Source organism: Rana temporaria, chromosome 8, assembly GCF_905171775.1.
Source record: "Rana temporaria chromosome 8, aRanTem1.1, whole genome shotgun sequence".
NCBI lineage: Eukaryota > Metazoa > Chordata > Amphibia > Anura > Ranidae > Rana > Rana temporaria.
The window spans coordinates 186,004,092-186,075,565 of record NC_053496.1 but is presented as its reverse complement, the minus strand read 5'-3'; the positions used below and the strand labels follow the sequence as shown (position 1 = coordinate 186,075,565).

At 48.3% G+C, this 71,474-nt stretch overlaps 3 protein-coding genes, 1 long non-coding RNA gene and 1 other non-coding gene across 5 annotated transcripts; 3 read left to right on the top strand and 2 right to left on the bottom strand.

Annotated features, from left to right (window-relative positions):
- Positions 1–2,441: 2,441 nt before the first annotated feature.
- LOC120909703 (zinc finger protein 2-like) lies at positions 2,442–7,620 on the bottom strand. The gene is made up of 4 exons (XM_040321432.1): positions 7,516–7,620; positions 7,211–7,435; positions 4,718–4,853; positions 2,442–4,291 (listed from the first exon to the last, which is right to left on the bottom strand). The coding sequence occupies exons 1-4, from the start codon at positions 7,618–7,620 to the stop codon at positions 3,147–3,149; spliced, it is 1,611 nt and encodes a 536-aa protein (XP_040177366.1). The 3' UTR covers positions 2,442–3,146.
- Positions 7,621–25,893: 18,273 nt separating this feature from the next.
- On the top strand, positions 25,894–27,330 carry LOC120910748 (oocyte zinc finger protein XlCOF6.1-like). Its single transcript, XM_040322482.1, has one exon. The coding sequence runs from the start codon at positions 26,084–26,086 to the stop codon at positions 26,972–26,974; it is 891 nt and encodes a 296-aa protein (XP_040178416.1). The 5' UTR covers positions 25,894–26,083; the 3' UTR covers positions 26,975–27,330.
- An 8,329-nt stretch (positions 27,331–35,659) lies between these two features.
- Positions 35,660–35,830, bottom strand: LOC120912469. The gene has a single exon (XR_005743070.1). It is a non-coding gene; the product is annotated as a U1 spliceosomal RNA (small nuclear RNA).
- Positions 35,831–64,513: 28,683 nt separating this feature from the next.
- Positions 64,514–65,272, top strand: LOC120909702. Its single transcript, XR_005741360.1, has 3 exons — positions 64,514–64,554; positions 64,931–65,152; positions 65,233–65,272. It is a non-coding gene; the product is annotated as an uncharacterized LOC120909702 (long non-coding RNA).
- A 1,420-nt stretch (positions 65,273–66,692) lies between these two features.
- Positions 66,693–67,268, top strand: LOC120910628 (gastrula zinc finger protein XlCGF49.1-like). Its single transcript, XM_040322382.1, has one exon. The coding sequence runs from the start codon at positions 66,693–66,695 to the stop codon at positions 67,266–67,268; it is 576 nt and encodes a 191-aa protein (XP_040178316.1).
- The last annotated feature ends 4,206 nt before the right edge of the window (positions 67,269–71,474 follow it).

Genomic DNA, 71,474 nt, shown 5'->3' with positions numbered 1-71,474 from the left:
GGGAACAAGCAGGTTTCCTCCATAAATATGAAACTAGACTGTATTTTTGCAGAGAGAATATAAAGATTATACAGATTTGCTGCACAGAATCTCATTATCATTAGTAGGGGGTAAAAATTAGAGGTGCACCGAAATGGAAATTTCAGAAACGAAACGAAACCGAAATAAAAAAAAATGTCAGGCTGAAACCGAAAATTACTTTTTTTTTTTATAATTGTATGTTAAAACACCACCCCCACCTCCTGCCACAGTGCCACCATCACCTCCTGCCCCACAACCTCCTGCCACAGTGCCACCATCCCCTCCTGCCTCCTGCCACAGTGCCACCATCACTTCCTGCCCCACAACCTCCTGCCACAGTGCCACCATCACTTCCTGCCCCACAACCTCATGCCACAGTGCCACCATCACCTCCTGCCAAAGTGCCACCATCACTTCCTGCCCCACAACCTCCTGCCACAGTGCCACAATCACCTCCTGCCCCATAACCTCCTGCCACAGTGCCACCATCACCTCCTGCCCTACAACCTCCTTCCACAGTGCCACCATCACTTCCTGCCCCACAACGTCCTGCCACAGTGTCACCATCACCTCCTGCCCCACAACCTACTGCCACCATCACTTCCTGCCCCACAACCTCCTGCCACAGTGCCACCATCACCTCCTGCCCCACAACCTCCTGCCACAGTGCCACCATCACTTCCTGCTCCACAACCTCCTGCCACAGTGCCACCATCGGCTCCTGCCCCACAACCTCCTGCCACAGTGCCACCATCACTTCCTGCTCCACAACCTCCTGCCACAGTGCCACCATCACCTCCTGCCCCACAACCTCCTGCCACAGTGCCACCATCACTTCCTGCCCCACAACCTCCTGCCACAGTGCCACCATCACCTTCTGCCCCACAACCTCCTGCCACAGTGCCACCATAACCTCCTTCCACAGTGCCACCATCACTTCCTGCCCCACAACCTCCTGCCACAGTGCCACCATCACCTTCTGCCACCATCTTCTTTATTACCTTGAAGCAGGGCTGGACTCTGGGCTGTGCTGTCACGGCTCCGTCCTCTGCCTATGGCGAGTGTCACTGCCAAAGTGTCCCTCCTGAGTCCTCGATCGGCTATTTAAAAATGGCGCTATTACGTATCTGTGCATGCGCCGCCCGTCTGAGCGGATACAAGCTTTCCCGAGTCCGAAGCCGGCCGGATAGCTGAATAGCCGATCGAGTCAGGAGGGACACTTTGGCAGCGACACTTGCCATAGGCAGAGGACGGAGCCGTGACAGCCCAGTGGCCATCATTTTTACAGGCACCAGATGCCCATATCGGCAATTTTTAAGATGTTTTGGCATGTCGCCAAAACAGCTGTTTTCGGCCGATATCTATCGGTGCCGATATATCGGTGCATCCCTAGTAAATATGTAGGCAGAGAGGAGGCCTATTTCAGCTAAAAAATATTACATGAAACTGTATTTAACCACTTGAGACCCGCGCTATTGACAAAAGACGTCAACAGCGCGGCTCTCAGGTGCCAACTGGACGTCTTTGGACGTCTTTTAAAGTGCATTACCCGCGCGCGCCTCTGGGGGGCGCGCAGTGGGTAAACACTGTCCCGGCGCATCGCTGGGAAGCCGATGCGTGTACATGGCGGCCGCGATGTCCGCCGGGTACACGCGATCGTCGGTAACACAGCAGGGACATGGAGCTGTGTGTAAACACAGAGCTCCACGTGCTGTCAGAGAGGAGACCGATCTTTGTCCCTTGTACATAGAGACACAGCATCAGTCACCTCCCCCAGTCACCCCCCTCCCCCCACACAGTTAGAACACCCCCAGGATACACATTTAACCCCTTCCTCACCCCCTAGTGTTAACCCCTTCACTGCCAGTCACATTTATACAGTAATTAGTGCATTTTTATAGCACTGATCGCTGTATAAATGTGAATGGTCCCAAATTTGTGTCAAAAGTGTCCGATACGTCACAGATCGCCGCCATTACTAGTAAAAAAAAAAAATAATAAAAAAAAATAATTCTGTTCCCCATTTTGTAGGCGCTATAACTTTTGCGCAAACCAGTCGCTTATTGCGATTTTTTATTTTTGTTTACAAAAATACATCGAAAAATACGTATCGGCCTTAACTAAGAATTTTTTTATTTTTTTTTTAAATTGGGATATTTATTATAGCAACAAGTAAAAAATATATATATTTTTTTTAAATTGTCGCTCTTGATGTGATGTGAAGGGGTAGGTGAATACTGTGTTGGGGGGTACAGCACACTACAGTGTGGGGGAGGTGGGCAGAGGACACTACAGTGGGAGGGTGATGAGGACACTACCGAGATGCTGTTTTTTTTTTGGAGCTTGATAGTTTTTTTAAAAGGGTGCCACGTAGTGCACCCTCCTTCCCCCAGGATATTTGCATGTTTTTTTTGCCTGCATTTTTTTTTTTTTTCATATTATTCAGCTGTCAGGGAAGCCTATTGACAGCTGATGACTCCCGGCAATGCTACTTAACAACCATCTTTTACTGCGCCCTGATTGGGCAAAGCTTTGCCCAGTCAGGGCGCAGAATGCCCTGGGAAGGGAAAGAATTAACAGTGTCAGTTTCATTCTGGGACACTGTATTGTCCCGGAATGAAGGTGCCCGGGACGTGGGACAGACCTGCAAAATGCAGGACTGTCCCGGGCATTGCGGGAATGTCCCGGCAGTCCAGGATACCTGGTCACCCTAGTCTGGGATCATGTGGACCCTGCAGCTGACCCCATTGTCCAGTGACATGGAAACATTACCTTCCACATGTTGGAGGGGAGAAAGGGCCTTAAGGGCAAAAAAAAGGGCAGCCAGGAACCTACCACTGAGATACCGCACAGGCCAAACATTATGAAATGGAAAGCAGACTCCACAAACTGGACTGGCAGAAGCTGTAAAGTCAGCAGCTTTGCCAAGCTGGCATTGAGCCATTTCCTGCACTCGGGACACCTACATCTTGAGAAATGTGTGGGTTCCCTGATGTCTGGTAAGACAAGACTTCCGTGGAAAAACATTTCCTGCACTCAGTACAGGAATACAGCTTTTACCACGTTTGGTCTATCTGATGTTCAGTAAGATAGGACTTCCGTGTATAGCATTTTCCGCACTTAGATTAAGCTTGCGGCTTCTCTCCTGTGTGAGATCTCTGGTGCGTAACAAGTTCTGATTTCCATGAATAACATTTCCCGCACTCAGGACAGATATACGGTTTCTCACCCCTGTGGGACCTCTTATGTCTGTTAAGGCTGGACTTATATGAAAAATGTTTCTTGCACTCGGGACAGGAATACGGCTTCTCCCCCGTGTGAGATCTCTGATGTGTAACAAGGTCTGATTTCCCGTGAAAATATTTCCCGCACTCCGAGCAGGAAAACAAATTCTCACCCGTGTGCAACCTCTGATGTCTGCAAAGACTGTCCTTGTTTAAAAAATATTTCCCGCACTCAGAGCAGGAATAAATGCTCTCCCCTGTGTGAGACGTTTGATGTACAAGAAGTTCTAACTTCTGGGAAAAGCATTTCCCGCACTCGGGGCAAAAATGTATCTGATCTGTGTGAGACCTTTGATGTCTGACAAGCTCGTATTTCCGTGGAAAACTTTTCCTGCACTCGGTGCAAGAATACGGCCTCTCTCCTGTGTGGGATCTTTGATGTATAACAAGCTCCGATTTCTGCGAAAAACTTTTCTCGCACTCGGGGCAGGAATACGGCTTCTCACCCGTGTGAGTTCTCTCATGTATAACAAGTTCTGATTTCCGTGTATAACATTTTTCGCACTCAGGGCAGGCATACGGCCTCTCCCCTGTGTGAGATCTCTGATGTGTGTCAAGATTGGACTTCTTTGCAAAACCTTTCCCGCACTCAAGACAAGAATACGGCTTCTCCCCCGTGTGGGTTCTGTAATGCATGACGAGTTTTGATTTGTGAAGAAAAGATTTCCCGCACTCGGGGCAGGAATGAAGCTTCGCACCCATGTGGGATTTCTGATGTACATTAAAACTTAATTCAGAGTTAAAACTTTCCGCACACTCAGGACAGGAAAATTTCTTCTTCCCCTGAATTCCGGCCCCATCCCTCACAGTACGAGGTTGCTCAGAGTCAGAGGGATTCCATGGTCTCTCCACACTGTGAAGTCCTCCATCCATAGTGAAGCTCATTGTCTTTTCTCCTCCACAATCTCCTGTGATGTTCTCATCTTCCATTTTACAACCTGGAGATAAAGTGAGACGATCCTTTGAGGGTTTCTCCATGGCGTGTCCTGGAAAAATAGAAAAACATCATCAATAGATCTGAGAGGGTTAGTTCACTTCCATCAAGATTCCATCTGGATCAGGTAGATATGAGTGAGGAGATGTTCTCTGTGGAGGTCCCAACCAGCTGTGACTCTCCCCCCATCAAAGAACCTTTGGTCCTCCTCCCAGATCACTTCTACATTTACACAGCCTTGTCAAAAGAGCAGGAACCAATGGGGACTGGGAGGGGCGTGCTCTTTACACAACCACAAGCCTAGGCACTGGGTCATGTGATCTCTGGTACTCAAGAGGGTCAAAGTCCTGACTTAAAGACCCTTAACCATAGAAGTGACCAGAGGCCTAGGCTTCTATTGCTTAGTTCTCAAACTAATTTGAACCAATCAGTGAGCAGTAACAGAGCAGAGATAAGAGAAGAATATATTATGGGTTACCTGTGCTGATCTCTGTAGGAGTGTCCTCCTCTATGAATGTCCTCGTCATTCCATCCTCCTCCGTATATTGCTGATCATCCCTCACATACGTCTCTTCTTCTTCACCCTCAACTTTTATGATGATTAGATCTTCACCCTAAACCAACAGAATGGCGGCATCATTAAGATGTTTGTACTTACCGTAGAATCCATTGAGGGACACAGAAAGCAGAAACAGTTGGGTTATATTGGTTTGGGACACTGGCAAGCAGACAAATTGTAGGCCAGCCATAGTAAAGCCTCTCCTCTACCTATTGGCACACCAGAGATTTTTCAGAAATTGACGATACGGTAGCGTTTCGTAAAAAAAGAGCAGGAATTCTTTAGTTACTATTTAGAGCATTTAGAGATAAGGCTTAATCAATTTAAACTATTGTTTAATAATAAAAAAAAAATGTTCTTAACAAGTCTCTTGTCTTTGGGTGCTGAGTCTCAGGCCTCGTACACACGGACGGACTGTCCGATGAAAACGGTCCGCCGGACCGTTTTTTCGGACATGTCCGCTGCCGGATTTTGGTCTGATGGTTGTACACACCATCAAACCAAAATCCCGCGTACAGGATACGCGGTGACGTGGCCGCGATGACGCGGCGACGTGCGTGACCCTGGAAGGTCAATGCTTCCACGCATGCGTCGAATCACTTCGACGCATGCGAGGGCTTTCGGCCGAGCAGGCATGTCCGGTAAGTCGTACAGACGACCGAACATGTCCGACGGACAGGCTTCCAGCGGACATGTTTCTTAGCATGCTAAGAAACATTTGTCCGCTGGAAACCTGTCCGATCCGCCGGAAAATTGTCCGGTCGGACGTACAGACGACCGAACATGTCCGCTGAAACTGGTCTGCGGACCAGTTTCAGCAGACATGTTCGGTCGTGTGTACGAGGCCTCAGTGTTCTCGGGATTTGAGACTCTTATGCTGCGTACTCACGATCGGACATTCCGACAACAAATTCTCCCCATTCTCTCAGAGAAAATGAAGAGACACACCTAGGACTTCCTTGTCCATAAAGACCATTTAGATATCTCGCCTACAGCTCAGGCCTCCAGCAAAGAAGGATGACTTTTGTGGGCTTTCTAGAGGGTTCCCAAACTTTCCTGGAGGTGAAGGTCTTGCAACACCCAGGTGATTGATTTTTAGCACATCGGTGATGCCCAAAAGTAGTCCAACTCGGGAAACTTAATCACAGCAAGATCCCCCGACAAGGAGGGGAATGTCTCTTCTGGGCAACCATGAGTGCATCCAGGTAAGTGGGGTCCCCCTGGCACAGGGAAGAGACCACCCCATTCTCTTAAAGAAACTGAAGGGACACACCTGGGACTTCCTTGTCCATAAAGACCATTTAGATGTCTCGCCTTCAGCCCAGGCCTCCAACAAAGGAGGATGGGCTGAAAAGAACTGATAATCAATGAGAGAGGTGGAGATCAGACTAAGTATATTCTAAAGCAAAGATTCAAGATAGTATTTACTACACCTACCCTTATTTTTGGGGTCTTCAGGCAAACCTGCCCTCAATCTATCCATTATTATATAAGTGCTCCTATTCTGGAGGCTCTCAAAATCTATAAATTTACGACTGGGGTGCCTTTTCAAGGGCTTTACAGTTTTTGCATGTACTTGCAAATGTGTGCAAACGAAACCGCTGTTATAACCGTGAACTGTTATGCCCCGTACACACGGTCGGGATTTCCGACGGGAAAAAGTCAGTCGGAAATCCCGACGGGAAAAAAAGAGAACCAGCTCTCTATGTTTTGCTGGCCGTTTTCCTGTTGGAAAAAGTCAGATGGAGCATACACACGATCGGGATTCCCGACCAGAGGCTCTCTTCAGGAAAACCTGATCGTGTGTACGGGGCATTAGACAGGACAGTTCAGTTGGTCGCAAGCTGGTTGGTAAGCAAATTGGGAATTTTCCTTTGTTGTTGTATGACATGCGTCGCCCTTTCATGTGCTCCTTGCTGTTAAGACCAGTTATAGGTTGGGGCAGTTGCCGTTTGTACCATATGAATTTTGGTCTACCTTCGTTGCCTGTGTTCCACTTTTTTTAACGAGACAGCAGGAAAAAGTCCTTTGCTGCCCCCCCCCCCCCCCCAGGGAAGTACATCCACGCTACCCCAGGCTATTACTTTAAACACCCTTTGCTTATTAGGCTAGAAAATTTACAATTTTTTATTTGACAGATTCAGCTCCTATTGATTTCAAAGGGGTTCGGCATCTGAACAACTTTGAGTTACACCGTTTTTTTTTTGTTTTTTGTTTGCTGGTGTCCTAAGTTCTTAAAGGCGGCAATGTAACCCCATGTCCCTCAATGGATGAGAGAGAAAACGGCCTGTAAATTAGAAGTATTTATGATGTGAGATCACATAGAAAATATCATCTTGTAGAGTCCACACATCGTCTCCACATGTCAGAGTGTTCAATCACTTTATGTTCCCGACCCTCAACTCCACCTACCTGATGATGGTGGGGGATGGTGTGACCTTCCTGTGTGCAATCCCGGGAATACAGAGGACGGGGACATCTCTCTGGTGGGTTCCTGGTATTAGGTGACTTCATCATAGTGTCATTGTAGAGATCCTTGTGTTCTTGTGAAACCTCCTCCATCACACCATACTCCTCATCCTCCTCATTATACTCTTCTTTAACAACAACAATATTATAGTCCTCGAGGTTTCCACTCTGAATATATAATAAAACATTAATTGTAACCAACATGCTTGTAGATAAATCATAACTATCAGTGATTGTTCCTCATCTACCTGATCATGTTTTGTGTAGGTGTGATCTTTCTGTGTGGAATCCCGGGAATCCAGAGGACGGGGACATCTCTCTGGTGGGTTTCTGTAGCTGGATGACTCCTCCATGGTGTCCTGGTACAGATCTTTGTGTCCTTCCTCCATCACCCCATCCTCATCATCCTCCTCTTTTATCTCTTCTTTACCTTCAACTTTAGGATCTCTCAGGTCTCCACTCTGAATATATAATAACAATGACATCAATGGTAACAATGCAGATAATGTACAGATCCTAATGATACTATCAGTGATTGTTCCTCATCTACCTGATGATGGCGGGGGATGGTGTGACCTTCCTGCGTGGTATCCCGGGAATACAGAGGACGGGGACATCTCTCTGGTGGGTTCCCATTACTGGATCCATCTGTAGGAAACACACACACTGACTGAATACATTGTTTCTATGTGTTTATCAGATGATGGGGGGATCTAGGTGGAGCCTCCGTACTGCTCTCTCCTTTACAATAAAGTCTCCTCTTACCCGGTGATGTGAGGGGCGGCTGATTCTCCATCATGACGTCCTTGTAGAGATCCTTGTGTCCTTCTAAATACTCCCACTCCTCCATGGAGAAATAGACAGTGACATCCTGACACCTTATAGGAACCTGACACACACAATGATACAGTCACCATCCAGACACACCCCTTGTCTGTTACTGGATAATGTCCCAGAATCCTCCTCACCTCTCCTGTCAGCAGCTCCATCATCTTCTTGGTGACTTCTAGAATCTTCTCCATGTTGTGTCTCTCAGGTTTTAGGGAGTCACATGGAGGCACTGTGATGGTCATATGATCACCTGACTTCACAAGAGGAAATCTCTGTATTGGAGAACCAAAAGGAATATCGTGTTAGAATCCCAGAATCCTCCTCACCTCTCCGGTCAGGTCTGTGTATTATTAATAGAGATAAGAGTGATGTCATGTGACCTCCCAGAATCCTCCTCACCTCTCCGGTCAGGTCTGTGTTTTATTAATAGAGATAAGAGTGATGTCATGTGACTTCCCAGAATCCTCCTCACCTCTCCGGTCTGGTCTGTGTTTTATTAATAGAGATAAGAGTGATGTCATGTGACCTCCCAGAACCCTCCTCACCTCTCCGGTCAGCAGGTAGATGATCTCCAGGGTGAGGTTTAGTATCTTCTCAGTCATGTGACTCCGGTCCTCCTCCATCCTCATTTGTGCAGTCATCTATGAAGGTTTTCCTGTAGACAGATAACATTGATAACAGAAGATTATCTGGTATTGGTTGTAAAATAATAGGATGAGGATATCAGGAGGTAATATGAAGGTCACTATGAATTTTAGAACTATGGCCCCCAGTGGGAATATATTTATTCTGGACTGTTTAGTGTTTGCTAAGATTCCTGAGGATCTGTGAACAAGAAATGATAAATAGGATCTTCTAACCACTTGAATGGTTTTGCACTAAGGTTCTGTTGTGAGGTCAGTGTGATGTCATAGGATGTGCTAATTCCAGATGGAGAGACATTGGGAGGAGGAGCTGTAAGGTCAGTGTGATGTCATAGGATTCTCCGACCCTGGATGGAGAGACATTGGGAGGAGGAGCTGTGAGGTCAGTATGATGTCATAAGATTCTCCAACTCTGGATGGAGAGACATTGGGAGGAGGAGCTGTGAGGTCAGTGTGATGTCATAGGATTTTATGACTCTGGATGGAGGGATATTGGGAGGAGGAGCTGTAAGTAGGGTTGCCACCTCATCCCTTTAAAACCGAAAACATATTACACAGGTTCTTTGGCTGATTAAGGTGCTAATTTAAACTCAGAAGACATAGCAGTCGTGGTGGGAACAATTGTCAACTACAGGCTGGACTATGCAAATGCCCTCTATCTCGGACTCCCAAAGTACCAAATCACGCGCCTGCAGGTCGTTCAGAACACGGCCGCGCGTCTGGTGACTGGAAAAAAAACATGGGAATCAATCTCCCCATCACTGAGAAGCCTTCACTGGCTACCAGTGAAAGACAGAATCACTTTCAAAGCACTCTAACGCATAAATGTATTTGGGAAAATGCCCCCCAATACCTATGCGACAAAATAAAAGCCTACAACCCCAATCGCGCTCTGCGATCCTCCAACCAAAATTTAATCCAAATCCCCAAAACCAGATACAAGTCCAAAGGAGAAAGAAGATTTGCTGTCCAAGGCCCTCGACTTTGGAACACTTTACCAACCTCCATTCGGTTGGAGGAGAACCACTTGGCCTTTAGGAGAAAGATTAAAACCCACCTCTTCTGAGCTCAAGGGAGAAGTGGTCAAACAAGCGCCCAGAGGCGATTCAGTTCGCATGTGTAGCGCCATATACGTTTTTCACTCACTTGGTGCCTTATCGACATTAAATGTTCGGGTTTAAAGGGATGAGGTGGCAACCCTAGCTGTGAGGTCAGTATGATGTCATAGGATTCTCCGACTCTGGATGGAGGGACATTGGGAGGAGAAGCTGTGAGGTGCACTGTACGGGACTCTTCTGTAAACTGAATCATTGCTCCTGGGAACATCCCACTTTTCCAAATTTGAACAGTAAACTTTACCACGATACAAAAATCATATTCCTGTGATCTCAGTGTACTCCGGAGACTTTACTGATCACATTTCTGGATGAATATCCGAGACTGGGATCATTATGGAAAGTTACCGTTTGGAAACATAGATCAACTCTATAGGGTCAGAACATTTCCCCACGTACGGGGGTCGGAACATTCTCTTCATTTTAGAAACGTGTCACCTTTCCCACCAATCACCTTCTCACCTCATTAGTCTATACTATCCGATTATGCCACTTTTATTGTGTTGGGAAGATGGCAAATTCATTTAGATGTGGATTTGAATATATAGGTCTTTGCTTTATAAACTTAGGAGAAAATAACTTTCCACACTATATATGTGTGTATCCTCATCTGCTGGAGATAAAAGACGTCAGTGACTATGGAGGAAGAGGACGGATATGACGGGGGTTACTGGGTGTAAATAGAAAATAAGATCTTATTACCTTCTCTACTACTTCTTCCAGCGATGTCTCCTCTCTACTTCCTCCCGACTCACCTCTTACCCAGAACTTCTTATTTATACCTGACATCACTTCCTGTCTTCCATAGAGACTTCCTATCTTGTTAGAAGTGAGAAGATCACCACCTTGTGGAGCTCAGAGGAACTGCAGGCCCAAGAAATGTCTCGTAGTGTGAACACGGCCTTGTGCTGTGTGAGTATGTATTGTATATCCTTATAAATGGAGTCATCTCCACTCCCACCAAGGGGGAGAGAAATATATTATTGATCCGGATGAGTGAAGGGAATTTGGCATGTTTGATATTAAGTCATAACTGACCTCAAATTTTCACTTTTGGCACTGCTTAGGAGAAATTTGCTTGATATCAACCTTGATAAAAACCTTCCCATGTGGTTTTACACGCCCTTTGATGCCGATCTTCATCCGGAAAAGACTCAGTGGTGGAATGGATGATGTGGGTCACCTCCTCACTGTCCTCATCAGATGTAACTAGCATAGGGTTGCCACCTTTTCTTTAAGCCAAACCCAAACTCTTTAGCGGCATGGGACACCTCTGGGTGCCCCAAGGAAAGTAGTAATGCTGTGCGCATAGGCCCAGATTCACAGAGAGTGGGCGCACATTACGCTGCCGTAGGGCAAACAATGTACGCTACGCCAACGCAGCGCAGAGAGGCAAGCATGGCATTCAGCAAGCCAGTGCTCCCAACGCTGCGCCAGCGTGGCGTGGGTTTCGAAGGCGTACATCGGCGTAGGTGGAAGTGGGCGTGAACCCATGCAAATGAGGCGTGACCCCATGCAAATGATGGGCCGAGCGCCAGACAGGTACGTATTACAAACTGCCCATGCTCCATAACGACAGCACCCCCCCGCCATGCGCCTGCTCACAACCACGCCGGCACAACTGCCTAAGCTACGCCGGATCACAGCGTACGCCGTGAACATAACGTACGCCCAGCCAGACACACGTCCAATGCAAAATACGTCGGCTTGTGTTCCCTGGTGCAGACCTGTGCATGTCTGTTGGGAATAACTTTACGCCGGACGTACAACTTAAGCGCCCCTCACGTAGCATGTGTCGGCCGCACGCACGTTCGTGAATCGCCGTATTTCCCTCATTTGCATGTTTGAATGGCTTATCAAAGGGAGCGGCACCATGCGCCCAGCCTAAATGTGCGCCCACCTTACGCCGGCATATGCAAGTTACGTCGGCATGGTGAAGCCTGTTTTTAGGCGCATATTAGTTTGTGGGTCTGGCGCACAGATACGACGCCGCACATTTGCACTTACGTCGGCGTTACTTGTTTATACGTCGGCGTAAGTGCTTTGTGAATCTGGGCCATAGTGTGCTGCAGCGAGCAGTGGGTGTGGCCAAAGTGTTTTGCTGACGTCATTGCCTTGTCCCCAAGTAAAGTCGAACCTGGCCCCAGACAGCAACAGATTTGTGTGTGACTATCATGGTTACTTAGGGAGCCACAGTACAGTCTGAATAATGTGTCCGGGTTTCAGTCCGCCTGAATCCCAAACAGGTGGCAACCCTAACCTAGCAGCAAGTAGTCCACCTCTACTGCAGCAGAGTATACAGGGATAGACCCATACCCCAGTACAGATGGGACAGGGATCACCCCTCCCCTATCCCACCTCTGGCACATGGATATGTAGCACTACCCCCTGGCACATTTACCTTGTGGCTCTTCCGAATTTCTTGGGGTGAATGGTGCATATAGCAGTAGTAAAGGAATGTCCGCAACAAGTGTCTTTTCTGTGCTCTTTATTACCCAGCCGGGTAAAAACAATGAACTGGTGATGAAAGGGATAGAGTTTGTAAGAAAAAGGAGAACAGCAGATTCAGGCGTAGTATTTGGAACAGTCCTGATCCCATATGTAACACTTTCCACCCCACTCCTGCCTGAGTGGGTTTAGCGTACCCGGACAGGCCTCTCTCACTGACCCGGCAGCCAGAGTATCACTCGAACCTTTTTAGGACAAAGTCTCTGCCACAGACCCTCCTGAAATGAACTTGGACTTAAAGGGGTGTTCCAGTCGTTTTTAATGTTTATTAAAAGTCAGTGCTACAAAAAGTGTAGCTGCTGGCTTTTAACCACTTGAGAGCCGCGCTGCGGACGTATTTCGTCTATAGCGCGGATCTCAAGTGCCAAGTGGCCGTTTAAACACGGCCTTTTATGTGCATTACCCGCGCGCGCCACTGGGTGGCGCGCGGCGGGTAAAAACTGTCCCGACGCATCGCCGAAGACCCGATGCGTGTACCGGGCGGCCGCGATGTCCGCCGGGTACACGCGATCGTCGGTGACACGGCGGTGACAGCAGGGACGTGGAGCTCTGTGTGTAAACACAGAGCTCCACGTGCTGTGAGAGGAGAGGAGACCGATCTGTGTCTCTTGTACATAGGGACACAGCATCGGTCCCCTCCCCCAGTCACCCCCCTCCCCCCACACAGTTAGAACACACCCATTTAACCCCTTCCTCACCCCCTAGTGTTAACCCCTTCACTGCCAGTCACATTTATACAGTAATTCGTGCATTTTTATAGCACTGATCGCTGTATAAATGTGAATGGCGCCAAATTTGTGTCAAAAGTGTCAGATACGTCCGCCGCAATATCCCAGTCCCAATAAAAATCGCAGATCGCCGCCATTACTAGTAAAAAAAAAAATAATAAAAAAAATCATAATTCTGTTCCCCATTTTGTAGGCGCTATAACTTTTGCGCAAACCAGTCGCTTATTGCGATTTTTTTTTTTTTTTTTTACAAAAATACGTCGAAAAATACGTATCGGCCTTAACTGAGAAAAAAAATAGTTTTTTTAAAAAAAAAATGGGATATTTATTATAGCAACAAGTAAAAAAAATATATATTTTTTTTAAATTGTTGCTCTTTTTTTGTTTATAGCGCAAAAAATAAAAACCGCAGAGGTGATCAAATACCACCAAAAGAAAGCTCTATTTGTGGGGAAAAAAGGACGCCAATTTTGTTTGGGAGCCACGTCGCACGACCGCGCAATTGTCAGTTAAAGCGACGCAGTGCCGGACGCTGAGATTTCGCCTGGGAACGAAGGGGGTTTATGTGCCCAGTAAGCAAGTGGTTAATAAACAGACACTCACCTGCTCCACGTTCCAGCGACGTGCCGGCCGGGGCTCCGCTCCTCTCCCCCCCTCTCTGGCCGGCGTCTTCATTCTAAGTGTGGGCACCCGGCCGTGACAGCTTTCAGCTTCACGGCCGGGCACCCACTGCGCATGCACGAGCGGCGCTGCGCCATCTGATTGGACAGGAGATCGCCTGGGACCTGTCACATGTCCCAGGCGATCGCTTACAGGGAGGGGCTGCCTAAAGGCGATTAGACTATTTGCCTTAGCAGCCCCTCGGCGGAAGGAGGAAGTGGGACAGGAAGTCCCACTCCTCCTGAAGCCCCCACTCCCCCCCCAAAAAAAATTACATGCCAAATGTGGGACCCCCAGGCATGATATTTAAAGGAATATTTCATTTTTATTGTTTCACTTTAAGCATTATTAAAATCACTGCTTTAAAAATTAAAAATAAATTGCATTGATACATGTCCCCTGGGGCAGGACCCGGGTCCCCAAACACTTTTTATGACAATAACTTGCATATAAGCCTTTAAAATTAGCACTTTTGGTTTTTCACATTCATGTCCCATAGACTTTAATAGGGTTTCGCAAGAACTTTTTGCCTGTTCGCGGTGTTCTGGTGCGAACCAAACCCAGGGGTGTTCGGCCCATCCCCAGTTGGAGCACACAGCGATACCCTGCTAGCTGTGATAGGTAAATCCCCCACCGAGCTCCACCAGGGGGCGTCACATTTCTTTTACATTGCAACGGGTTCTGTATCCAAACAGTTCAAATGTTCCATCCTCTCAGGTCATGAGATCTTCCTTTGCGGCTTTTGCAGCATGTGGCATATCTGATGTTCAGCAAGGTGGAGCCTCTGTGAAAAACATTTCCCACACTCAGGGCAGGAATATGTTTTCTCATCCGTGTGAATCCTCTGATTTGCACTACGACGGGACTAGTGTGCAAAACATTTCCCACACTCAGGGCAGGAATACGAAAAATAAAAAATAAAATGGCTCCGCCTCGATGGGAGGCCTCCCCGCGGCTGCTGTCTCTTGGCTTTGACAGCTGTTATATAGACAAGGGCGGGGCCACCCAGTGACCGAACTGAGTGACCCCTCCTCATTATGGCATCATGTGACTTCAGAGGGGGGGGATGTGGCCACCCAGTTACATCAGCGGGTGGCCCCGCCCTTGCCTATACAAGAGCTGTCAAAGTGAAAAGACAGCCGTCGCTGGGAGTCTCCCATCGAGGCAGAGTATTTTTATTTTTTATTTTCTATTTTTCAGGTCCGTTGGTTTGCTGATGTTCAGCAAGGTGGAACCTCTGCGAAAAACACTTCCGCACTCAGGTCAGGAATATGTTTTCTCTTCCGTGTGAATCCTCTGATGTGCACTAAGACTGGGCTTCCGTGAAAAACATTTCCCACACTCAGGGCAGGAATACGGCTTCGCCCCCGGGTGAGACCTCTGATGTGTGACAAGGTATAACTTCCTTGTATAACATTTCCCACACTCGGGGCAGGCATGCGGCTTCTCCCCAATGTGGGTTCTCTGATGTTTGGCAAGACAAGACTTCTGTTTAAAACATTTCCCGCACTCAGAACAGGAATAAAGCTTTTCCTGCATGTGGCAGGTCTGATGCTCAGTAAGACCGTGCTTCCGTGAAAAACATTTCCCGCACTCAGGGCAGCAATACGGCTTTTCTCCTGTGTGAGACCTCTGATGTACAACAAGGTCAAATTTTCTTGTATAACATTTCCCGCACTCAGGGCAGGGATAAGGCTTCTCGCCCGTGTGAGTTCTCTGATGCATGATAAGCAAAAACTTCCTAGAAAAACACTTTCCGCACTCAGAGCAAGCATGCGTCTTCTCCATATGTGTTCTTCGATGTTTGGCAAGATGGGACTTCTGTGAAAAACATTTTCCGCACTCAGGGCAGGAATACGGCATTTCCTGCGTGTGGCTTGTCTGATGTGCAGTAAAACTGGACTTCTCTGAAAAGCATTTCCCGCACTCGGGGCAGGAATACGGTTTCACTCCTGTGTGAGATCTTTGATGTCGATCAAGCTCCGATTTCCGCATATAACACTTTCCGCACTCGGAGCAACCATACGGCTTCTCCGCTGGGTGAACCAGTTCTGATTTCTGTAGATCACATTTCCCATTTTCGCGATCAGAAAGTTTTTCCTGCGCATGGCATTTCTGATGTGCGGTAAGATTGGAATTCTGTGAGAAATGTTTCCCACACTCAGGACAGGAATACGGCATTTCTCCCGTGTGAGATCTCTGATGTATGGAAAGATAGGACTTCTGTGAAAAACATTTCCCGCACTCAGGACAGGAATACGGCTTCTCCCCCGTGTGGGATCTGCGGTGTGCAACAAAGTCTGATTTTGAGGGAAAACATTTTCCACACTCTGGGCAGGAATGTAACTTCTCACCGGTGTGCAGCCTCTGATGTCTGAAAAGACTGTTTCTACGGGAAAATATTTTCCCGCACTCGGAGCAGGAATATGGGATTTCCCCTTTGTGAGATCTTTGGTGTTCAACAAGTTCTGATCTCCGTGAAAAACATTTCTTGCACTCGGGGCAGGAATGCAGCTTCTCCCCCGTGTGAAACCTCTGATGTATAAGAAGGTCCGATTTCCGTTTGTAACGTTTTTCGCACTTGGGGCAGACATATGGCTTCTCGCTTGTGTGAGTTATTTTATGTCTGGTAAGATAGAGCTTCTCTGAAAAACATTTCCCACACTCAGGACAGGAAAATTTCCCCTCCCCCTGAATCCTGGCCCCACCCCTCACAGTACGAGGTTGCTTGGAGTCGGAGGGATTCCATGGTCTCTCCACACTGTGAAGTCCTCCATCCATAGTGGAGCTCATTGTCTTTTCTCTTCCACAATCTTCTGTGATGTCCTCATCTTCCATTTTACAACCTGGAAATAAAGTGAGACGATCCTTTGAGGGTTTCTCCATGGCGTGTCCTGGAAAAATACAAAAACATCATCAATATATCTGAGGGTTAGTTCACTTCCATCAAGATTCCGTCTGGATCAGGTAGCTATGAGTGAGGAGCTGTTCTCTGTGGAGGTCCCAACCAGCTGGGACTCTTCCCCCCATCAAAGAACCTTTGGTCCTCCTCCCAGATCACTTCTACATTTATACAGCCTTGTCAGAAGAGCAGGAACCAATGGGGACTGGGAGGGGCGTGCTCTTTACACAACCACAAGCCTAGGCCAATCAGTGAGCAGTAACAGAGTAGAGATAAGAGAAGAATATATTATGGGTCACCTGTGCTGATCTCTGTAGGAGTGTCCTCCTCTATGAATGTCCTCGTCATTCCAGCCTCCTCCGTATATTGCTGATCATCCCTCACATACGTCTCTTCTACGTCACACTCAGTCTTTATGATCACCAGATCTTCACCCTAAAGCAACAGAATGGCAGAAAATAACATCTGTAACATAGAAGTATTTATGATGTGAGATCACATAGAAAATATCATCTTGTAGAGTCCACACATCGTCTCCACATGTCAGAGTGTTCAATCACTTTATGTTCCCGACCCTCAACTTCACCTACCTGATGATGGTGGGGGATGGTGTGACCTTCCTGTGTGGAATCCCGGGAATACAGAGGAGGGGGACATCTCTCTGGTGGGTTCCTGGTATTAGGTGGCTCCATCATATCCTTGTGTCCTTCAAAAAGCTCCTCCATCACTTCATACTCCTCATCCTCCTCTTTAACAATAATGTTATAACTTCCGAGGTTTTCACTCTAAATATATAATAAAACATTCATTATAAAAAATAAATAAATCTGCACTCCTCTTAATAATCTTCTTTAACATCACTAGTACTATCCCCAAGGTTTCCACTCTGAATATATAATAAAACATTTATTATAACAAACATGCTGTGTATAAATCAGAACTACCAATAATTGTTCCTCATCTACCTGATGATGGTGGGGGATGGTGTGACCTTCCTGTATGGAATCCCGGGAATACAGAGGACGGGGACATCTCTCTGGTGGGTTCCCATTACTGGATCCATCTGTAGGAAACACACACACTGACTGAATACATTGTTTCTATGTGATTATCAGATGATGGGGGATCTAGGTGGAGCCTCCGTACTGCTCTCTCCTTTACAATAAAGTCTCCTCTTACCCGGTGATGTGAGGGGCGGCTGATTGTCCATCATGACGTCCTTGTAGAGATCCTTGTGTCCTTCTAAATACTCCCACTCCTCCATGGAGAAATAGACAGTGACATCCTGACACCTTATAGGAACCTGACACACACAATGATACAGTCACCATCCAGACACACCCCTTGTCTGTTACTGGATAATGTCCCAGAATCCTCCTCACCTCTCCTGTCAGCAGCTCCATCATCTTCTTGATGACGTCTAGAATCTTCTCCATGTTGTGTCTCTCGGGTTTTCGGGAGTCACATGGAGGCACTGTGATGGTCATATGATCACCTGACTTCACAAGAGGAAATCTCTGTATTGGAGAACCAATAGGAATATCATGTTAGAATCCCAGAATCCTCCTCACCTCTCCGGTCAGGTCTGTGTATTATTAATAGAGATAAGAGTGATATCATGTGACCTCCCAGAATCCTCCTCACCTCTCCGGTCAGGTCTGTGTTTTATTAATAGAGATAAGAGTGATGTCATGTGACCTCCCAGAATCCTCCTCACCTCTCCGGTCAGGTTTGTGTTTTATTAATAGAGATAAGAGTGATGTCATGTGGCCTCCCAGAATCCTCCTCACCTCTCCAGTCAGGTCTGTGTTTTATTAATAGAGATAGGAGTGATGTCATGTAGTGCTGTCCCGATACCGATACTAGTATCTGTATCGGGACCGATACCGAGTATTTGCGGGAGTACTTGTACTCCCGCAAATGCCCCCGATGCCTGGCCGAATACTCAGACCCCCCCGCCGCTACACCGCATAACGCCGCCGCCGCTTGGTTAATACGGGTGGGGAACATTACAGCTTTCATTTGAATAGCTGTAGTGTTTCCCGCCACGCCGCGTATAGACACTCCCCCTTGCTCGGGATTGGACGGGTGATCTGTCCAATCCCGAAGCAAGGGGGAGTGTCTATACGCGGCGCGGCGGGAAACACTACAGCTATTCAAATGAAAGCTGTAATGTTCCCCGCCCGTATTAACTAAGCGGCGGCGCGGCAGCATCTAGGTATGGGGGACATGGCTGCATATATGGGGGGGACATGGCTGCATATATGGGGGTCATGGCTGCATATATGGGGGATATGGGGGACATGGCTGCATATGGGGGGGGACATGGCTGCATATAGGGGGGGACATGGCTGCATATAGGGGGGGACATGGCTGCATATGGGGGGGACATGGCTGCATATGGGGGGGGACATGGCTGCATTTGGGGACACATTTAAAAAAAGCATCGGTATTCGGTATCGGCGAGTACCGGTACTTGTACTCGGTCCTAAAAAAGTGGTATCGGGACAACCTTAATGTCATGTGACCTCCCAGAATCCTCCTCACCTCTCCAGTCAGGTCTGTGTATTATTAATAGAGATAAGAGTGATGTCATGTGACCTCCCAGAATCCTCCTCACCTCTCCGGTCAGGTCTGTGTTTTATTAATAGAGATAAGAGTGATGTCATGTGACCTCCCAGAATCCTCCTCACCTCTCCGGTCAGGTCTGTGTTTTATTAATAGAGATAAGAGGGATGTCATGTGACCTCCCAGAATCCTCCTCACCTCTCCGGTCAGGTCTGTGTTTTATTAATAGAGATAAGAGGGATGTCATGTGACCTCCCAGAATCCTCCTCACCTCTCCGGTCAGGTCTGTGTTATTAATAGAGATAAGAGTGATGTCATGTGACCTCCCAGAATCCTCCTCACCTCTCCGGTCAGCAGGTAGATGATCTCCAGGGTGAGGTTTAGTATCTTCTCCGTCATGTGACTCCGGTCCTTCTTCATCTTCATTAATCATGTGATTTATACAGGTTTCCTGTAGACCAAAAATTGATAAGAGAGAATGATCTGGACTGTACCGGTTGTACAATATTAGGATGGGGATGTATGGGGGATAATCATATGAGTGTTTCAATAATGAAGAATCGTCCCCAGTGGGATTACACACAGAGACATAATCAGTTTAGTGTTTACTTTATGTTCGGGGCCTCGTACCCTTTCGCCTCCCAAATAACGTATTCCATCACATATCCCAAAAAATCGGAGGACCGCTCCCAATTTCAGAACAGTGGGCGGAGCCATACAAACCATTGCTTTTCACCCTTCTTGCACATACAGAACCATTGGTGTATAGTTCAAATATAGCCAAATATTATAGAGTCAATTATTCAAAGCTGTACGATTATATCGTATAGATTGGTCACAAGCCTTCCTCTATAGAAGCCATGGTTTCCATACACTGCACTGAAAAGGGCCAAATACCCAGAAACAGCTGTATGAGGGACATTCAGGGGGGGGGGGGGCAGATCGATTTGGTTCCCAGTAAGGAATCATAATGGGAAATATGACAAAATAAGATCTTATTACCTCCTCTGCTGCCAGCTCCAGCAATGTCTCCTCTCTACTTCCTCCTGACTCACCTCTCACCCGGAACTTCCTATTTACACCTGACATCACTTCCTGTCTTCCATAGAGACTTCCTGTCTGTGTAATAGTCAGATCCCCATCTTGTGGAGAGCAGAGAAACTGCAGCCCCCGAGAAACGTCTCGTAGTGTGAACACGGCCTTGTGCTGTGTGTGTGTGTGTGTGTGTATGTATTGTATATCCTTATAGATGGGGTCATCTCCACTCCATTATAGGATTTTTGTACTCAGCTTTCGGGATAAGCTTCAGCATAGCTCCCAACTGTCCCTGATTTGGAGGGGCTGTCCCTGATTTGGAGCAAAGTCCCCCTGTCCCTCTTTCCTCCTCATTTGTCCCTCATTTTGGGCTGATCTGTATAGTTTTATCTATCAAAAAGTGTTTCCCAGTGCTAATCCATTCATCCGATTTCTAATGGAAAAAAAAGGAAGGAGCTGCAAGGAAGCTCAGGTAAGGTTAGTAGGAAAAAATGTACAGTATATCCCCCCATCTATAAGGATATACAGCACGTGTTCACACTACGAAGACATTTCTCGGGGCTGCAGTTCCTCTGAGCTCCACAAGGTGGTGATCTCACATCTACCCAGACAGGAAGTCTCTATGGAAGACAGGAAGTGATGCCAGTTAGAGACAGGAAGCTCCATGTGGGCGGGTCTATTATTCTAAAGAATAGACATTGCTGGAACTGGCAGCAGAGAAGGTAATGAAAATTTTATTTTATCGTAGATCCTATCACTGTCCTTTATCGGGAATGAAATTGCTCTGTCCCTCGTTGACCTTCAAATGTCCTTCCTTCTGGTCTGCTGTACACACAGACAAATAAATATCTTATTTAACGTCCCAAAGTGTTTATATTGGTCTCAATTTTTCTTCAGATTATTTCACATATTGATGACCCCATATTGAAAGTAGCGATTGGTGGTTTATACTCCCAATGGACTAACGTTATTAGAGGTCTACTCCAAGGTTTAGTGTTATTAGTGATGTGCCCCAAGGTTCAATGTTATTAGTGGTGTACTCCAAGGTTCAGTGTTGGTGGTGGACCCCGAAGGTTCTGTGTTTTTAGTGGTGGAGCCCAAGATTCAGTGTTGGTGGTAGACCCCAAGCTTCAAGCGGTAGTAAACCCGCGATTCATCTTAAATTCGGCAAGGTCCAGTCGCAATTTCCAAGGTTTAGTGTTGGTGGTAGACCCCAAGCTTCAGTGTTATTATGTTATTAGTGGTGTTCTCCGAGGTTCAGTGTTGGTGGTAAATGCCAAGGTTCAGTGTTTTTAGTGGTGGATCCCAAGATTCAGTGTTTTTAGTGGTGGATCAGAGGGTTCAGTGTTTTTAGTGGTGGATCCCAAGATTCTTGGCCAGATTCAGAGAGGTTTACGCCGGCGTATCAGTAGATACGCCGTCGTAACTCTGAATCTGCGCCGTCGTACATTTAAATGTATTCTCAAATTGAGATACACTTAAATGTAGCTAAGATACGACCTCCTACGCCGTTGTATCTTAGCTGACTATTTCCGCCGGCCGCTAGGGGCGTGTACGCTGATTTACGCCTAGAATGCGTAAATCAGCAAGATACGCCTATTTACGAACGTACGCTTGCCCGTCGCAGTAAAGACACGCCGTTTACGTAAGGCTTTTTCAGGCGTAAAGTTAGTCCAACAAAAAGCTGGCCCAGCCAATGTTAAGTATGGACGTCGGTCCCGCATCAAATTTTGAAATTTTTACGTCGTTTGCGTAAGTCGTCCGTGAATGGGGCTGGACGTAATTTACGTTCACGTCGAAACCAATGAGTCTTTGCGGCATACTTTGGAGCATGCGCACTGGTATACGTCCACGGACAGCGCATGCGTCGTTCGATAAAAACTTCATTTACGTGGGGTCATGCTTTATTTACATAAAACACGCCCACCTCTTCACAATTTGAATTAGGCGCGCTTACGCCGGCACATTTACGATACGCCGCCGTAACTTAGGACGCAAGTGCTTTGTGAATACAGCACTTGCCTCTCTAACTTACGGTGGCGTAACGTATATGAGATACGCTACGCCTGCCTAACGTTAGGCGTGTCTTTTTGAATCCAGCTATCTGTGTTTTTAGTGGTGGATCCCAAGATTCAGTGTTTTTAGTGGTGGATCCCAAGGATCAGTGTTTTTATTGGTGGATCCCAAGGATCAGTGTTTTTATTGGTGGATCCCAAGGATCAGTGTTTTTATTGGTGGATCCCAAGGATCAGTGTGTTTAGTGGTGGATCCCAAGGTTCAGTGTTGGTGGTAGACCCCAAGCTTCAGTGTTATTATGTTATTAGTGGTGTTCTCCGAGGTTCAGTGTTGGGGGTGAATCCCAAGGTTCAGTGTTATTTTTGGTGTACCCCAAGGTTCAGTGTTATTATTGGTGTACCCCAAGGTTCAGTGTTGTTATTGGTGTACCCCAAGGTTCAGTGTTGTTATTGGTGTACCCCAAGGTTCAGTGTTATTTTTGGTGTACCCCAAGGTTCAGTGTTATTATTGGTGTACCCCAAGGTTCAGTGTTATTTTTGGTGTACCCCAAGGTTCAGTGTTATTATTGGTGTACCCCAAGGTTCAGTGTTATTATTGGTGTACCCCAAGGTTCAGTGTTATTATTGGTGTACCCCAAGGTTCAGTGTTATTTTTGGTGTACCCCAAGGTTCAATGTTATTATTGGTGTACCCAGTGTTATTATTGGTGTACCCCAAGGTTCAGTGTTATTTTTGGTGTACCCCAAGGTTCAGTGTTATTTTTGGTGTACCCCAAGGTTCAGTGTTATTATTGGTGTACCCCCAAGGTTCAGTTTGACATGTAAAGATAAATTCTTACCGCTCTGAACAGAGTTTCTAAACCATCTGAAGTCTTCTTCAGGAGCCAACATGACCACAGAATGATGATCTCCTCATTCCCTCACATAGCCCTGTGATTCCTCCTGCTGATCTCTTCATCACTGCAGATCATGGTACAGGGACACAGTAGTGACATGAAAATCCACACGAAAAACACTGCAAGGAACCAGGAAATGGACACTCTGGTTTCTGAAGAACATTTTGTCTGCATCAGAGGTGTTTGTTGGTGGGGGTAGAAGGAGAGATAAAAAACTACCTTCCTCTGTACAGAGAAAACTATTTGGGATTTAGTGTTTAAGTCTTCATGGTTTTTATAAATGGAGGTGTCTAATGCCGCATACACACGTTCGGAAATTCCGACAAGAAAAGTCCGATGTGAGCTTTTGGTCGGAAATTCGGACCGTGTGTAGGCTCCATCGGACTTTTGCTGTCGGAATTTCCGCCAAGAAAAGATTGAGAGCAGATCGGAAATGGCAATTGTCTGTGGCAATTCCGACGTGCAAAATTCCGATGGATGCTCGGAAACAATTCGACGCATGCTCGGAAGCATTGAACTTAATTTTCTCGGCTCGTCGTAATGTGTTGTACGTCACCGCGTTCTTGGCGGTCGAAAGTTCAGAGAACATTTGTGTGACTGTGTGTATGCAAGCCAAGCTTGAACGTAATTTCGTCGGAAAAACCATCCAAGGTTTTTCAGACGGAAAATCCGATCGTGTGTACGCGGCATAAGGGGTGTGTTCTCTGAGTTAATATTTAGTGCTAGGGCATATCTTTCTTTTCCAGCTCAGTAAGTTTGACCCCAAAATGATAGCAAACACTAAACTGAGTGTTGTTCTATGTGTAATTTACATGATAGAATCACTCATATCATCCCCTATACATCCCCATCCTAAAATTGTACAACCAGTACAGTCCAGATAATTCTCTGTTTTGATTATTGGTCTACAGGAAATCTGTACAGATCACATGACCAATGAGGATGGAGGAGTATCGGAGACACATGACTGAGAGGATACTAAACTTCACCCTGGAGATCATCTACCTGCTGACCGGAGAGGTGAGGAGGATTCTGGGAGGTCACATGACATTACTCTTATCTCTATTAATAAAACACAGACCTGACCGGAGAGGTGAGGAGGATTCTGGGAGGTCACATGACATTACTCTTATCTCTATTAATAAAACACAGACCTGACCGGAGAGGTGAGGAGGATTCTGGGAGGTCACATGACATTACTCTTATCTCTATTAATAAAACACAGACCTGACCGGAGAGGTGAGGAGGATTCTGGGATTCTAATATGATATTCCTATTGGTTCCCCAATACAGAGATTTCCTCTTGTGAAGTCAGGTGATCATATGACCATCACAGTGCCTCCATGTGACTCCCTAAAATCTGAGAGACACAACATGGAGAAGATTCTAGAAGTCACCAAGAAGATGATGGAGCTGCTGACAGGAGAGGTGAGGAGGATTCTGGGAATTCTGGGACATTATCCAGTAACAGACAAGGGGTGTGTCTGGATGGTGACTGTATCATTGTGTGTGTCAGGTTCCTATAAGGTGTCAGGATGTCACTGTCTATTTCTCCATGGAGGAGTGGGAGTATTTAGAAGGACACAAGGATCTCTACAAGGACGTCATGATGGACAATCAGCCGCCCCTCACATCACCGGGTAAGAGGAGATTTTATTGTAAAGGAGAGAGCAGTACGGAGGCTCCACCTAGATCCCCCATCATCTGATAAACACATAGAAACAATGTATTCAGTCAGTGTGTGTGTTTCCTACAGATGGATCCAGTAATGGGAACCCACCAGAGAGATGTCCCCGTCCTCTGTATTCCCGGGATTCCACACAGGAAGGTCACACCATCCCCCACCATCATCAGGTAGATGAGGGACAATCATTGGTAGTTCTGATTTATACACAAACATGTTTATTACAATGAATGTTTTATTATATATTCAGAGTGGAAACCTCGGGGATGATAATATTGTTGTTAACGAAGATTATGAAGAGGAGGATGAGGAGTATGGAGTGATGGAGGAGTTTTCTGAAGATCTCAAGGATATGATGGAATCACCCAGTAACAGGAACCCACCAGAGAGACGTCCCCGTCTTCTGTATTCCCGGGATTCCACACAGGAAGGTCACACCATCCCCCACCATCATCAGGTAGGTGGAGTTGAGGGTCGGGAACATAAAGTGATTGAACACTCTGACATGTGGAGACGATGTGTGGACTCTACAAGATGATATTTTCTATGTGATCTCACATCATAAATACTTCTATGCTACAGATGTTATTTTCTGCCATTCTGTTGCTTTAGGGTGAAGATATTATTAAAATAAAAATAAAGAGCGAAGTAGAAGAGACGTATGTGAGGGATGATCAGCAATATACGGAGGAGGCTGGAATGACGAGGACATTCAAAGAGGAGGACACTCCTACAGAGATCAGCACAAGTAAATCATGACATGAATCTCTATTAAGAGTCTTGATGGGATGAAAAGTAAAGAATAATGCGAAAACTGAATCGCTTACCATTTCTGGAAAAAATGCAACCACAAGCTCCCCCCAGTGCTGCATATCACCAGAAGCCTAGGCCTCTGGTCGCTTGTTCTATGGTAAAGGGTCTACTAGTCTGAACTTTGACCCTCTTGTCTATCAGAGATCACATGACCCAGTGCCTAGACTTGTGGTTGTGTAAAGAGCACGCCCCTCCCAGTCCCTATTGGTTCCTGCTCTTCTGACAAGGCTGTGTGAATGTAGAAGTGATCTGGGAGGACCAAAGGTTCTTTGATGGGGGGAAGAGTCCCAGCTGGTTGGGACCTCCACAGAGAACATCTCCTCACTCATATCTACCTGATCCAGATGGAATCTTGATGGAAGTGAACTAACCCTCTCAGATATATTGACAATGTTTTTCTATTTTTCCAGGACACGCCATGGAGAAACCCTCAAAGGATCGTCTCACTTTATCTCCAGGTTGTAAAATGGAAGATGAGGACATCACAGGAGATTGTGGAGGAGAAAAGACAATGAGCTCCACTATGGATGGAGGACTTCACAGTGTGGAGAGACCATGGAATCCCTCCGACTCTGAGCAACCTCGTACTGTGAGGGGTGGGGCCGAGATTCAGGGGGAGGAGACATTTTCCTGTCCTGAATGTGGGGAAAATTTTAGCTCTGAACTAAGTCTTATTGTACATCAGAGATATCATACGGAGGAGAAACTTCATTCCTGTTCTGAGTGCGGGAAATATTTTCTTCATAAATCAGAACTGGTCAGACATCGGAGATCACACACAGGGGAGAAACCGTATCCCTGTAATGAGTGCGGGAAATGCTTCCCACAAAAATCAGAACTCGTTATACATCAAAGGTGTCATACAGGGGAGAAGCCGTATTCCTGCCCCGAGTGCGAGAAACGTTTTTCAGATAGAGCCAGTCTTTCCAGACATCAGAGGTTGCACACGGGTGAGAAGCCGTACTCCTGCCCCGAGTGCGGAAAATGTTATACACGGAAATCAGAACTTGTAATACATCAGAGATCTCATACAGGGGAGAGGCCGTATTCCTGCCCTGAGTGCGGGAAAAGTTTTTCGCAGAAGTCTAATCTTAACACACATCAGAAGTCTCACACGGGTGAGAAGCCGTATTCCTGTCTTGAGTGCGGGAAATGTTTTTCAAGGAAGTCCAATCTTACTGAACATCAGATATGCCACACGCGGGAAAAGCGGTTTTCCTGTACTGAGTGCGGGAAATGTTATCCACGGAAATCAAAGCTTGTCAAACATCAAAAATCTCACATAAAAGAAGCTGCATTCCAATCCTGAGTGCTGGAAATGTTTTCCACAGAAGTCTTACCAAACATCAGAGAACCCACACAGCCCTCGAGGTGTATTAGTGTCCTGTGTGCAGAAAACATCTTCTATATGGATCATATTTTGCTGTACATCAGAGATCTCACACTGGGAAGAAGCTCACCTTGATATACACCTCAGAAAACACGTGGCTGAGCGTTCCTCTGATCTCTATCATGGAAGAAACACTTTATAATGAAATCAGAGATCACTAAAGACTTCAAAGTTCTGTCTGGCTTCCTCTGCTAGGAGAGTGAAGGAGGGGGTGTCACTGCCGGTTGGGTCCCTCTGGGAGAGAGAAGGAGGGGGTGTCACTGCTGGTTGGGTCCCTCTAGGAGAGAGAAGGAGGGGGTGTCACTGCTGGTTAGGTTCCTCTAGGAGAGAGAAGGAGGGGGTGTCACTGCTGGTTGGGTCCCTCTAGGAGAGAGAAGGAGGGGGTGTCACTGTTGGTTAGGTTCTTCTAGGAGAGCGAAGGAGGGGGTGTCACTGCTGGTTGGGTCCCTCTAGGAGAGAGAAGGAGGGGGTGTCACTGCTGGTTGGGTCCCTCTAGGAGAGAGAAGGAGGGGGTGTCACTGCTGGTTGGGTCCCTCTAGGAGAGAGAAGGAGGGGGTGTCACTGCTGGTTGGGTCCCTCTAGGAGAGAGAAGGAGGGGGTGTCACTGCTGGTTGGGTCCCTCTAGGAGAGAGAAGGAGGGGGTGTCCCTGCCGGTCGGGTCCCTCTAGGAGAGAGAAGGAGGGGTGTCAATGCCGGTCGGGTCCCTCTAGGAGAGAGAAGGAGGGGGTGTCACTGCCGGTTGGGTCCCTCTAGGAGAGAGAAGGAGGGGGTTTCACTGCTGGTTGGGTCCCTCTAGGAGAGAGAAGGAGGGGTGTCACTGCTGGTTGGGTCCCTCTAGGAGAGAGAAGGAGTGGGTGTCACTGCTGGTTGGGTCCCTCTAGGAGAGAGAAGGAGGGGGTGTCACTGCCGGTTGGGTCCCTCTAGGAGGAAGGAGGGGGTGTCACTGCTGGTTGGGTCCCTCTAGGAGAGAGAAGGAGGGGGTGTCACTGCCGGTTGGGTCCCTCTAGGAGAGAGAAGGAGGGGGTGTCACTGCTGGTTGGGTCCCTCTAGGAGAGAGAAGGAGGGGGTGTCACTGCTGGTTGGGTCCCTCTAGGAGAGAGAAGGAGGGGGTGTCACTGCCGGTTGGGTCCCTCTAGGAGAGAGAAGGAGGGGGTGTCACTGCTGGTTGGGTCTCTCTAGGAGAGAGAAGGAGGGGGTGTCACTGCTGGTTGGGTCCCTCTGGGAGAGAGAAGGAGGGGGTGTCACTGCTGGTTGGGTCCCTCTAGGAGAGAGGAGGAGGGGTGTCACTGCTGGTTGGGTCACTCTAGGAGAGAGAAGGAGGGGGTGTCACTGCTGGTTGGGTTCCTCTAGGAGAGAGAAGGAGGGGGTGTCACTGCTGGTTGGGTCCCTCTAGGAGAGAGAAGGAGGGGGTGTCACTGCTGGTTGGGTCCCTCTAGGAGAGAGGAGGAGGGGGTGTCACTGCTGGTTGGGTCCTTCTAGAAGAGAGAATGAGGGGGTGTCACTGCTGGTTGGGTCCCTCTAGGAGAGAGAAGGAGGGGTGTCACTGCTGGTTGGGTTCCTCTAGGAGAGAGAAGGAGGGGGTGTCACTGCCGGTTGGGTCCCTCTAGGAGAGAGAAGGAGGGGGTGTCACTGCTGGTTGGGTTCCTCTAGGAGAGAGAAGGAGGGGGTGTCACTGCTGGTTGGGTCCCTCTAGGAGAGAGAAGGAGGGGTGTCACTGCTGGTTGGGTTCCTCTAGGAGAGAGAAGGAGGGGGTGTCACTGCTGGTTGGGTTCCTCTAGGAGAGAGAAGGAGGGGGTGTCACTGCTGGTTGGGTCCCTCTAGGAGAGAGAAGGAGGGGTGTCACTGCTGGTTGGGTTCCTCTAGGAGAGAGAAGGAGGGGGTGTCACTGCTGGTTGGGTCCCTCTAGGAGAGAGAAGGAGGGGGTGTCACTGCTGGTTGGGTCCCTCTAGGAGAGAGAAGGAGGGGGTGTCACTGCTGGTTGGGTCCCTCTGGGAGAGAGAAGGAGGGGGTGTCACTGCTGGTTGGGTCCCTCTAGGAGAGAGGAGGAGGGGGTGTCACTGCTGGTTGGGTCACTCTAGGAGAGAGAAGGAGGGGGTGTCACTGCCGGTTGGGTCCCTCTAGGAGAAAGGAGGGGGTGTCACTGCTGGTTGGGTCCCTCTAAGAGAGAGAAGGAGGGGGTGTCACTGCCGGTTGGGTCCCTCTAGGAGAGAGAAGGAGGGGGTGTCACTGCCGGTTGGGTCCCTCTAGGAGAGAGAAGGAGGGGTGTCACTGCTGGTTGGGTCCCTCTAGGAGAGAGAAGGAGGGGGTGTCACTGCTGGTTGGGTCCCTCTAGGAGAGAGAAGGAGGGGGTGTCACTGCCGGTTGGGTCCCTCTAGGAGAGAGAAGGAGGGGTGTCACTGCTGGATGGGTCCCTCTAGGAGAGAGAAGGAGGGGGTGTCACTGCTGGTTGGGTTCCTCTAGGAGAGAGAAGGAGGGGGTGTCACTGCTGGTTGGGTCCCTCTAGGAGAGAGAAGGAGGGGGTGTCACTGCTGGTTGGGTCCCTCTAGGAGAGAGGAGGAGGGGGTGTCACTGCTGGTTGGGTCCTTCTAGAAGAGAGAATGAGGGGGTGTCACTGCTGGTTGGGTCCCTCTAGGAGAGAGAAGGAGGGGTGTCACTGCTGGTTGGGTTCCTCTAGGAGAGAGAAGGAGGGGGTGTCACTGCTGGTTGGGTCCCTCTAGGAGAGAGAAGGAGGGGGTGTCACTGCTGGTTGGGTTCCTCTAGGAGAGAGAAGGAGGGGGTGTCACTGCTGGTTGGGTTCCTCTAGGAGAGAGAAGGAGGGGGTGTCACTGCTGGTTGGGTCCCTCTAGGAGAGAGAAGGAGGGGGTGTCACTGCTGGTTGGGTCCCTCTAGGAGAGAGAAGGAGGGGGTGTCACTGCTGGTTGGGTCCCTCTAGGAGAGAGAAGGAGGGGGTGTCACTGCTGGTTGGGTTCCTCTAGGAGAGAGAAGGAGGGGGTGTCACTGCTGGTTGGGTCCCTCTAGGAGAGAGAAGGAGGGGGTGTCACTGCTGGTTGGGTCCCTCTAGGAGAGAGAAGGAGGGGGTGTCACTGCTGGTTGGGTCTCTCTAGGAGAGAGAAGGAGGGGTGTCACTGATGGTCGGGTCCCTCTAGGAGAGAGAAGGAGGGGGTGTCACTGATGGTCGGGTCCCTCTAGGAGAGAGAAGGAGGGGGTGTCACTGCTGGTTGGGTTCCTCTAGGAGAGAGTAGGAGGGGGTGTCACTGATGGTCGGGTCCATCTAGGAGAGAGAAGGAGGGGGTGTCACTGATGGTCGGGTCCCTCTAGGAGAGAGAAGGAGGGGGTGTTTTCTGATGTAACATTGTATATCTACCTGCTAAACATGTAAATATAATGCAAAAAAACACTTCTTTAAATTATGAAACAAGTGGACAATAAATATTTATATTCTTAAACTCCCGACTGTTTGAAGTCTCTAAGTGAGAAAATGCAACAGCCCCTTAAGGACTAGGAACTCTCTCAGTCCCTTCAGGAAGTCGCACAAAGTAAGCTGCATCCTGGAGTACCTCCAACTCCCTTGTAGACACTGATTCCAGCTCTACAATCTGTAGGAAATGCTTCTTCACCAGACTACCCGACTGAGGCCTGGTACACACGATAGGATTAAATCCTCTGAGGATTTTGATCCGATGGAGTGTACACACCATCGGATCAAAATCCGCGCCGAATTCCCATCGCGGTGACGTGTCGCGATGACGCGGCGACGTGGGCGACGCTGTCATATAAGGATATCCACGCATGCGTCGAATCATTACGACGCATGCGAGGGATGGGTTCGGACGGATCGATCCGGTGAGTCTGTACAGACCACCGGATCGATCCGCTGGAGCCGATTCCAGCAGATAGATTTGTTAGCATGTCTACAAATTTTTATCTGCTGGAAATCGGAAATATCCGCGGATAAATATCCGCTGGAACGTACACACCAGGGGATCTATCCGCTGAAACCGATCCGCTGAGATTTTTCAGCGGATGGATCCTCTCGTGTGTATGGGGCCTGACTCTTCACCAGTCTACCCGACTGACTCTTCCCCAGTCTCCCCGACTGACTCTTCCCCAGTCTACCCGACTGACTCTTCCCCAGTCTACCCGACTGACTCTTCCCCAGTCTACCCGACTGACTCTTCCCCAGTCTACATGACTGACTCTTCACCAGTCAACCCGACTGACTCTTCACCAGTCTACCCGACTGACTCTTCACCAGTCTACCAGACTAACACTTCACCAGTCTACATGACTGACTCTTCACCAGTCTACCAGACTAACACTTCACCAGTCTACATGACTGACTCTTCACCAGTCTACCCGACTGACTCTTCACCAGTCTACCCGACTGACTCTTCCCCAGTCTACATGACCGACTCTTCACCAGTCTACATGACCGACTCTTCACCAGTCTACATGACCGACTCTTCACCAGTCTACATGACCGACTCTTCACCAGTCTACATGACCGACTCTTCACCAGTCTACATGACCGACTCTTCACCAGTCTACCTGACTGACTTCACCAGTCTACCAACTGACTCTTCCCCAGTCTACCTGACTGACTCTTCACCAGTCTATACGACACTGAGAATTTACTAAACCTCAACTTCTTCCAAGTCGAGTTGGTCCTGAAATATACAGGCATTATCAGATAGAAGGTCAATCAGCCATAGCTCAAGGAACCCCTAGCAACCTCTGGAGGTTCAGTGAGGATGGAGGAGGACCAGAGTCACATGACTGAGAAGATGCTAAACCTCAACCCCAGCCAAGTAAAGTTGGTCCTTAAATATACAGGCATTATCAGACTAGGAAGTCAATCAGACATAGATCAAGGAACCCCAAACAACCTTTGGAGGTCCAGTAAGGATGGAGGAAGACTGGAGTCACATGACTGAGAAGATACTAAACCTCAATCCCTGCAATGTGGGGTTAGTCTTGAAACTATACAGGCATTATCAGATAGGAGATCAATCAGCCATAGCTCAAGGAAACCCTAGGAACCCCTGGTTGAACCCCAGCGTTCCATGGAACCCTGGTTTAGAATGGCTGTGACAGAGGGTGGCTATGTTGTTTTTTATGGTCCTACTGTATGTGGGAACATAGCCATCCTCTCTTGCTCACTTCTGGGATGGACTAGGGACAACGCATGTGATTTGTAGTGTGCATTGAGCAGAAGGCATAACAGCAAATAATGCATGCTGCTCATTCCAAACAAATGATACACAAGGGAGAGATGCAGGCGCTCATGGGGGTGGTTGCCAAGAGGCAGAAAATCACAGTAAGAAATTATTTTGTGAAAAATAGATTACAGGGCTATTAAGTCGTAGATACCTATGAATTCTTTTTGGTGAAGTAGGATATGTTTTATGCCACGTACACACAATCGGAAAATCCGACAAGAAAAACTTGGATTTTTTTCCGACAGGAATGCTGGCTCAAACTTGTGTTGCATACACACGGTCACACAAAATTCTGACCGTGACGTACAACACTACAACGAGCTGAGAAAAATTAAGTTCAATGATTCCGAGCATGCTTCGAATTGATTCAGAGCCATGCATGTATAGGGGCCTGCTACTTTCTAGCCGGCGCTGCTTTAAATTTAGAGGGTAGTCTGAGAGTTAGTTAGACTCAGACTGTATGATTTTTCACTAAATTTGGGCCTCTGTTCCAGCCATGGCTGTACTGTGAGTGACCACTATTGTTGTCTGGGGTGATGTTATCATTCCAGGCCGAGGGTGGCAGCAGTCAGGTCAAGGTGTTTTGGGTGTTCCCCTTCAGCAAGCCAATCAGAGGGAGTTGATCAGCCCACTGAGATGGGGAGGAGTACTTAAAGCGGAGGTTCACCCATGGAGAACACATTTTCCCCTTAGATGGATGCTTGTTTTGTCTAGGGGAATCGGATATTTGTTTTAAAATATGAGCTGTACTTACCGTTTACGAGATGCATCTTCTCCGCCGCTTCTGGGTATGGGCTGCGGGACTGGGGTTCCTTCTTGATTGACAGTCTTCCGAGAGGCTTCCGACGGTCGCATCCATCGCGTCACGATTTTCCGAAAGAAGCCGAACGTCGGTGCGCAGGCGCAGTATAGAGCCGCACCGACGTTCGGCTTCTTTCGGCTACTAGTGACGCGATGGATGCGACCGTCGGAAGCCTCTCGGAAGACTGTCAATCAAGAAGGAACGCCCGCTCCCGAAGACCCATACCCGGAAGCGACGGAGAGGATGCATCTCGAAAACGGTAAGTACTGCTCATATTTTAAAACAAATAGCCGATTCCCCTAGACAAAACGAGCATCCAGCTATGGGGAAAAGAGGAAAAAAAACAGAAATGGGTGAACTCCCGCTTTAAGGGACAGACGTCATTAGTTCGGGGTCGTCGCAGATCCTGGTCTGTCGTCCCACCACCCACCGTGTGTGGCCCTCCTGGCCGGGGGTGCATGTTCAAGTGTTCCTTACACGTTGGCCCGGGGTTGTGATCTACTAAGTAGGCCTGGTAGTCAGACTGGGTCTACGCTTGCAGAGTGGTCCCGTGCTGTCCGTCCTGAGGGAGGAAGCCACTCGATAAAGAACCTGTCTTGGAGAGCACCGAGCACGAGGCTGGTATCTCAGGAGAGGCATTGAACTTCGAAGGACACAATATTACTGAGACGCTGAGTGATGGTCGCCTGTCAGTTCTGAGTTCACAAGAATTTATTTAAGAGAGATCTGGGTGCCTAATCCTGTGCTGAGAGGATTCTGGACCGACTATATCTCCATCTTTGGGAAGGTCTGTGGCAGAGACTTTACCAAGTTTCCGTGTGACATCCTGGCTGCTAGGTTAGTGAGAGAGGCCTATCCAGGTGCAAAGAACCCACTCTGGCTAGAGTGGTGATGAAAGCTATGTTGCTGGAAGCAAAAGTGTTTCCGAACAAAAGTTATACACCTGTACCTACTACCTATTACCCTTCCACCTCTTCAGCTACTACTTTTATTCTTTTACCACGTTTGGTAAATAAAGCAAAGAAAAATAAGCTTCATCTGATACGGGTAAGAAATAGAGGTAACATGCCGCCCAAAACAATCCAGCAGCTCCTTCGCGGTAGTGCTACACATGTTTTTTTTTGCACGTCGGAATTGCATACAGACGATCGGAATTTCCGATAGGAACTTTTTCCGTCGGAAAAATAGAGAACCAGCTCTCAATCTTTTGTTGGCGGCAATTCCAGAAGCAAAAGTCTGATGGAGCATACACACGGTCGGAATTTTCGACCAAAAGCTCACATCTGACTTTTCTTGTTGGAATTTCCAATCGTGTGTACACGGCATTAGAGTCACTTTAGCATTTCATCTCCGTATAATTGCATACAACCTAGACCCTGGCAACCTTTTGTTTCCAAGCTGGGGTCTTTTGTCTCCGCTTTATCCTCCCCCGGTGAAGGTTAATTCCTCTCATACCTGGCTAAAACCCCACCAAATCCTGGGGATCAGGTGCTATTACTACTTTTCCTTCTCTGCTGGGGTTCTTCCTTCATTCATGTGCAAGAGGTGGGGACATACTTTTTTTTTTTTGAAAAGCCTATGGCGTGTGAACACACCCAAAAACTCCACACGGTGCAGAAAAAATGTGCACACACATAAAGAGTGTTCACAAAAACGTGCAGACGGGTGCAACGTCAAGTGGTCCTCCTGTGAAGAGGGACCCAAACCCTGATCCCCCGGGGCGTTAGGCTCCAGACGGGGACTGGGGTACTGTGGTCCGAGCAACCGAAGCCGACACGGATCCAACTTCCTCGGCGGGACTGCCGAAACAGAACCCTCCCAGTACTAGGTGGGGCTCCCCCGAAGGGAGACCCCATGAGAGCAGGTGAACTAAGCTAGAAGGCCATGTCCACCCACTCCCAAGACGTTCAGGGCTGGCCCGAGGACCCGCACCATACTGATCACACAGTGACACAAAACGTGCACAACAAAAAAAGACAAAAAGGTGACAAACATAGGGAATAAATAAAATAAAGTGGGGGAAGGGATAGTGGAGAGGAGAGTGAAGAAGTGGTCGTTGTGGTATACAATGACCAGGCCCTCCGGCCAGGATCTTCAGATACCCCTGGACTGCCACTCCAGGGGCACATGCACCATAGGCTTTTCGTTCCAAATCCAACCCCCTGACCGGCCAGTGCAGCCCTCCACCCCTGCCAGCTAGAGAGTCCTTTAAGGTTTTCTTAGGGAGAACTGCCTCTCAGGTAGCAGCCTCCACCAATACTAGCCCTTCCAGACCCTCCGTCAACCTGGCGGATTTGCATGGTCCTACCCCGTCTTATCCCAGGGCATTACCAGCTCTTCCAACCGGATCGCTGACAGAGATAGCACTTACACCAGCCAGCCAGAAGGCCAGACTAGAACTCGGCAAAAAGACCAAGACCAAGCGCAGCACCCATCCTCACCAGGAGCACCCTTCCAGATGGCTCAGACTCGACCATGGGCCGGCCCCCAGTATCTGTCGGGCAGCACGGCGTAGTCCCTGCTGAAACCATCCTTCCAGGTGCAATGACGTCATTGGATTGCTTCCACCCTCCCCATGTAGGAGGTGCTTCAGCGCTCCGCTGGCAACTGATAAGAACAGATATCACACTCGATCCTAGCCAAAAGGCCGAGAAGGGAATACACCACAATCAGCACAGCCAGAGTGCAATGGCCAAGCCTCGCCCTGGCAGAACCACCTTCATGATCATGGTGTCTCCCCTGCCAGGTAAGTATGAAATGAAAAATCATGTATTGTGGTATAGAGCCAAATCTGCCTGACTGCTCTGCTGCAGCAGAGGTAGACTTATTGCTGCTGGGTACATCTGATAAGGATAGTGAGAGGTGACCAAGATCACCCATTCCACCATTGCCTGAACCTCCTCTGGAAGAATGGGGGCGTCACATGGCTTGCAAGACCACATGGGAAGCTTTTCATCAAGGTAGAGAGGTTCTTACAAGCAAATTTCCCCTAAGAAGTACCTCATAGAAATATTCAGACCTAATTTTGACTAAATACATGCTCAGTTTTGTTGCCAAAATCCCTCATCCCAATCAGTAATATATTTCTCTCCCCCCTTGGTGGGAGTGGAGATAAACCCATCTATAAGGATATACAGTACATACACACACAGCACAAGGCCGTGTTCACATTACGAGACGTTTTTCGCGGCTGTTTGTCTGAGCTCCACAAGATGGTGATTTTGCTTATTTCCCGACAGGAAGTGATGTCAGGTACAGACAGGAAGTTCCGAGTGAGAGGTGAGTTGGGAAGAAGTAGAGAGGAGACATTTGCTGGAAGAGGTAGCAGAGGAGGTAATAAGATCTTATTTTCTATTTACACCCAGTCGTGTCCGTCCTCTTCCTCCATAGTCACTGTGACGTCTTTTATCTCCAGCAGATGATAATACACACATATATAGTGTGGAGACCTAGATTAACCCCTTCAGGTTCAGAACATCTCCCCCACTTACGGGGCCACAACATTCTCTTCATTTCGGTGATGTGTCACCTTTCCCACCTCATCTTTCTATACTAACAGATCATATGACTTTTATTACTAGGGAGGATTGGGCATTTATATATAAGGGGAATCATATTCAACTTTACTTGCTGGTGGATCAAAAGCAAATAAAAAATAAAACAGACTCTACATAAAAAAATGTACTTTTTGATTCGGCAGGCCAAAGGGTAAGAGGTTCTTGGACTGAAAAACAATAGCAAACCCTAAACTGAATGTTCCTCTGTGTGTAATCCCACTGGGGGGCCGTTCTTATGTGATAGAAACCCTCACAGTATCCCCCATACACCCCCATCCTAATATTGTACAACCAGTACAGTCCAGATCATTCTCTCTTATCAATTATTGGTCTACAGGGATTCCTATATAGATCACATGACCAATGAGGATGGAGGAGGACTTGAGTCACGTAACTGAGAGGATACTAAACCTCACCCTGGAGATCATCTACCTGCTGACTGGAGAGGTGAGGAGGATTCTGGGAGGTCACATGACATCACTCTTATCTCTATTAATAATACACAGACCTGACCGGAGAGGTGAGGAAGATTCTGGGAGGTCACATGACATCACTCTTATCTCTATTAATAAAACACAGACCTGACCGGAGAGGTGAGGAGGATCCTGGGAGGTCACATGACATCACTCTTATCTCTATTAATAAAACATAGACCTGACCGGAGAGGTGAGGAGGATTCTGGGAGGTCACACGACATCACTCTTATCTCTATTAATAAAACACAGACCTGACCGGAGGGGTGAGGAGGATTCTGGGAGGTCACACGACATCACTCTTATCTCTATTAATAAAACACAGACCTGACCGGAGAGGTGAGGAAGATTCTGGGAGGTCACAAGACATCACTCTTATCTCTATTAATAAAACACAGACCTGACCGGAGAGGTGAGGAGGATCCTGGGAGGTCACACGACATCACTCTTATCTCTATTAATAAAACACAGACCTGACCGGAGGGGTGAGGAGGATTCTGGGAGGTCACATGACATCACTCTTATCTCTATTAATAAAACACATACCTGACCGGAGAGGTGAGGAGGATTCTGGGAGGTCACATGACATCACTCTTATCTCTATTAATAAAACACAGACCTGACCGGAGAGGTGAGGAGGATTCTGGGAGGTCACATGACATCACTCTTATCTCTATTAATAATACAGACCTGACCGGAGAGGTAAGGAGGATTCTGGGATTCTTTTTTTTTTTTTTTTTTTTTTTTTTAAAGTGTATTTTTGTGCGTGTACTCGAGAGAGGAGCCAGACTGCAGGAGTTGGGAGTAGGCAGGCCTCCCCCAGAGGCAATCTGCCACCTTTCTCCATGCCCCGGGTGGCAATGGCGGGTGTGTGAGGGGGTCCTCCCACACAGCCCGCCCTACCTGCTCCGCTTTGAAGCCCAACGGGGCAGAGGGACTCCCTATAAGGGAGTGAGAGGATTAGCCCGCTCAACCAGCCCCATTAGTCCTTCGCCTCTCTTTTAGAGACCGCGTGGTCAATGTGAGTGTGTTAACCCAATTTAGAGTGCGTGTGTAGGTGTGGTGGTTTTTGTGGGAGGGGGGTGGGCGTACTAAGCACAGGCTTACCTTGCATAGCACACCCACCGGGAGCTGGGCTGAGACCACCAAACTCAATTCACATGAAGCCGAGACCGGGATCCGAACCTCTAGCTGCAGAGGTGAATGGCTTGTCAGCGCAGTGCCTGGGATTCTAACATGATATTCCTATTGGTTCCCCAATACAGAGATTTCCTCTTGTGAAGTCAGGTGATCATATGACCATCACAGTGCCTCCATGTGACTCCCTAAAACCTGAGAGACACAACATGGAGAAGATTCTAGAAGTCACCAAGAAGATGATGGAGCTGCTGACAGGAGAGGTGAGGAGGATTCTGGGAATTCTGGGACATTATTCAGTAACGGACAAGGGATGTGTCTTGATGGTGACTGTATCATGATAAGTATCAGGTTCCTAAGTGGTGTCGTTGTCTATTTCCCTATGTAGGAGTATTTAGAAGGACAGAAGGATCTCTACAAGGACGTCATGATGGACAATCAGCCGCCCCTCACATCACCGGGTAAGAGGAGACTTTATTGTAAAGGAGAGAGCAGTACGGAGGATCCACCTAGATCCCCCATCATCTGATAAACACATAGAAACAATGTATTCAGTCAGTGTGTGTGTTTCCTACAGATGGATCCAGTAATGGGAACCCACCAGAGAGATGTCCCCGTCCTCTGTATTCCCAGGATTCCACACAGGAAGGTCACACCATCCCCCACCATCATCAGGTAAGAGATTGAAAACTATTGGTAGTTATGATTTATACACAAGACCCTTTGTTAAAATTAATGTTTTATTTACTTAGAGTGGAATCCTCAGAGATTATATTATTATTGATGTTAAAAAAGAGTATAAAGAGGAGGATGAGGAGTATGGAGTGATGGAGGAGTTTTCTGAAGGACACAAGGATATGATGGAGCCACCTAATACCAGGAACCCACCAGAGAGATCTCCCCCTCATCTGTATTCCCGGGATTCCACACAGGAAGGTCACACCACCCCCCACCATCATCAGGTAGGTGGAGTTGAGGGTCGGGAACATAAAGTGATTGAACACTCTGACATGTGGAGATGATGTGGGCTAACTCCGCACAGGATCCCATTGCGGACGCCTGCATCGATCACCTGGATGGATTAGGACTACAGCAACTTATATGCGGGCCCACACATGCTTCAGGTCACACACTTGACCTAATTTTCAGACAAAATCTGGAAATAAGCATTTTAGAAAATGAACCATTGCCATGGACAGACCACCATGCAATCAAGTTCACAATCTCCAAAATCCCCCCAGTGTCAAAAGCACCCAAACCGGTGACAATACACTGGGCTAGGTCTCAGAAGAAGCTCCATTCGGAACTCTTCAAATCTACCTTGAGAAACAGAATCAAAACAATCCAGCCTCAGCAAACAGCCGCAGATACACTGGACGCCATAAACGCAGCCTTGCTACACTCAGCCGACTTAGTAGCACCGAAACGCAAATTCGGCAGCCGGAGGAAAAAGTCTGGCTGGTTTAACAACCAGCTATCGCTTCTGAAGCAAGAGCGCAGGAGGGCGGAAGCCGCCTCGAAAAGAAACCCTGCAGAGGATAACCTCATCATCTACAAGGCAATAACAACACGATATCATAAAGAAATCTTCAAAGCCAAGAAACATCATTTTTCTATGGCGATTAACAGTTCCCTAAATCGCCCCCGCGAACTATTCAAAATGGTCACCCAGACCATGAATCCGGGATGTCTTGAAATCCCCAACTCAGACACCCAAGAGTTCTGTAATGAACTATCAGATTTCTTCATTAGCAAAATTGAAAGAATCCGGGAAAGTATTCTGCAAAACGTTACCCACCTTAATCCGGCTGTCAATCAGCCACAAAATTCCCGCAGAAACTTTCTGCAATCAACAAAGTTCACTCTGGAACCTATTTCCAGCGATACCACAAAAAATATCATCGGTGCCTTGCGGAACAGCACATCGCCCAATGATATCATCCCCACTAAACTGTTGAAGGATTGTGCCGACATCCTGGCACCACCCATCACACAGCTTATAAACCAGTCTTTTAAGGAAGGCATAGTGCCATCCATGCTGAAAGAGGGCACAATCCAGCCCATCCTGAAAAAACCGAACCTGGATCCCAAGGACCCAATTCACCGCCGTCCCATAACAGGCCTAAACGTTCTCTCTAAGATAATGGAGAAAGTAGTGGTGCAACAGCATCTAGATACCCATAACCTACTGGATCCATTACAATCAGGCTTCCGTCCTGGACACGGGACAGAAACGGCCTTACTTAAAATATGGGTCGAGGCCGCAGACGAAGGAGAATCTTGTCTCCTGATTCTGCTGGACCTAAGCGCAGCCTTTGACACGGTAGATCACAAACTGCTACTGATGCGACTAGCTTCGGTAGCAGGAGTCGCAGAAGGAGATTTACCATGGTTTTCTTCCTTTCTGGAAAACCGATCACAAACAGTCAAATTGGGTGCCTTCACGTCAGAAAGGCGCACGGTGTCATGTGGAGTCCCCCAAGGATCCCCCCTGTCACCGGTGCTTTTCAACATCTATCTTCGCCCTCTCTTTGACATTATCAGTAGCCAAGAACTACTCTATCACTCTTATGCAGACGATACGCAACTGTACTTGCGCATCGGCAACAAAAAGAATCATCATCCCAGTTTAGAGAAATGTCTCTCTTTGATTGACAACTGGATGACCAACAGCTATCTTAAACTCAACAGTTCTAAAACAGAACTCCTTGTGTTTCAGGCCAGCCGAAAGAGTCAAGTGGTAACAACTTGGACACCACCGCCCATTCTGGGCCAAATCATCAACCCTAGCTCCAAAGTCAAAAGTCTCGGGGTCATCTTCAACACCTTCATGACAATGGACGCACAAATAGGGTCAGTAGTCAGCGGAGCGCACTATCTGTTGCGCCTACTACGCAGACTTATTCCATTTATCCCCAAAGAAGACGTAGCAGTCGTGGTGGGAACAATCGTGAATTCCAGACTGGACTATGCAAATGCCCTTTACCTCGGACTCCCAAAGTACCAAATCTCTCGTCTGCAAGTCGTACAGAATACGGCCGCCAGACTGGTGACTGGGAAAAAAAAATGGGAATCAATCTCACCTTCGTTGAGAACCCTTCACTGGCTGCCAGTAAAGGACAGAATTGCATTTAAAGCACTCTGCCTGACACATAAGTGCATCCATGGGAAGGCTCCGCAATATCTTTGCGACAAGATAGAACCCCACAATTCGAATCGCGTTCTGCGATCCACCGACCAAAATCTGGTCAGGGTACCAAAAACTAAATACAAATCCAAAGGAGAAAGAAGGTTTGCTTTCCAGGGTCCTAGACTATGGAACGCTTTACCAACCAGCATTCGGTTGGAGGAAAACCACCTGACTTTCAGAAGACGGATCAAAACTCTGCTCTTTTGATGTCATGAGTCACAAACAACTAGCGCCCAGAAGCGATTCAGTTCGCATGTGTTGCGCTCTATAAATTTTTCATTCATTCATTCATGTGTGGACTCTACAAGATGATATTTTCTATGTGATCTCACATCATAAATACTTCTATGTTACAGATGTTATTTTCTGCCATTCTGTTGGTTTAGGGTGAAGATCTGATTATCGTAAAAGTTGAGGGTGAAGAAGAAGAGACGTATGTGAGGGATGATCAGCAATATACGGAGGAGGCTGGAATGACGAGGACATTCATAGAGGAGGACACTCCTACAGAGATCAGCACAGGTGACCCATAATATATTCTGATATGGTTTAGACATCCACAGAGAACATCTCCTCACTCATATCTACCTGATCCAGGTAGAATCTTGATGGAAGTGAACTAACCCTCTCAGATATATTGATGATGTTTTTCTATTTTTCCAGGACACGCCATGGAGAAACCCTCAAAGGATCGTCTCACTTTATCTCCAGGTTGTAAAATGGAAGATGAGGACATCACAGGAGATTGTGGAGGAGAAAAGACAATGAGCTCCACTATGGATGGAGGACTTCACAGTGTGGATAGACCATGGAATCCCTCCGACTCTGAGCAACCTCGTACTGTGAGGGATGGGGCTGAAATTCAGGGGAAGAATAATTTTTCCTGTCCAGATTGTGAAGAAAGCTTCAGTTGTGAATTAAGTCTTTCTGTACATCAGAGATCTCACACTGGGGAGGAGATTCATTCCTGTTCTGAGTGCGGGAAATATTTTTTTTATAAATCAGAACTGCTCATACATCAGAGATCTCACACGGGTGAAAAGCCGCATTCCTGTCCTGAGTGCGGGAAAGGTTTTTCACAGAAGTCCGGCCTATCCAGACATCAGAGATTGCACACTGGCGAGAAGCCATTTTCTTGCCGTGACTGTGGGAAAGGTTTTCCACGAAAATCGGACCTTGTTATACATCAGAGATCTCACACAGGTGAGAAGCCGTATGCCTGTCCTGAGTGCGGGAAATGTTTTTCACAGAAGTACAATCTTAACACACATCAGAGGTCTCACACGGGTGAGAAGCCGTTTCCCTGTCCTGTGTGTGGAAAATGTTTTTCGCGAAAGTTCATTCTTGCGGAACATCAGATATGTCACATGCGGAAAAAACGTTTTTTCTGCCCTGACTGCGGGAAACGTCCACAGAGATCCGAACTTGTCAAACATCTAAGATCTCAAACAGGGGAGCAGCCATATTCCTGCTCTGAGTGCGGGAAATGTTTTATTGCAGGCTTTATGTCTTACCAAACATCGGAGAATCCACACAACCCTCAAGGTGAATTAGAGTCCCAAATGCAGGAAATGTCTTCTGTATGAATCTTATTTCGAAATAAGAGCTCTTAAAGAGAAGAAGTACTTCATGACGTACGAGGTGGTATCAAAACATTTCGAGACTACTTTGGTAACACGCCAACAGATGGTAGAATAGGGCCCCAGGTTACCTACCCCAGGTCTAAACCATTAAGCAACTTGTGCTTGACACGCTTCGAAAAGAAGACTTCCAGTTTACATCCCAGAAGTAGCAGGAACACTAAGAGTGCTGTATTGCTGTGCAAGGGGACATCACTGGAAGCCAACAAGAGATAAGGAAGACCTTCAATGAGCTCAACTTCCAAAAAAATTTAAACCAGGGGTAGGCAACCTGGGTTCCTCCAGCTGTTGCAGAACTACAAGTCCTATCGTGCCTCCTGGAGTAATTGTAACTGCCAGCTTTGCAATGCCTCATGGGAAATTTTGTTCCACAACAGCTGAAGGGCCCCAGGTTGCCTACCCCTGGTCTAAACCATTCGGCAACTTGTGCTTGACACGCTTCAAAAAGAAGATTTCCAGGACACATTCCAGAAGTGTCTGGAATGCTAAGAGTGCTGTATTTCTGTGCAAGGGGACATTACCAGAAGATGACGAAAGATCAGGAAGACCTTCAATGAGCTCAACCCCCGAAAAGGTCCAAAGATTTTGTCAACTTGTGCTTGACACGCTTTGAAAAGAAGACTTCCAGGGCACATTCCAGAAGTGGCAGGAACACTAAGAGCGCTGTATTGCTGTGCAAGGGGACATCACTGGAAGATAACGAGAGATCAGGAAGACTTTCAACAAGCTCAACCTCCAAAAATGTCTAAACCATTCGGCAACCTGTGTGTGACACGCTTTAAAAAGACGACTTCCAGGACACGTTCCAGAAGTGGAGGGAGCGCTGTATTGCTGTGCAAGGGGGACATCACTGGAAGATGACGAGAGATCAGGAAGACCTTCAACGATCTCAACCCGCAAAAATGTCCAAAGCATTCGGCAACTTGTGCTTGACACGATTCGAAAATAAGACTTCCAGGGCACATTCCAGAAGAGGCAGGAATGATGGGAGCACTGCATTGCTGTGCAGGAGGTGATAGGTGTAAACGTAGATCAATAAAGTTGCTAGTCCCGAAACTTTTTGATACCACTTCAGAAAACAATGGCTGAGCGCTCCTCTGATCTTTTTGTAATCAGCACTTCATAAGGGAACCCGAGTTCACCAAAGACATCAAAATTCACATCATTCTGTATGGCTTACTCCGCTAGTAGAGAGATATAGACAGGGCTGACTTTAACGCAGGGCAAAAGGGCCCAGTCATTGTTGTGAGGCAGCTGTCCCTTGAGCCTGCACTGCCTGAGAATAGGTGATAAGTGGATTTGGGAGGGCCCAAGAAAATGTTTGCCCAGGTTCCAATCAATATTAAAGATGGCCCTGGAGATAGGGGCTGTGATGCAGATTCGTTGAGACCTCCCTGCACTGTAGTCTGATCTCCTCTGCTCTTCAGTGAAGAATCCAAAGGAAAGAACTACGATAAAAGAGGAGCTAGATGCGGCTTATGGATGAAAAGCTGGGCAGATCAGTCCACACTAAAGTACCGAAAATCTGAATGCAGTAGTTGTGTTATCGGCTATCTCAGGCAGCCACTTTTGCTTGGAGAGTGCCACCTGCTGGATGAAATTGAAAAATAGGACTTTTTGTTGTGCATTACTTAATACAGTGGAACCTGGGATTGCGAGTAACGCGGTTAACGAGCGTTTTCGCAATACGAGCACTGTATTTTAAAAAACCCTAACTTGGTTTGCGAGCGTTGTCTCGCAAAACGAGCAGGATTCAGGCCAAAGCGGTGTGCAGTACCGCGTTTGGCCTGAGGTGGAGGACGTCAAAGCCGAATGGCGCCGTTCGGAAAGACACGGAAATTCTCAGTTCCCGAGTCTTTCCAAGGCCAGCCGAGCTGTCCTTGGGTCTTTCCAGCCATTTCCGACATTCTCTGGCGCCCTCTCACCTCTGGCCGCATGCAGTATTGCATGCCATTAAAGTCAATGCGGAACAAATTATTTTAGTTTCCATTGACTTTAATTAGGAAACTCGCTTTGATATGCGAGTACCCTGGATTACGAGCATTCTCCTCAAACGGATTATGCTCGTAATCCAAGGTTCCACTGTACTTAATATTTGCCTTATAATAATGCAGATTTATTAACAAATTATGACATACTGTACATACTAAACATATCTCATTCTTTGTGATTTGATTAATAAATGTCTACCTTCAGATTTTTAGAGGTTTCTTTCTTGTCTTTTATTATTTTTATAACATTTAGAATGTATTTGGAAAAGAAAGAATGGACTTTGATGGCACCACACAATTTACACCTAGCCGACCCGCCATAGTTTTACGTAGAATACCGGGGGTTATGGCAGCTACATTCTCAAACAGCGGGCGGTCCGCTTTCAGATAAATGTGGTCTCTGCGGCGGATTCGCCGCAAGATCACTTTTATCAGGGGTGGTTGAGGGGCCTGTTTGCCTCCCGCCGCGCTCCGGTCATCTCTGCCGCTTACTAGAGCCGTCGGTAGCGCCGGAGACGGTCAGGTCCTCTCCCCTCTGAGACTTGGAGCCGAGTGAGGGAAAGATGGCCACCACCCCGCTCCATAACATTGGATGAAGGAAGCGACGTCAAACGTCACTTCCACCCAATGGTCTTAAAGGGGGGTTATTTATTTATTTTTTTGAAAAAAAAAATATACATTATTTTTCTTTATTTTCTTTTTTTATTGCATTTTTGTGTAAATATGAGATCTGAGGTGTTTTTGACCTTTTAAGAGGTCCTGTCATGCTTTTTGTCCATTGCAAGGGATGTTCACATTCCTTATACAGTAGAACCTTGGTTTACGAGTAACGCGATTAACGAGCATTTTGAATAACAAGCAACCTGACTCGGTTTGTGGAATAAAATAAGCCCCATAGTTGGTGCCAGTGGGATAAAATAAGCCCTACGGTTAGTGTCATTGGGATAAAATAAGCCCCATTGATAGTTGGTGCTGATACTTACCTGATCGCTGCGGCGCTGCCTCTCTGCTGATGTCGGAGTTCTAATTTCACTGTTAGAAAGTAGATCGCTCCACCCAACAGTCTGCTATGACTGCAGCGCCTGGTGATGGAACCCTGAAAGCGTTCCAGTCATCGTCACTCTACACAGAGTCCTGGAACCTGCTGGATCAGGACTTGATTGGACAGTAGACTGAATCCCGGGACTGTCCTGCAGCATTCGAGACACTGGGCAACAATGACTAAGGCCTCGTACACACGATAGGATAGCCAGAGGACAACGGTCTGAAGGACCGTTTTCATCAGTCAAAACTGATCGTGTGTGGGCCCCATAGGTTATTTAACCTTTGGTTAAAAAAATAGGAACTTGCTTTAAAATGTAACCGATGGACACCTAACAGATAGGTCAAAACCGATCGTTAGTATGCAAAAGCATTGGTTAAAAACCCACGCATGCTCAGAATCAAGTCAACGTATGCTTGGAAGCATTGAACTTCTTTTTTTTTCAGCACGTAGTTGTGTTTTACGTCACCGCGTTCTGACACGATCGGTTATTTAACCTATGGTGTGTAGGCGTGACGGACCATCAGTCAGCTTCAGACCAATGTCCTCGGGCTATCCTATCGTGTGTACGAGGCCTTAGGGCAGGTATATGCAATTAGTGGACCTCCAGCTGTTGCAAAACTACAAGTCCCATTATGCCTCTGCCTCTGGGTGTCATGCTTGCGGCTGTCAGAGTGTTGCTATGCCTCATGGGATTTGTAGTTCTGCAACAGCTGGAGGTCCGCTAATTGCATATCCCTGCCTTAGGGTGTTCACACTACGTGATGTTTCTCGGGGCTGCAGTTCCTCTGAGCTCCACAAGATGGCGATCTCACATCTACCTAGACAGGAAGTCTCTTTGGAAGACAGGAAGTGATGTCAGGACGCAGAGGAAGTGATGGGAGGTATAAATATGAATTTCCGGGTGAGAGGTGAAGCGGGAGGAAGTAGAGAGGAGACATTGTTGGAAGTTGCAGCAGAGGAGGTAATAAGATCTTATTGTCTATTTACACCCAAGGACCCCCCCCCCCCCCCCCCTCGTCATGTATGTCCTCTTCTTCCATAGTCACTGTGCTTATCTCTAGTTAGCAGCTATGTTTCCATATTAGGTTAATGATATTGAGCATCCCCACCCCTTTGTTGCCATTAGGGTTGCCACTTTTTCCTCAAGCAAAACCCGAACATTTTAGAGGCGCACAGTAATTGTTTTTTTTTCTTCTAGTATACACTATTGGATTGTAACAAACCTGGGACACCTTTGGACAGTGGCGTAGAGTGGGTTGTCAGCACCTGGGGCAAGGCAAGTAATTTGCGCCCCCTCACCCGTGGACTTTTAGCACTCCGCGAGTCCGGAGAAGGAGGAGCCCCCGCGCTCCACCATATTCAGTCTCTGGCGCCCTGTGATTGAACATATGGGGTCATGTGCGGAGGCGGGATTCCAGGAACGATCGTGGACAGGCCAGCCCCGCCACACATAACCGCATACACCCAATCACAGGGCGCCGGAGACTCAACATGGCGGCCAGAGCGTGGGGACACAGGAAATTAGGAGGAGGCAGCCAGTAGTGGCACACACTGGCGTGGAATTTCGCCCCCCTAAATGTTTTGCCCGGGGCCACGGCCCCCTCCGCACCCACCCCCACTCTACGCCACTGCCTTTAAGCAATCCAAAGAGAATAATAATGTGGCGCACATAGTGCCCCTTCACTGTGATGTCAGGTCCTGTTCCGAGCCACATTACCGTTTAGGTTTCAGGTGGACTAAAACCTGGACACATGAGTCAAAACCTGGACTGTCCAGGTGACAACCATCCATCCTCATTCACCTTCATCTTCAGTTACTCCATCACCCCCGACCCAACATCACATTCCCCTTGTACAGAGACAACAACTTCCACTGCATTCAGTGAGAGGAAAGGAGGAGGCTAATGCTTTTCTACCTCCAGCAGAGAAGAGACATTAGAGGAATGCAGGGTGATAGTGCGAAGCATCGGGAGAAATGTCCTTTTATAACTCACGCTCTACTCTCCTCAGTTGTCCCTCCTTTTAGTCTGATGTATAGACCGCTACATGAGCAAATTTACACTGGAGGCAGCCTGACTTCAACCCCTCGTACATCCCCATCCTAATATTGTCCAACCAGTACTGTGCAGGTCATTTTCTGGTACCAATTATTGTTCTACAGGAAACCGGTATAGATCACATGACCAATGAGAATGGAGGGGGACCAAAGTCACATGACTGAGAGGATACTAAACCTGTATCATGATAAATATGAGGTTCCTAAGTAGTGTCACTGTATATTTTCCTTTGTAGGATTATTTAGAAGGACACAAGGATCTCTACAAGGACGTCATGATGGACAATCAGCCGCCCCTCACATCACCGGGTAAGAGGAGACTTTATTGTAAAGGAGAGAGCAGTACGGAGGCTCCACCTAGATCCCCCATCATCTGATAAACACATAGAAACAATGTATTCAGTCAGTGTGTGTGTTTCCTACAGATGGATCCAGTAATGGGAACCCACCAGAGAGATGTCCCCGTCCTCTGTATTCCCGGGATTCCACACAGGTCATTATTAAAGAAGAGATAAAAGAGGAGGATGATGAGGATGGGGTGATGGAGGAGTTTCCAAAAAGACACAAAGAGCTGTACCAGGACACCATGAGGGAGTCATCCAGGAACCCATCAGAGAGATGTCCCCGTCCTCTGTATTCCCGGGATTCCACACAGGAAGGTCACACCATCCCCCACCATCATCAGGTAGATGAGGAACAATTATTGGTAGTTCTGATTTATACACAGCATGTTTATTATAATGAATGTTTTATTATATATTCAGAGTGGAAACCTCGGGGATGATAATATTGATGTAAAAGAAGAGTATACAGAGGAGGATGAGGAGTATGGAGTGATGGAGACATTTTCAGAAGGACACAAGGATATGATGGAGCCACCTAATACCAGGAACCCCCCAGAGAGATGTCCCCGTCCTCTGTATTCCTGGGATTCCACACAGGAAGGTCACACCATCCCCCACCATCATCAGGTAGATGAGGAACAATCACTGATAGTATCATTAGGATCTGTACATTATCTGCATTGTTACCATTGATGTCATTTTTATTCTATATTCAGAGTGGAAACCTGAGAGATCCTAAAGTTGAGGTTAAAGAAGAGATAAAAGAGGAGGATGAGGAGTATGGAATTATGAAGGCGTTTTCTGAAGGACACAATGATCTCTATAAGGATATCACGATGGAGCCACCTAATAATAGAAACCTGCCAGAGAGATCTCCTCATAGTCTGCATTCCCAGGATTCCACACAGGAAGATCACAACTACTCTCAAGATGTTCAGGTATCAAATAAACCATCATTGGTAGTTCTGATTTATACCCAAGCTTGTTTGTTTCAATAATTGTTTTATTATATATTCAGACTGGAAACCTCGGGGATGATAATATTGTTGTCAAGGAAGAGTCCAAAGAGGAGGTCGAAAAGTATGGAGTGATGGAGGGGTTTTCAGATGGCTACAAGGATGTTATGATGGAGCCACCTGGTAACATAAACCTCCCAGAGAGATGCCCCCCTCCTCTGTATTCCACACAGGAAGGTCACACCATCCCCCACCATCATCAGGTAGGTGGAGTTGAGGGTCGGGAACATAAAGTGATTGAACACTCTGACATGTGGAGATGATGTGTGGACTCTACAAGATGATATTTTCTATGTGATCTCACATCATAAATACTTCTATGTTACAGATGTTATCTTCTGTCATTCTGCTGGTTTCGGGTGAAGGTATTATAAATGTAAAAGTTGGAAGTGAATTAGAAGAGACGTATGTGAGGGATGATCAGCAATATACGGAGGAGGCTGGAATGACGAGGACATTCAAAGAGGAGGACACTCCTACAGAGATCAGCACAGGTGAGCTGTAATAGGTTGGTCCCTCTTCTATGAGCAGACGTAGAGCGAAGTGTTAACATAAAACTATATTAACAGTCTTGTGGGGATGAAAAGTAGGGAGAAACACTTATCTTTCCAGGAGAAAATACTGCAGTAAGCTCCCTCCAGTGCTGCATATCACCAGAAGCCTAGGTCACTTGTTCTATGGTAAAGGGTCTTCAAGCCGGTGTCTTGTCGATCTGGTTCCCCTATCGAGATGGTTCCCTGCCTGACTGCGCAGGCGAGGATGAAGCCCACGGAAATCACCGAACATCAGGCGGCATCCAGGCTCGTTCCTTAACATCCCTGTGGATTGGAGGATGTTAAAAAAAGAGCCAGGAGGCCGACTGGCCACTTACCTCAAATTCCACGTCGCCCTGGAGGTTCTGTGATTTCCGTCGGCAAGGATTGCACCTGCAGTCAAGACAGGAACCATATCGATAGGAGATCACCGGAACTTTGACCCTCTTGTCTATCAGAGATCACATGACCCAGTGCCTAGGCTTGTGGTTGAGTCTCCATTGGTTCCTGCTCTTCTGACAAGGCTGTGTAAATGTAGACGTGATCTGGGAGGAGGACCAAAGGTTCTTTGATGGGGGGAAGAGTCCCAGCTGGTTGGGACCTCCACAGAGAACATCTCCTCACTCATATCTCCCTGATCCAGATGGAATCTTGATGGAAGTGAACTAACCCTCTCATATCTATTGATGATGTTTTTCTATTTTTCCAGGACACGCCATGGAGAAACCCTCAAAGGATCGTCTCACTTTATCTCCAGGTTGTAAAATGGAAGATGAGGACATCACAGGAGATTGTGGAGGAGAAAAGACAATGAGATCCACTATGGATGGAGGACTTCACAGTGTGGATAGACCACGGAATCCCTCTGACTCTGAGCAACCTCGTACTGTGGGGGATGTTGTCGGAGTTCAGGGGGTAAAGACATTTTCCTGTCCTGAATGTGAGGAAAGTTTTAGCTCTGAGTCAAGTCTTGGTATACATCGTAGAACTCACATGGGAGGGAATGTGTATTCTTGCTCTGAGTGCGGGAAATGTTATACACAACAAGCAGATCTTGTGAACCATCAAAAATCTCACACTGGGGAGAAGCCGCATTCCGGTCCTGTGTGGGGGAAGTGTTTTCCAGAAAATTACGATGTTTACGTCCATCCTAGTACTCACACTGGGAAGAAGATGTACACCTGCGCTGAGTGCGGGAAATGTTATCTACGGAAAGCTGAATTTGACAGACATCAAACTTCTCACACAGGAGAGAGGCCGTATTCCTGTCCTGAGTGCGGGAAGGCTTTTCCGCTGAAATCTACACTTATCAGACATGTGAAATCCCACACAGGTGTGAGGCCGTATACCTGTTCTGAGTGTGGGAAATCTTTCCCAGAGAGGTCCCGTCTTTACAGACATCATAAAACTCACAAAGGGCAGAAGCAATAATTCTTCCTTCTGTGCGGGAAATCAGAACTTGCCCGCACATCAAAGATTTTATATGGGGAGAGTCCATATTCCCATCCCGGGTGTGGGCAGTGTTCTCTGCTGAAATCCACACTTGTCAAACATCATCAATCAATCAATCCTGTCCTGAGTGCGGGAAATGATTTTCATAGAGGTCTTGTCTTTACTGACATCAGAGGACTCACACAGGCAGAAGCCGTATTCCTGGGCCTATTCTTAACCACTTCAGCCGCGGACCATTTGGCTGGCCACTTATTGCGATTCGGCACTGCGTCGCTTTAACTGACAATTGCGCGGTCGTGCGACGTGGCTCCCAAACAAAATTGACGTCCTTTTTTCCCCACAAATAGAGCTTTCTTTTGGTGGTATTTGATCACCTCTGCGAGTTTTATTTTTTGCGCTATAAACAAAAATAGAGCGACAGTTTTGAAAAAAATGCAATATTTTTTACTTTTTGCTATAATAAATATCCCCCAAAAATATATAAAAAAGCAAATTTTTTCCTCAGTTTAGGCCAATACATATTCTTCTACATATTTTTGGTTAAAAAAAAAATCGCAATAAGCGTTTGGTTTGCGCAAAAGTTATAGCGTCTACAAAATAGGGGATAGTTTTATGGCATTTTTATTATAATTTTTTTACTAGTTATGGCGGCGATCTGTGATTTTTATTGGTACTGCGACTTTGCGGCGGACACATCGAACACTTTTTACACATTTATGGGACCATTGTCGTTTATACAGCGATCAGGGCTATAAAAATGCACTGATTACTGTGAAAATCACGCTGGCAGTGAAGAGGGTGCTGAAGGGGTTAAGTGTGTCCTAGGGAGTGATTCTAACTGTAAGGCCCTGTACACACGATCAGTCCAAACTGATGAAAACGGACTGAAGTTCAGTTTCATCGGTTCACCGATGAAGCAGACTGATTGTCTGTTGTGTCTACACACCTTGGCCGCGATTCAGATACATTGTCGTATCTTTAGTGCGGCGTAGCGCATCTCATATGCGCTACGCCGATGTAACATAGGCAAGTACTGTATTCAGAAAGCACTTGCTCCAAAAGTTACGTTGGCGTAGCGAAAATGGGCCGGCGTAAGCCCGCCTAATTCAAAGTAGGCTGGTAGGGGGTGTGTTGTATTGAAATGAATTGTGACCCCATGTAAATGAAGCGCCGATCGTACGGCGCATGCGCGCGCATGCTCAGTATCACATCGAATTTACTCCCTAAGATACGCCGGCTCAATGCCTGTGACGTGAACGTAACCTACGCCCAGCCCCATTCACGTACGACTTAAGTAAACAACGTAAAAATATACGCTTGTTCCGACGTCCATACTTTGCATTACCTGCGCCTCATATAGCAGGGGTAACTTTACGCCGGACGTAAGCCTTACGTAAACGGCGTAGCTAAATCAGACGGGCGCAAGTATGTTCGTGAATTGGTGTATCTAGGTCATTTGCATATTCGACGCGTAAATCTACGGAAGCGCCCCTTGCGGCCAGTGTAAATATGCACCCAAGATACGATGGCATAAGAGACTTACGCCGGTCGTATCTTGGCCAAATTCTGGCGTAACTGCCTTTCTGAATAAGCGCATAGATACGACGGCGCTCATTTGGACTTACGAGGGCGTATCTGGAGATACGCCGTCGTAAGTCCTTTCTGAATCTGGGCCCATCAGTTCAAAAACCGATCGAGTCCAACGCGGTGATGTAAAACACAACGACGTGCAGAGAAAAATGAAGTTCAATGCTTCCATGCATGCGTCGATTTGATTCTGAGCATGCCCGGGTTTGAAACCGATGCTTTTGCGTACTAACCATCAGTTTTGACCTATCGGTCAGGCGTCCATCGGTCCAATTTTAAAGCAAGTTCTCTGTTTTTGGACTGAAGGACAACAGACTGATGGGGCCTACACACGGTCGGTTTGGACCGATGAAACTGAACTTCAGTCCGTTTTCATCGGTTTGGACTGATCGTGTGTACGAGGCCTTAGGGGCGTGACTACGAGTGACACATCACCGATCCCTGTTCCCGATGAGAGGGAGCATTCTTGTCCTGAGTGATGTTTTTCCACATAAGACCCATCTTTCCAGCCTTCAAAAATCCTACACAAGCCCTCAAGATGTATTTAGCCTCCCAAACTCAAAAATTGTCTTCTATATATATATATATAAAAAAGTAATGCTGTTAATTGGATTTTGAATGGATTCGTTGGAACTTATATGATTGATGGATTAATGAAATTGTTTATTTCTCTGTATGTATGACAACTGAAATAAAGAAAATAAAAAAGCTAAGACTGGGACACTGGGGCCCACCATAGGAAGTTCAGTTTTACGACCCCGCCTTTCAGACCTTTTCCAACACGACACAAAAACAATGTTCTTTCAACAACATTGCCTTTTTTTTCTTACTCACTGGAGTCTGGGGTTTCTGTAGGTCAGGCTGGAGTGCTCTACAGATCAGATCTCTGGTACCTGCCCCTGGTTCTAGAAGCTTGGAGAATTTTCTAAAAGCTAGTGGATGGATCCAAAACAGAACTCCTCTTTCTCCACGCAAGCCGAAAGAAAAACTCTAGGACTACATGCACACCACCCACCATCCTTGGACAAAGCATCACCCCAAGCACCAAAGTCAAAAGCCTCAGAGTCATCTTTGGCTCAGACATGACTATAGATGCACAAATAGGATCAGTGGTCAGCGGATCTCACTATTTTCTCCGCCTGCTGCCTAGACTCATCCCGGAAGAGGACATAGCAGTAGTAGTTGGAACAATCATCAATTCCCGACTCGAATACGCAAACTCCCTCTACCTCAGACTTCCCAAATACCAGATTTTGCGTATACAAGTCGTCCAGAACACAGCAGCCAGACTGGTAACGGGGGAAAAAAAACTGGAAATCAATCACCCCGTCCCTGAGGACCCTCCATTGGCTAGCCGTGAAGGATCGGGTTACATTCAAGCCTCACTTACAAATGCACACAAGGAAACGCTCCTCAATACCTATGCGAGAAAATAAAACACTACACCCCCTAGTCGCACCCTCCAGTCAAGTAACCAAAACCTCCTCCACATCCCCAAGAACCGCTACAAATCTAAAGGAAAGGGAAGATTGGCAGTCCAAGGACCACGGCTATGGAACGCTCTACCCACAGACATCCGCATGGAAGAAAACCATCGGGCCTTCAGGAAAAAACGTAAGACTCACCTCGTCTAAAAACACAGGACGACACTGGATGCGATTTAGTTCGCATTTGTAGGGCTATACAAGTTACTCACTCTGAAGGTCCTCATCTGCATAGTTATGGGAATCAATCTGGCCAATGCCCTGGCAGGGTGACTGGGTCAGCCCATAAATGTTGTGAAGCCTTGCCGGCAGAGGAGTCAGGTGGAAGATGGAGTGAGGGAGCTGTGTCGTGTAGTCTGGGAGGGGACCCTGGGGCTGGTGGCTCTGCCTCCATGCTGGAGCTGAGGAAGGAAGGAACCCTAATGCCGTGTACAGACGATCAGACATTCTGACAACAAAACCATAAGCATATATTCTTCCCCTGGATCCAGCAGGTAAGGGTAAGGTCCTCACCCACCAAGCCACCCAATGACACTGTATCCTCCTCCCCTTGTGGATTCAGTAGGTGGGGCTAAAGTCCCGACCCACCAAGCCACCCAATGACATTGTATCTTCCTCCCCTTGTGGATTCAGCAGATGGGGCTAAAGTCCCGAGCCACCAATCCACCCAATGACATTGTATCTTCCTCCCCTTGTGGATTCAGCAGGTATCAAAGTTCTGTCTGGCTGACTGCTAGGAGAGAGTAGAAGGGGTGTCACTGCTGGTCGAGTCCCTCTAGGAGAGAGAACGGAAGGGTGTCGCTGCCGGTTGAGTCCCTCTAGGAGAGAGGAGGAGGGGGTGTCACTGCTGGTTGGGTCCCTCTAGAAGAGAGGAGGGGGTGTCGCTGCCGGTTGAGTCCCTCTAGGAGAGAGGAGGAGGGGGTGTCACTGCTGGTTGGGTCCCTCTAGAAGAGAGGAGGGGGTGTCGCTGCCGGTTGAGTCCCTCTAGGAGAGAGGAGGAGGGGGTGTCACTGCCGGTTGGGTCCCTCTAGGAGAGAGAAGGAGGGGGTGTCACTGCTGGTTGGGTTCCTCTAGGAGAGCGAAGGAGGGGGTGTCAGTGCTCGTTGGGTTCCTCTAGGAGAGAGAAAAAGGGGTGTCACTGCCAGTTGGGTCCCTCTAAGAGAGAGAAGGAGGGGGTGTCAGTGCTCATTGGGTTCCTCTAGGAGAGAGAAGAAGGAGGGGGTGTCACTGCTGGTTGGGTCCCTTTAGGAGAGAGAAGGAGGGGGTGTCACTGCTGGTTGGGTTCCTCTAGGAGAGAGAAGAAGGGGTGTCACTGCTGGTTGGGTCCCTCTAGAAGAAAGAAGGAGGGGGTGTCACTGCTGGTTGGGTCCCTCTAGGAGAGAGAAGGAGGGGGTGTCAATGCCGGTTGGGTCCCTCTAGGAGAGAGAAGGAGGGGGTGTCACTGCTGGTTGGGTCCCTCTAGGAGAGAGAAGGAGGGGGTGTCACTGCTGGTTGGGTCCCTCTAGGAGAGAGAAGGAGGGGGTGTCACTGCTGGTTGGGTCCCTCTAGGAGAGAGAAGAAGGGGTGTCACTGCTGGTTGGGTCCCTCTAGGAGAGAGAAGGAGGGGGTGTCAATGCCGGTTGGGTCCCTCTAGGAGAGAGAAGGAGGGGGTGTCCTTGCTGGTTGGGTCCCTCTAGGAGAGAGAAGGAGGGGGTGTCACTGCTGGTTGGGTCCCTCTAGGAGAGAGAAGGAGGGGGTGTCAATGCCGGTTGGGTCCCTCTAGGAGAGAGAAGGAGGGGGTGTCACTGCTGGTTGGGTCCCTCTAGGAGAGAGAAGGAGGGGGTGTCACTGCTGGTTGGGTCCCTCTAGGAGAGAGAAGGAGGGGGTGTCACTGCTGGTTGGGTCCCTCTAGGAGAGAGAAGAAGGGGTGTCACTGCTGGTTGGGTCCCTCTAGGAGAGAGAAGGAGGGGGTGTCAATGCCGGTTGGGTCCCTCTAGGAGAGAGAAGGAGGGGGTGTCCTTGCTGGTTGGGTCCCTCTAGGAGAGAGAAGGAGGGGGTGTCACTGCTGGTTGGGTCCCTCTAGGAGAGAGAAGGAGGGGGTGTCACTGCTGGTTGGGTCCCTCTAGGAGAGAGAAGGAGGGGGTGTCACTGCTGGTTGGGTCCCTCTAGAAGAAAGAAGGAGGGGGTGTCACTGCTGGTTTGGTCCCTCTAGGAGAAAGGAGGGGGTGTCACTGCTGGTTGGGTCCCTCTAGGAGAGAGAAGGAGGGGTGTCACTGCTGGTTGGGTCCCTCTAGGATAGAGAAGGAGGGGGTGTCACTGCTGGTTGGGTTCCTCTAGGAGAGAGAAGAAGGGGTGTCACTGCTGGTTGGGTCCCTCTAGAAGAAAGAAGGAGGGGGTGTCACTGCTGGTTGGGTCCCTCTAGGAGAGAGAAGGAGGGGGTGTCAATGCCGGTTGGGTCCCTCTAAGAGAGAGAAGGAGGGGGTGTCACTGCTGGTTGGGTCCCTCTAGGAGAGAGAAGGAGGGGGTGTCACTGCTGGTTGGGTTCCTCTAGGAGAGAGAAGGAGGGGGTGTCAATGCCGGTTGGGTCCCTCTAGGAGAGAGAAGGAGGGGGTGTCACTGCTGGTTGGGTCCCTCTAGGAGAGAGAAGGAGGGGGTGTCACTGCTGGTTGGGTCCCTCTAGGAGAGAGAAGGAGGGGGTGTCACTGCTGGTTGGGTCCCTCTAGGAGAAAGGAGGGGGTGTCACTGCTGGTTGGGTCCCTCTAGGAGAGAGAAGGAGGGGTGTCACTGCTGGTTGGGTCCCTCTAGGATAGAGAAGGAGGGGGTGTCACGGCTGGTTGGGTTCCTCTAGGAGAGAGAAGAAGGGGTGTCACTGCTGGTTGGGTCCCTCTAGAAGAAAGAAGGAGGGGGTGTCACTGCTGGTTGGGTCCCTCTAGGAGAGAGAAGGAGGGGGTGTCAATGCCGGTTGGGTCCCTCTAGGAGAGAGAAGGAGGGGGTGTCACTGCTGGTTGGGTCCCTCTAGGAGAGAGAAGGAGGGGGTGTCACTGCTGGTTGGGTCCCTCTAGGAGAGAGAAGGAAGGGGTGTCACTGCTGGTTGGGTCCCTCTAGGAGAGAGAAGGAGGGGGTGTCACTGATGGTCGGGTCCCTCTAGGAGAGAGAAGGAGGGGGTGTCACTGCTGGTTGGGTCCCTCTAGGAGAGAGAAGGAGGGGGTGTCACTGCTGGTTGGGTCCCTCTAGGAGAGAGAAGGAGGGGGTGTCACTGCTGGTTGGGTCCCTCTAGGAGAGAGAAGGAGGGGGTGTCAATGCCGGTTGGGTCCCTCTAGGAGAGAGAAGGAGGGGGTGTCACTGCTGGTTGGGTCCCTCTAGGAGAGAGAAGGAGGGGGTGTCACTGCTGGTTGGGTCCCTCTAGAAGAAAGAAGGAGGGGGTGTCACTGCTGGTTTGGTCCCTCTAGGAGAGAGAAGGAGGGGGTGTCACTGCTGGTTGGGTCCCTCTAGGAGAGAGAAGGGGGGAGTGTCACTGCTGGTTGGGTCCCTCTAGAAGAGAGAAGGAGGGGGTGTCACTGCTGGTTGGGTCCCTCTAGGAGAGAGAAGGAGGGGGTGTCACTGCTGGTTAGGTCCCTCTAGGAGAGAGAAGGAGGGGGTGTCACTGCTGGTGGGGTCCCTCTAGAAGAGAGAAGGAGGGGGTGTCACTGCTGGTTGGGTCCCTCTAGGAGAGAGAAGGAGGGGGTGTCACTGCTGGTTGGGTCCCTCTAGGAGAGAGAAGGAGGGGGTGTCACTGCTGGTTGGGTCCCTCTAGAAGAAAGAAGGAAGGGTGTCACTGTTGGTTGGGTCCCTCTAGGAGAGAGAAGGAGGGGGTCTCTGCTGGTTGGGTTCCTCTAGGAGAGAGAAGGAGGGGGTGTCACTGCTGGTTGGGTCCCTCTAGGAGAGAGAAGGAGGGGGTGTCACTGCTGGTTGGGTCCCTCTAGGAGAGAGAAGGAGGGGGTGTCACTGCTGGTTGGGTCCCTCTAGGAGAGAGAAGGGGGGAGTGTCACTGCTGGTTGGGTCCCTCTAGAAGAGAGAAGGAGGGGTGTCACTGCTGGTTGGGTCCCTCTAGGAGAGAGAAGGAGGGGGTGTCACTGCTGGTTGGGTCCCTCTAGGAGAGAGAAGGAGGGGGTGTCACTGCTGGTTTGGTCCCTCTAGGAGAGAGAAGGAGGGGGTGTCACTGCTGGTTGGGTTCCTCTAGGAGAGAGAAGGAGGAGGTGTCACTGCTGGTTGGGTCCCTCTAGGAGAGAGAAGGAGGGGGTGTCACTGCTGGTTGGGTCCCTCTAGGAGAGAGAAGGAGGGGGTGTCACTGCTGGTTGGGTCCCTCTAGGAGAGAGGAGGAGGGGGTGTCACTGCTGATTGGGTCCCTCTAGGAGAGAGAAGGAGGGGGTGTCACTGCTGGTTGGGTCCCTCTAGGAGAGAGAAGGAGGGGGTGTCACTGCTGGGTGGGTCCCTCTAGGAGAGAGAAGGAGGGGGTGTCACTGCTGGTTGGGTCCCTCTAGGAGAGAGAAGGAGGGGGTGTCACTGCTGGTTGGGTCCCTCTAGGAGAGAGAAGGAGGGGGTGTCACTGCTGGTTGGGTCCCTCTAGGAGAGAGAAGGAGGGGGTGTCACTGACGGTTGGGTCCCTCTAGGAGAGAGAAGGAGGGGGTGTCACTGCTGGTTGGGTCCCTCTAGGAGAGAGAAGGAGGGGGTGTCACTGCTGGTTTGGTCCCTCTAGGAGAGAGAAGGAGGGGGTGTCACTGCTGGTTTGGTCCCTCTAGCCGTGTAGTCTGATTTTTGGCAGAAGCTTCGAAAGCAGACATCCTGGTGTGGGAGGAGCTATATATTGCTTGTGAATGAAGAGAAGGGGAGATCAGACTACATGACAGGCCTAAAAGGGGAGTATAGCCACAAAAAAACCCAGGGTGGGCATATTCCTAAGTTTAGCCCCAGCAACTATTCTTTTTGTCTTCACCCTCCCCTTTCTTCTACATGACAGGCCTAACAATTTTAGTACAATAGTTTTCAGTCTGCACAGGTAGCTTTGGAGAGCGCCACCTGCTGGCTAAAAATTGAAAATACGACGTTTCATATTTACCTGATATAAATGCAAACATGTTAATACTTTTTTTTTGTATGAAAATAAATAAAGATGAAATATTTCCAATTATAAACTCCTGATAGTCTTTGTAAGTTGATTGATAAAAGTCTTCCTTTCAGATTTATATGATGATGAAATGTCCTTTTCCTTTAACTGAACTAACTAGCACTGAACAGAAGGGGAGCACAGAGGAAGATACCATAATCACATTAATAAACAAGTTGTAGTGGACCAAAACTGCCATTAGATGTCAGCATACCACAGAAAATGGATATTCTTATGCAGTTCAATACAAGACAATAAAAAAATAAATAAAGTGGAAGTGGGGCAGAACCAAAGCCTTGCAGCTAGGTTGGGCTGGTTGACGGGCCAGAAAGACTCAGACTGTCTTTGCACACAGGCTGAGTCAGGGCTGAGCCAGAAGCTGAGCTAGTAGTTGGACCTGTGCTCCACAGAGGACATTTGTGTCTCACTCAGCCACTGGGGTTCTCCGCCATTTTAAAGACCCTCCGCCATCGTGCAAAGTCCAGGATTTCCCGCATAAAGGTCCCGGTCTTAAGTGGTTAAGGGGCGTGTCCTATGCCTACATACGTTTGGTAGTAGGTGTCCCTCATTCCCATCTCAAAATGTTTGGGCGGTATGGTGTCCTGCAGCATTCGAGACTCTTGGCAACAATGACAAAGGGTGTTCTGTTCACACTACGAGATGTTTCTCGGGGGCTGTAGTTCCTCTGAGCTCCACAAGATGGCGATCTCACTTCTACCTGGACAGGAAGTCTCTATGGAAGACAGGAAGTGAAGTCAGGACACACAGGTCAAGTCAAGTGATGTCAGGTATAAATAAGAAGTTCCTGGTGAGAGGTGAGTCGGGAGGAAGTAGTAGAGGAGACATTGCTGAAAGTGGCAGTAGATGAGGTAAAATGATCTTATCTTCTAGTCTGGGCAGCCTTCAGAAATTGTGGGGCCCCTTACACAGCTTAGGACCTGGGCCCCCCCGAGCCTGACCACCAATATTCCCCAGGGCCGTCCCACCGAATCTGCCCACTAGCCATCCCACCAAGTCCTTCAGTGCCTTAGCCCCCCTCACGCCTGTACGCTCTCAGCCCCCACTCACGCCTGTACGCTCTGAGCCCCCCCACTCACCACTGTACACTCTAAGCCCCCCCACTCATGCCTGTTGGCTGTGAGCCCCCCCCCCCCACTCACGCCTGTAGGCTATGAGCCCCCCCCCCCCACTCACGCCTGTAGGTTTTGAGCCCCCCCCACTCACGCCTGTAGGTTCTGAGCCCCCCCACTCACGCCTGTAGGTTCTGAGCCCCCCCCACTCACGCCTGTAGGCTCTGAGCCCCCCCCTCCACTCACGCCTGTAGGCTCTGAGCCCCCCCTCCACTCACGCCTGTAGGCTCTGAGCCCCCCTCCACTCACGCCTGTAGACTCTGAGCCCCCCTCCACTCACGCCTGTAGGTTCTGAGCCCCCCCCCACTCACGCCTGTATGCTCTGAACCCCCCCCCCCCACTCACACCTGTATGCTCTGAGCTCCCCCACTCACGTCTGTACGCTCTAAACCCCCCCACTCACGCCTGTACGCTCTGAGCCCCCCCACTCATGCCTGTAGGCTCTGAGCCCCCCCACTCATGCCTGTAGGCTCTGAGCCCCCCCACAAATGCCTGTAGGCTCTGAGCCCCCCCACTCATGCCTGTAGGCTCTGAGCCCCCCACTCATGCCTGTAGGCCCTGAGCCCCCCCACTCACGCCTGTAGGCCCTGAGCCCCCCCACTCACGCCTGAGGGCTCTGAGCCCCCCCCCACTCACGCCTGTAGGCTCTGAGCCCCCCCATTCACGCCTGTAGGCTCTGAGCCCCCCCACTCACGCCTGTAGGCTCTGAGCCCCCCCACTCACGCCTGTAGGCTCTGAGCCCCCCCACTCACGCCTGTAGGCTCTGAGCCCCCCCACAAATGCCTGTAGGCTCTGAGCCCCCCCACTCACGCCTGTAGGCTCTGAGCCCCCCCACTCACGCCTGTAGGCTCTGAGCCCCCCCACTCACGCCTGTAGGCTCTGAGCCCCCCCCCCCCCGCCTGTATGATCTGAACCCCCCCCCCCCCCTTTTAGTCTGATGTATAGACCTCTACATGAGCACATTTTCACTGGAAGCAGCCTGACTTCAATCCCTCGTACATCCCCACCCTAATATTGTCCAACCAGTACTGTGCAGATCATTTTCTGGTACCAATTATTGTTCTACAGGAAACCGGTATAGATCACATGACCAATGAGGATGGAGGGGGACTGGAGTCACATGACTGAGAAGATACTAAACCTCACCCTGAAGATCATCTACCTGCTGATCGGAGAGGTGAGGAGGATTCTGGGAGGTCACATGACATCACTCTTATCTCTATTAATAAAACACAGACCTGACCGGAGAGGTGAGGAGGATTCTGGGAGTCTAACATGATATTCCTATTGGTTCCTCAATACAGAGATTTCCTCTTGTGAAGTCTGGTGATCACATGACCATCACAGTGCCTCCATGTGACTCCCTAAAACCCGAGAGACACAACATGGAGAAGATTCTAGAAGTCACCAAGAAGATGATGGAGCTGCTGACAGGAGAGGTGAGGAGGATTCTGGGACATTATCCAGTAACAGACAAGGGGTGTGTCTGGATGGTGACTGTATCATTGTGTGTGTCAGGTTCCTATAAGGTGTCAGGATGTCACTGTCTATTTCTCCATGGAGGAGTGGGAGTATTTAGAAGGACACAAGGATCTCTACAAGGACGTCATGATGGACAATCAGCCGCCCCTCACATCACCGGGTAAGAGGAGACTTTATTGTAAAGGAGAGAGCAGTACGGAGGCTCCACCTAGATCCCCCATCATCTGATAAACACATGTAGGTAGGTACTGGGGGACTGGATATGTTAGAATTAGTGGGTTTTTAATGGGTAAATTTAGTTGCCACTCTCGTGTAAAAAGATATTCTGCTCACTGTATTCAGTGAAGCTGCGATCTGCTAGTCAGGTCTGCTCAGTTTGTTCAGCTGCTGCCAGTCTGGTCTATAGGTTCCTTTGTATCCAGTGAACTCGAGAAGTTGGACGATAGGTGTGGATCAATAGGTGTGGATCTATCTAGTCGTGTATCATAGGAAGGCTTCGCTTGGAAGTTGGATGGAGGCTACCAGCTGTCCTTGGGCCTTGTGAGTACCGACGCTTGAGAGATCTTGGGGACCTTGTGCTTTTGCTACCCCTCTGGTACTATTTAAAGGAGACAGCGGCTGGTGTCCTTAACCACTTTCTTACCGGGCACTTAAACCCCCCCCCCCCCCCTCCTGCCCAGACCAATGTTCAGCTTTCAGTGCTGTCACTTTTTGAATGACAATTGTGCGGTCATACAACGCTGTTCCCAAAATACATTTTTATCATTTTTTCCCCACAAACAGAGCTTTCTTTTGGTGGTATTTGATCACCTCTGTGGTTTTTATTAAAAAAATAACAAAAGACCAAATGTAAAAAAATAATAATTACAAAACCGTTTTATATTTTGTTATAAAATTTTGCAAACGGGTAATTTTTCTCCTTCATTGATGTACGCTGATGAGGCTGCACTGATGGGCACTGATAAGGCGGTACTGGTGGTGAGACTGATGGGCAGCACTGCTAGGTGGCACTGACTGGCACCACTGGTGGGCATTGATAGGTGGCACTCGTGGGCATTGATATCAGCAGGTGCTGATAGTGTGAGATAGGGGAGGACGTCTATTGACGGCCTCCCGGCATTTGAGGTCTGCGCTGTAGCCGCCATTTGGCTGTAGCGCAGACCCCTAGTGGTTAAAGTGAAGGTCCCACTAAATTATTATTTTTTTAAAAGCCAGCAGCTACAAATACTGCAGCTGCTGACTTTTAATATAAAGGACACTTACCTGTCCAGGGTGCCGGTGATGTCGGCAGCCGAGGCCGACCTGTCGTTCAAGGATCGGCTGCTGCCGCCACCATACTCGGTAAGGGAATCGGGAAGTGAAGCATTGCGACTTCACATCCCGGTTACCTACTACACATGTCTTCACTGGTCCCTGCTGTGTTCTGGGAGCTGTGTGTCTCCTAGAAGACAGCAGGGGGGTACAGAGTAGGTGCCGGAAGTGGCGTAGATCACAGAGGTGATCTATGCCAGGAAGTGGGAGCAAATACCTGTATTAGACAGGTATCTGCTCCCCCATCACCCCCTGAAAGGTGCCAATGTGACACCGGAGAGAGGGAGGGTTCCAAATAGTGGAAGTTCCATTTTTGGGTGGAACTCCACTTTAAGAGCGTTGTCCTCCTAATCTACTGAAAAGGACTCTAGTCTTGTGGCTCTAACTGCTACTTCTGTCTGTTTCAAGCCCGGACTTCAATATAGCTTGTCGTGAAGAATACCTAAGTCGATGGTAGTACATAGCTCTTGTTTCTGGGGTATCCCACCCCTACCCTCCACCCTATCTAAGTTCTCCAAAAAAATAAAAACCACAAAGCAACATCCCCTAGACTGCTTATTGAAGAAACATGTGAATGAACCTGTGTGCCTGGCTGTGGGGAAGACTTGGAACCATAATCCTGTGGCTCCTATGGGAATAGTGCTAAACACATAGAAACAACGTATTCAGTCAGTGTGTCCTCTGTATTCCCAGCTAACAGTGGGGCCCAAACTGTAGGGTGGTGCACATTATTGTAAAGGAGAGAGCAGTACGGAGGGTCCACCTAGATTCCCCATCATCTGATAAACACATAGAAACAATGTATTCAGTCAGTGTGTGTGTTTCCTACAGATGGATCCAGTAATGGGAACCCACCAGAGAGATGTCCCCGTCCTCTGTATTCCCGGGATTCCACACAGGAAGGTCACACCATCCCCCACCATCATCAGGTAGATGAGGAACAATTATTGGTAGTTATGATTTATACACAAGTGTATTTGTTACAATGAACGATTTAATATATATTCAGAGTGGAAACCTCGGGAATGATAATATTGTTGTAAAAGAAGAGTATAAAGAGGAGGATGAGGAGTATGGAGTGATGGAGGAGTTTTCAGAAGGACACAAGGATATGATGGAACCACCTAATACCAGGAACCCACCAGAGAGATGTCCCCGTCCTCTGTATTCCCGGGATTCCACACAGGAAGGTCACACCATCCCCCACCATCATCAGGTAGATGAGGAACAATCACTGATAGTATCATTAGGATCTGTACATTATCTGCATTGTTACCATTGATGTCATTTTTATTCTATATTCAGAGTGGAGACCTGAGAGATTCTAAAGTTGAGGTTGAAGAAGAGTTTATAAAGGTGGATGATGAGTATGGAATTATGAAGGCGTTTTCTGAAGGACACAATGATCTCTATAAGGATATCACGATGGAGCCACCTAATAATAGAAACTCGCCAGAGAGATCTCCTCATAGTCTGCATTCCCAGGATTCCACACAGGACGATCACAACTACTCTCAAGATGTTCAGGTATAAAATAAACCATCATTGGTAGTTCTGATTTATACCCAAGCTTGTTTGTTTCAATAATTGTTTTATTATATATTCAGAGTGGAAACCTCGGGGATGATAATATTGATGTTAAAGAAGAGTATAAAGAGGAGGATGAGGAGTATGGAGTGATGGAGGGGTTTTCAGAAGGACACAAGGATATGATGGAGCCACCTAATACCAGGAACCCACCAGAGAGATGTCCCCGTCCTCTGTATTCCCAGGATTCGACACAGGAAGGTCACACCATCCCCCACCATCATCAGGTAGGTGGAGTTGAGGGTCGGGAACATAAAGTGATTGAACACTCTGACATGTGGAGATGATGTGTGGACTCTACAAGATGATATTTTCTATGTGATCTCACATCATAAATACTTCTATGTTACAGATGTTATTTTCTGCCATTCTGTTGGTTTCGGATGAAGGTATTATAAAAGTTGGAAGTGACGTAGAAGGGATGTATTTAAGGGATGATCAGCAATATACGGAGGAGGATGGAATGACGAGGACATTCAAAGAGGAGGACACTCCTACAGAGATCAGCACAGGTGAGCTGTAATAGGTTGGTCCCTCTTCTATGAGCAGACGTAGAGCGAAGTGTTAAACTAAAACTATATTAACAGTCTTGTTGGGATGAAAAGTAGGGAGAAACACTTATCTTTCCAGGAGGAAAATCCTGCTCAAAGCTCCTTCCAGTGCTGCATATCACCAGAAGCCTAGACTTTGTTCTATGGTAAAGGGTCTGCAGGTCTGAACTTTTCCCCTCTTGTCTGTAAGGCCCCGTACACACGACCGAACATGTCTGCTGAAACTGGTCCGCGGACCAGTTTCAGCAGACATGGTCGGTCATGTGTACGGCCGACCGGACAGGTTTCCAGCGGACATTTGTCCAGCCGACCGTTTTGCAGCGGACAAATGTTTCTTAGCATGCTAAGAAACATGTCCGCTGGAAGCCTGTCCGTCGGACATGTTCGGTCGTCTGTACAGACCCACCGAACATGTCCGATCGGCCGCCATCCCTTGCATGCGTCGAAGTGATTCATTGACCTTCCAGGGCCGCGCACGTCATCGGCGCGGCCACGTCACCGCGTATCGTGTACGCGCGGATTTCTGTCTGATGGTGTGTACAACCATCAGGCTGAAAACGGTCCGGCGGACCGTTTTCAGCGGACAGTCCATCCGTCTGTACGAGGCCTCAGAGATCACATGACCCAGTTCCTAGGCTCTGTGTAAAGAACATGGACCTCCCAGTCCCCATTGGTTCCTGCTCTTCTGACAAGGCTGTGTAAAAGTAGAAGTGATCTGGGAGGAGGACCAAAGGTTCTTTGATGGGGGGAAGAGTGCCAGCTGGTTGGGATCTCCGCAGAGAACATCTCCTCACTCATATCTACCTGATCCAGATGGAATCTAAGTGAACTAACCCTCTCAGATCTATTGATGATGTTTTTCTATTTTTCCAGGACACGCCATGGAGAAACCCTCAAAGGATTGTCTCACTTTATCTCCAGGCTGTAAAATGGAAGATGAGGACATCACAGGAGATTGTGGAGGAGAAAAGACAATGAGCTCCACTATGGATGGAGGACTTCACAGTGTGGATAGACCATGGATTCCCTCCGACTCTGAGCAACCTCGTACTGACTGGAATGATTGTGGAATTCGGGGGGATGAGAATTTTTCCTGTCCTAAATGTGGGGAAAGGTTTTACTCTGAATTAAGTATTTCTATACATCAGAGATCTCACAAAAGGGAGAAGCCGTATTCTAAGTGGGGGAAATGTTTTGCAAAAAATTCCGATGTTTACGTCCAACCTAGAACTCACTCTGGGAAGAAGATGTACACCTGCTCTGAGTGCGGGAAATGTTATCTACGGAAAGTAGAACTTGACAGACATCAAACTTCTCACACAGGAGAGAGGCCGTATTCCTGTCCTGAGTGCGGGAAGGCTTTTCCCCTGAAATCATCACTTCGCAGACATGTGAAATCCCACACAGGTGTGAGGCCGTATACCTGTTCTGAGTGTGGGAAATGTTTCCCAGAGAGGTCCCGTCTTTGCAGACATCGTAAAACTCACACAGGGCAGAAGCAATAATTCTTCATTCTGTGCGGGAAATGTTCCACTGAAATCAGAACTTGCCGCACATCAAAGATTTCATATGGGGAGAGTCCATATTCCCATCCCAGGTGTGGGCAGTGTTCTCTGCTGAAATCTACACTTGTCAGACATCATCAATCTCACACGGGTGAGAAGCCGTATTCCTGAGTGCGGGAAATATTTTTCATAGAAGGCCAATCTTTCCAGACATCGGAGATTGCACGCGGGGGAGAAGCCGTATTCCTGTCCTGAGGGCCGGAAATGTTTTTCATAGAAGTCTTGTCTTTACTGACATCAAAGGACTCACACAGGCAGAAGACCAATTCCTTTTTGTTTTTTTTAAACAAACACAAAAAAAAACACAACTTTTTTCATTTCACCACCCAAAACAGATCCTGTGAGGACACATAAGTATCAACGTTAAATCACCAATAATAAACCTAACAATACATTCTGAAATAAAGATTTGATAGTATAATAAGGCAGCTGTGAATGTAATTCTTTGGTCTCATTACATGTCATGTGTGTCCTCCCGTATGTCATACTTTCTCTTTGCGCTCCCGGCCCTACCAGGGTCACCGAGCAGAACAGGGTACCACCCTCCCCTAACCAGCAGGGAGCGGTGCGCAGTGTTTTCCTACAGTAACTAGACATGGGTGCCGTCAATAAATTTACTTTGTTTTGTTCCGTATTTGCCGTTATCTCGTATTTCGTGTCCGAAATTCTATTTGGATACGTACGAAATACGAATTTTCGTTCGATTCGTTAACTTTTCGGAAAAATTACTAATGTTTTGTTATGAATTTAAAAAGCAAACCCAGGAAGTCAGCGGGCATCGAGTCCGCAGGCCCCACGGTTGGGCTCACGGAGCGCGTGTCCACAATGCTGCTTCTTAAAGCGGAGGTTCACACAAAAAGTCTGAGACAGGTATTTGCACCACTTCCGGGTTCGGATCCCCACAGGGAATCCAGCCTGGCACGTCATCGCCCCCCGCTGTCTTCTGGGAAACACTGTTCCCAGGAGAGAGCGGGGACCAGTGACGGCGCGCCGCGATCCTCGCGCATGCGCAGTAGGGAATCGGGCAGTGACTCCGCAAGGCTTCACTTCCTGATTCCCTCACCGAGGATGGCAGCGGAAGTAGCCGAGGACCGAGCGATTGATCAGCCTCGGCTGCTAAAATCATGGGCGCGCTGGACAGGTAAGTGTCCATTTTTTAAAAGTCAGCAGCTGCCGTATTTGTAGCTGCTGGGTTTTATAAAAAAAAATTGGCCGAACCTCCGCTTTAAAGGGGACGCACATATACGTCCTTCTGCCTGCTCGTGCCATGCTGTCGACGTATATTGTCGTGCGCTGGTCGGCAAGCAGTTAATTACACATTGTATTTATGAAATGTACCTGCCTACTCACAAACTGACCTGTTTTTAAGAAAAATATAGTAGGCAAGTATTTACTGTAAAAATAAATTCCATTTATTCTGGTTTTATAACAAATTAAAGAGGAAGGCAACGCTGGAGAAACTGCTGCAATTTGCGAAACCTTTGGACCCCAGGGCAGACATCAAGTATTTGCATCGCCTCTCACCACTGCGCCTGCGCAGTACAGGGGGGGGGGGTCGCTCTATTTTTGTTTATAGCTGAAAAAATAAAACCCGTAGATCAAATACCACCAAAAGAAAGCTCTATTTGTGGAAAAAAAAAAGGATGTCAGTCACGTTGGAAACAACCGCGCAATTGTCAGTTAATGCGACGCAGTGCCGATTTGCAAAAAGTGCTCTGGTCTTTTTGACCAGCGAAATGGTCCGGGGCTGAAGTGGTTACGTTGCAGCAGCCGACAACGGAGAGCAGCAACCTAATCCAGCTTGTTTTTTCTTGACATTTTTTAAGAAGTGGGTCTATTATTTAGCTTAACATATTGATATAGGTTAGGGTGAATTACTATGCCTAGATATTTGAACCTATCCACTATTTAGATCTGTTCTGCTGTCCGAGGCAGGGGCCCCGATTAGTAAGTCTAATGTCTTGTACACATGATCGGTTTTCCGGGCGGTAAAAAGTCCGCCGGGAAACCCGAGGGGAAAATCGAGAACCTGCTCGGTAGCTTTTTCCCCCTACACACGGCCGAGTTTCCAGGCAGGAAAACTGCCATGAGAGATTTGGTTGGGAAACCCCGGCCGTGTGTATGCTCCACCGCAGGCATCCAGCAGGACACCACATCTGCATGTGTAGGTTTGCTGTCTCCTATGACAACAGTCTTAGAACAGTTTCCAACGCTAATCTTAACAATCTCCGTTACTTCCTCTACAATCACTTCTTGTAGATCTTCACTCAATTGAGCTCCCAGTCTCTCTCACTAGGCTTGCTGACCCACTGCCACTGGATCCCTTGAGCTCTTCCAGTCTTCACACTTATAGCTAGATTCAGAAAGAGTTAGGCCGGCGTATCAGTAGATATATACGCCGACCTAACTCAGAATCTGCGCCGACCTAAGTTTAAGTGTATTCTCAAACAGAGATACACTTAAACCTATCTAAGATACGACGGCTTGCGCCGTCCTATCTTAGGGTGCAATATTTAGGCTGGCCGCTAGGTGGCGCTTCCATTGCGGTCGGCGTAGAATATGTAAATCACTAGATGCGCCTATTCACGAACATACGCCCGGCCGACGCAGTACAGATACGCTGTTTACGTAACGCTTTATCAGGCCTAAAGTTATTCCATCAAATAGTTGGAATAGTAATGTTAAAGTATGGCCGCCCTTCCCGCTTCGAAATTCGAAAATTTTACGTCGTTTGCGTAAGTCGTCCGTGAATAGGGATTTACGTCATTTACGTCCACGTCGAAATCAATAGGACCGTGCGGCGTACTTTGCCGCAATGCACACTGGGATATGTAGGCGGACGGCGCATGCGCCGTTCCAAAAAAACGTCAATCACGTCAGGTCAAAGCATATTATCTTAAAACACGCCCCCTCAGCCTATTTCAAATTAGGCGCGCTTGCGCCCGCCGCATTTACGCTACGCCACCGTAAGTTAGGAGGCAAGTACTTTGAGAATACAGTACTTGCCTCTGACTTAAGGCGGCGTAGCGTAAATACGATACGCTACGCCGCCTTAAAGTTGCGGCAAACGACCTGAATCTAGCTATTAGTATCTTCCTCAAGCGTCACCCCCCAGCTTCCCTGCTGGGTCCCTAGCTTGGCACTCCAGATACTTTTCAAGCGTCACCCTACTGGCCTGCTCGGTCCCTGTCTTGACACACAAGGCTGCTCTGCAAGCGTCTCCTTCACTGGCTGGATCCCTAGCTTGGCACTCCAGATACTTCTCAAGTGTCACCCCACTGGCCTGCTCGATCCCTGGCTTGACACACAAGCCTGCTCTGCAAGGGTCACCTCTAGGGTATCCACGTGTCTCGGATTGCCCGGGACAGTCCCGCATTTTGCATGTCTGTCCCGGGCACCTTCATTCCCGGACAATACAGTGTCCCGGAATGAAACTGACACAACCACCCCCCCCCCCCCCGGGCCAATCTGATGCCCCCAATAAAGTCCGCCACATCACCGCTTTACTCACTGACAGTACTTGTCCTGGCCGGGAATGCCCGGAGGAGCACAATCCCCGCCCCCTGCTTGTGATTGGAGAAATCATAAATCCCGCCTCTTGTGTCCAATCACTGTGCTGTGATTCGTTACAGCACAAGCTGAGTTTTGGGAAGGGGGGATGTCCCTGGATTGTAGTTTGGAAATGTGGTCACCCTAGTCACCTCCGCTGGTTGGGTCCCTGACTTAATACCCACTGAAGTTTCCCGATTCTTCACAATCCCCGGTTGGTGAGAACACTGCTCCGGTACTTGCTTCAGCTACTCACTGTGGTCCCTGGTAATAAGGTGGTTAGTTGCTTAGTGGCAACAGCTTTCCCTCTACCTCCGACCATGACAGGTTCTCCGGCCGGCAGAACAGTCACTTCTGGTTGGACTGCAAGCCGCAGTCTCAACCCTGCGCTGCTCTCTTGCTTCTGGATTGGCCCTCAGACAGCCTAGCAGCCAGATGTCCCCGGGATAGGCCCAAACTCTGGCCTAGCAGCCCAGACAGCTCAACACATGTCCACCCAGACAGCCGTCCAGGTGGCACAGAACAGTGATCACCTGACTCCACCCAAATATATAGGTTCTCCTAGCAGGCCAAGGGGCCCAAGAAAACCCCTGCCCA

Coding starts and splice junctions, on each gene's coding strand:
- LOC120909703 (XM_040321432.1), bottom strand. CDS start 7,620: ATGGAGGAGTCATCCAGCTACAGAAACCCACCAGAGAGATGTCCCCGT. Junction 7,436..7,515: donor CCTACACAAAACATGATCAG/GTAGATGAGGAA, acceptor TTATATATTCAG/AGTGGAAACCTCGAGGACTA. Junction 4,854..7,210: donor CCATCCCCCACCATCATCAG/GTAGGTGGAGTT, acceptor CTGTTGGTTTAG/GGTGAAGATCTAATCATCAT.
- LOC120910628 (XM_040322382.1), top strand. CDS start 66,693: ATGGAAGATGAGGACATCACAGGAGATTGTGGAGGAGAAAAGACAATG.
- LOC120910748 (XM_040322482.1), top strand. CDS start 26,084: ATGGAGAAACCCTCAAAGGATCGTCTCACTTTATCTCCAGGTTGTAAA.